The 71,860-nt window shown below is 34.5% G+C and overlaps 6 protein-coding genes across 12 annotated transcripts; 5 read left to right on the top strand and 1 right to left on the bottom strand.

Moving 5' to 3' along the window:
- Nucleotides 1-13,672: 13,672 nt before the first annotated feature.
- LOC112281132 (GDSL esterase/lipase At2g04570) lies at nt 13,673-17,513 on the top strand. 2 transcript variants are annotated; one of them, XR_016502471.1, is made up of 4 exons: nt 13,673-14,902; nt 15,055-15,161; nt 15,323-16,574; nt 16,890-17,513. XR_016502471.1 is itself a non-coding variant. In XM_024517333.3 (2 exons), the coding sequence occupies exons 1-2, from the start codon at nt 14,729-14,731 to the stop codon at nt 15,470-15,472; spliced, it is 324 nt and encodes a 107-aa protein (XP_024373101.1). In that variant the 5' UTR covers nt 13,875-14,728; the 3' UTR covers nt 15,473-16,157. The 2 variants fall into 2 exon arrangements, 1 of the variants encoding a protein (XP_024373101.1); XM_024517333.3 differs by lacking the exons at nt 15,055-15,161; nt 16,890-17,513 and having other exon boundaries at nt 13,875-14,902; nt 15,323-16,157.
- A 5,564-nt stretch (nt 17,514-23,077) lies between these two features.
- LOC112281501 (mitochondrial dicarboxylate/tricarboxylate transporter DTC) lies at nt 23,078-24,645 on the top strand. Its single transcript, XM_024518098.2, has one exon. The coding sequence runs from the start codon at nt 23,158-23,160 to the stop codon at nt 24,085-24,087; it is 930 nt and encodes a 309-aa protein (XP_024373866.1). The 5' UTR covers nt 23,078-23,157; the 3' UTR covers nt 24,088-24,645.
- A 3,243-nt stretch (nt 24,646-27,888) lies between these two features.
- LOC112281356 (mitochondrial dicarboxylate/tricarboxylate transporter DTC) lies at nt 27,889-29,636 on the top strand. Its single transcript, XM_024517768.3, has one exon. It carries the CDS (start codon nt 28,213-28,215, stop codon nt 29,152-29,154), a length of 942 nt encoding a protein of 313 aa, XP_024373536.1. The 5' UTR covers nt 27,889-28,212; the 3' UTR covers nt 29,155-29,636.
- Nucleotides 29,637-30,575: 939 nt separating this feature from the next.
- On the bottom strand, nt 30,576-32,863 carry LOC112281358 (uncharacterized). Of its 2 annotated transcripts, none has more exons than XM_024517776.3 (7): nt 32,683-32,863; nt 32,356-32,471; nt 32,073-32,154; nt 31,754-31,846; nt 31,286-31,363; nt 30,977-31,073; nt 30,576-30,810 (listed from the first exon to the last, which is right to left on the bottom strand). In XM_024517776.3, the coding sequence occupies exons 1-7, from the start codon at nt 32,797-32,799 to the stop codon at nt 30,761-30,763; spliced, it is 633 nt and encodes a 210-aa protein (XP_024373544.1). In that variant the 5' UTR covers nt 32,800-32,863; the 3' UTR covers nt 30,576-30,760. The 2 variants fall into 2 exon arrangements, with proteins under 2 accessions (XP_024373544.1, XP_024373543.1); XM_024517775.3 differs by having other exon boundaries at nt 32,356-32,474.
- A 318-nt stretch (nt 32,864-33,181) lies between these two features.
- Nucleotides 33,182-36,860, top strand: LOC112281357 (bifunctional bis(5'-adenosyl)-triphosphatase/adenylylsulfatase FHIT). 5 transcript variants are annotated; one of them, XM_024517769.3, is made up of 8 exons: nt 33,182-33,413; nt 33,794-34,018; nt 34,252-34,313; nt 34,522-34,629; nt 35,222-35,368; nt 35,615-35,713; nt 35,982-36,113; nt 36,403-36,860. In XM_024517769.3, exons 2-7 carry the CDS (start codon nt 33,805-33,807, stop codon nt 36,093-36,095), a joined length of 744 nt encoding a protein of 247 aa, XP_024373537.1. In that variant the 5' UTR covers nt 33,182-33,413; nt 33,794-33,804; the 3' UTR covers nt 36,096-36,113; nt 36,403-36,860. The 5 variants fall into 5 exon arrangements, with proteins under 5 accessions (XP_024373537.1, XP_024373538.1, XP_073389450.1 ...); XM_024517770.3 differs by having other exon boundaries at nt 36,423-36,785; XM_073533349.2 differs by having other exon boundaries at nt 33,223-33,413; nt 34,264-34,313; nt 36,423-36,785.
- A 1,342-nt stretch (nt 36,861-38,202) lies between these two features.
- LOC112281029 (small ribosomal subunit protein eS21y) lies at nt 38,203-39,350 on the top strand. The gene is made up of 3 exons (XM_024517158.3): nt 38,203-38,395; nt 38,693-38,825; nt 39,159-39,350. Exons 1-3 carry the CDS (start codon nt 38,346-38,348, stop codon nt 39,219-39,221), a joined length of 246 nt encoding a protein of 81 aa, XP_024372926.1. The 5' UTR covers nt 38,203-38,345; the 3' UTR covers nt 39,222-39,350.
- Nucleotides 39,351-71,860: the final 32,510 nt, after the last annotated feature.

Consider the following 71,860-nt stretch of genomic DNA (forward strand, 5'->3'; position numbering starts at 1 on the left):
AAGTGCAAATATTTCTTTTTTTTACAAAATAGGCTTCTACCTATTTTGTAGAGCCATAAAAAGGAATAACAAAGTGTATTGGAAAATAAAATGATATAAGCATATATAGGAAGAAATTAAGAGTATATTTTAGCAAAATTTATCTCAAGAAGCTAATAATTGATATTCGGAGAGGGTTGACTGTCAACCTGCATTGAAATCAAATTCCAAGGCACAAAATTGCACACCAACAATGACTTTAAGATTCTTTTGTAGATCAAAGAATGAGATTTGAAGACAAACTTGAAAAAAAAAATTTAAGCATTGGTTTTATGTTATTTGAATCAATATTGAGATTTTGAGAGATTTTTAAAATTAATGATGTTAGTAGGATTAGGATTTGAAAAATAAAAATATATTTATAAATTTGAGGATTTTTTGAATTTTGTGGTGTATGTTCAATGAAATTTGAATAGTGTATTGGTTTGCTAGTTATCAATGTGTTAGAAATGCAAGTTTTAAGGTCAATTAAATAACTAGATTGAAGTATATGAAGGTTTTTGTAGGTTGAAGTCTCAAAAATTGGAGTTTGAGGGTCAGTGAGTGTTTTTAAGAAATTCAGCAATTTGTTAGTTGGATTAAAGTGATTTTTTTTTGTATAGATACTAGGCTGAAATATTTGAGTGGAATTTGAGAGAAATTCAAGGATTCAAAGAAGAGATATTAGTTCTGAAAGTTCAGTATTTAGGTTGGAATAGGAGGCCATCTAACACCTAATTAGATTATCTTGCATTTCTCTCAATTGGTAAGTGCAATGGATTTCATCTTTCTTATGCTTGTTTTTAACTAAGATGTTAAGAAGTGCACAAATTTTGAGTTGATTGGTTAGATTCCATTTTACTTTAGGATTAGTCTAGGATTTGATTAGACCTTAGAATGTGGTCTAGGATTTGGTTAGAATTAAGATTTGGTTTAGAACTTGACTAGGGTTTGAATAAGATTTGTCTCAAATTTCATTAGTGTTCGACGTAAGATTTGGTTAAGGTTAATTAGAATTTTAATTTAGATTTGACCTTGAATTTGGTTAAAATTTAATTAGAATTTTAATTAAGGTTATATTAAAATTTATATTTTTAGTATTTTAAAAAGATTTTTTTACTTCTTTAAAATTTCTATTTTAAATAATTCTTTAAGATTATTATTATTTCTTTAAACGTTAAATTTTATATTCTTTTAAAATTTCTTGTTATTTTTTTGAGATTAAATCATTATTATTATTATTATTATTATTATTATTTTGTGATATCTTTTAAATTTATTTTGATAGTTTAAAATTTTATTGGATTTAATAAAGATTATTTGAAGTTTATTTAATAGAGTTATTGTTGCATTTTTTTACTTTTCTTCCATAGCTAGGTATCTAGTGCATTTTCAAGTAAGAACATACATAGTATGACAATGGTTTTTATTGTAGTAAGAGAAACTTGCTTTTTGATGCATTGTCTTTTTTAGCAACTATGCTCTTCATCTCATAATTACATTGCTTCTTTAAACTATATTGAGTAGTGTATTTAGATTTTTCATCATATAAGCACAAATCTTTTTGTTAACATCAATTTTTTTCTTACTCAATAAAGAATTTAAAATATATTATATCAATTTCCATAGGCTTTAGTTTAGATGAATAATATTTTGAAAATTTAGAAGGTATTATCATGACTTAACTTGTAACTTTGAAATTAAATCTTTGTTCTTCACATCTTTCAAAGAGTTGCTTACTTCATATAATAGCTTTAGCAATAAATTGCTTCAATGAGTTTGTTCTTGCCATCACCAAAAATAAATCCTTGATATTATCTTCCAATTTATATCAAAATTTATTGATAAGAACTTTGTTATTCCAATCCACTTCATAAACAAGGTTTTGAAATTTAGTAGTATTTATGGTGGCTGAATGTACCTTTCTCATAAAGATACAAGTTTTGTCTTTATTTTTCTTTTTAAATTATTTTTTCTGATCATAAGCATAATTAATTCTAAAAATAAATTCAATTTATAGAGTAGTTATAAATTCTTTTCTATCAAAGGGTGCAAATCAAAAAAGAAAAATCTTAGATAGTTGCATACCTATGAATCTAACTTAAATAAATCCATAAAGATATTGAGAAGAATAGAACCTTACATAGAGCTTTACTTATTGTTGAAACCTTCAAGATTTTGATCTTGTTCTATCAAACTTTTCTAGTCTCATGTAATAATATGGCCATTAGATAAAAGAAGAAAGAAAATATTTTATTATAGAAGAGCTTAAATAAAAATATTTTAGAAAAATATTTTTAAAATATAGATAATAGATAAGAAGGTAGTAAAAATTAACAAGAGCTAATACTACCTTCTTATAGAAGAGACTTCTGTTTATTTTACAAGAGCATAAATGAACCATATAAAAGTGAATAAAATAAATAATTAATATAAGCATCTTTAAAAGGAGTTGAGAATAGGTTTTAGCAAAAATTACCTTAAAGTATAAAGAATAAATACCTAGAGAGGACTTGTTGCAAATCAAAGTAAAAATCAGATGTCATGGTACATAGCAATGCACTTAAAGCAACAATATGATTTTTTGGTTGATTAAAGAATAAGATTTTATAGAAGTTTAAAAAAAAGATCTTTGAAAGTTGATTTTATTTGATTTGAAGGCATATTAAGGTTTTGAAGGCTTTTCAAAGTAAGAGATGTATTTAATGGATTTGGATTTTTAAAAATAATTTATAATTTATAATTTTGAAGATTTTATGAGTATTGTATCATATTTATGGATAATTTCTTTTCAATTTGTCATTGTCCTTGGTTTAAATGTGATTGTAAAATTTGGTATTAATTAAATATTTAAATTGATAGTAATAATAATTTTTGTAGATTATAGTCTTAAATAACTAAAATTTAGGATTAATGAATATTTTTGTAATCTTGCAATATCTACTAGTTAGATTGAAGTGAAAATTGGTAACATCTATTTGGACTTAAAATTCTTCACACTAGCTATTTTTTAAAGAAATTAAATAGCTCAATAGGCAGAAATTACCATTGGAATATTAGCATCTAGATTGGAGAAGGAAGATGGCCAATATTTGAGCTTTATAGAAGCTTTTTCTTTTGAATTAGTGATTTTATTTTCCTCAAATTTTGTATGTTTATTAATTTCTTATAGATTGAAGTATGAATAATATTTTTTTGTAGATTGAAGTATAATAAAGATTTAATTAAAATTTAGTTAACATTAAATTAAGAGTTAATTAGGATTTATCTAGGATTTATTTAGAATTTATTTAATATTTTTATTTTAAATATTTTAAAAAGATTATTTATTTTAAAAAAATATTTTTATTGAAAAAAATTAAAAATTATATATATATTAAAATTTCTTGTAATTTTTTTTGAAATTTTTAAAGTTTGATTAAGGTTATTTAAAATTACTTAGAATTTATTTAAGATTCTATTAGACTTGGTAAAATTTTGTTGTATTTTTTATTTATCTTCTACAATTAGATGCCTAGTGCATTCTTAAGCAAGAATCCATGTTATACAATATAAGCATACTTATCCTTACTTGCTTTATACTTATAGTAGTAAGGCTTCTTAGATTTGATTGTAAAATTGATCTACTTGCTTCTCTTTATTGAACAGTTTCTTGGCTTAGTCTTTAAACTTCATTGTTGATTTCTTCCATCGACGTAGAAATATTACCTCCACAATTTACATTAAAAATAGGTGAGATTTCTACCTTGAGAGCATTTTCAAGCTTATAAATATCTGCAATAGTTACATATCTATTTTCACTTCTATCAAGAGTAGCATCCATAATTTATTCTTCCATAGATAACTCAAACATATCTATAAGTTGAATTAGAAGAAAGTAATGTGCAACCTCTAAAATTAAATGATTTTTTTTTAATTATAAAAAAGACTTCTTTTTTAAAGCAAAAATTAGTGTTAAAAAATTAAATATTAGTTTAAAGGTGGATAATCCACAACCTTCAAAATACAAAAATAGAAGTGAGATAATCCACTTACATCTAAAAAAAATAAAAATAATAAATTTGGAATAGAATATGAATAAGATATTTGTATTATAAGCACATAGAGATAGGTGGTTAAAGCGATATTTGAGAAGTTTTTAGAAGTTTTTAGAATTGTCGCTAGGTTAGTGGTTTATATGGGATCTACCATGAAACATTCTAAAAAGGACTTAGGGTGGTTATTTAAGTAGAGCCTATTATTAAGAATATTCTAAAAAGTTCTAAGATAGTTGAACAAAGTATAAATAAGACTAGCTAGAGCCATTTGGATATCCGATTAAGTATGGCTTAGGTCCCTTTCTCTTAGTAAAGTTTGATTTTGGACTTTATTTGTTCAGTTATGTTTAATTTTCTTTCTTTTATTCTATCTTTTATGTTCCATTCTGTATAATTTTGTTCAATTTTAATCTGGTCTATGTTGTCTTACATTGTGGCAAGATTTATATTGCTATGGATTGGAAGAATCTTAGATCTTAGAGATAATTTACTTCCATTTTAGAATTGATATTCTTGTTAAATTGTCAAAGACATGAATGTCAAAGAACTAAAAGATCAATACACTCTTGTGTCATTCAAAGATAATATAATATTAAATTTAAATGACTATTAATTAAGAAAAAAAATTTAAAAGTATTAAAGCAAGATTAAAGACTAAAAATATATTGATAAGAATAAAGAAGGCTCAACTCTTGCCTCCATATATACTATCTAATTAAGAAATACATGATGACATTCTAAGAAACCTCCAACATATGTTTAATTTGTGAGATATGTGTCTTAATTTACAAGATAAGTTTTATATATGTATGCAATGTCATTAGCTTATACCACAAGCTACTCACATATGCAACACCTAACTAGCTTGTTGACTAAATGTTTAATCTATCATTCAATTATAAACATGTATGAAGTCAAATATGCATCTATGAAGCTTCTAAGAAGCTATATTATAAGATAATATCAAATCTATTTATAATTATTTTCTACCTAATACTTCTTATTTAAATAAATATATATATTTATAACATGTTGTTGATGAAAAACATCAACTTTCTTTGTTGCATTTTCAAGATTCTTTAATGGATCCCATATGCATTCATTAATATCATATCTTTATTAATTTATAAGATATTTCAAAATAATTTGGCATCTCCTTGAATCTAAATTTTCTTCTACTTCTAATTCTTATTCATTATTTTCTTTTATATGATGAAGTGGCATTTCTTTTCTTCTTGCTATATCCATTGTCTTGTATGACCTAAAAAAAAAACATGGAATATGAGATAGATATTTACAATTTTTTGGTAGGTATAATCAATATATAATTAAATTGATTTATCAAAAAATAAAACATAGTCCAAATCTATGGTAATTTAACTTTTTATAAATATGAATAGTCATCATATTATAATAGAGTAATTATACCTTATTGCTAATATAGAATTAGAATTCTTTTATGCAATGGATATTTATATTAATATTTTATTATTCTTCAGATTTTTTTTAATTATATTATTATTATAGTATGTAATTTTATAAATAATTTGTATTTTTTTTGCTATTGAATTATTAATTTTTATAGAATTAAAAGTATTAAATTATAAAAGATAACTATAATTAGTATAAAAGATGTTTATTAAGTAGAAAAATTTATTATATTATTATAAATAAACTTGGCCAATAACAAAAGAATTATTTATTTATCTTCATAGTAATTGATGGTAAATCTTAAATATTGCTTCAAAACTTTATTTATCTAATAAATTGACAATAAAAAGCCAAAGTTGGTTTTATATCTATTTTTAATATCTTCAAAAGATTTTTTCAAATTCTCAATACAAATTGAGTCTCTTTATTTGATATAATATTCTTTGATAATCTATGATAGGAATAGATGTTGTTAAGAAAGAATTTAGATATTTCTTCATATATAATAGTCTATGATGCAAAATGTGTTATTTTGGTGGAGCAATCTTTTATCAAAGATATAGAATTACAAGAGCTTGAGATTAAAAGATCAATCATAAAATACATAGAAACAAAAGACTATGGTTGTTCTAATATAGATAATAGCTAGAAAAATCTACAAGGTGAATGATGAAGAGATTCTAATCTTGAACAAATATCACATGACTATACAAATTTTTTAACTACCTTTCATATTTGGAGATATTAAAAATCTCTTAAAATTAATTCTTAAGTCTTATTGTATGCAAAATGTTATATTATTTGAAAATTGTGACAAGCTTAAAGACCACAAATTTATATTTGATCTTTTACAATATATAAGCATTCCTTGAAATAAAAATATTGTTCTTGAATTCAAATTTAAAAATATCTTGAGATTTAAAAGAATTATTTATAATATCATTTATAACTAATGTCATGTTGGAAAGTAGAATAATATGTAAAAATAAGATAAAATATTATGAGAGTTTTTATTGTAATTAAAAAATTAAATTAAATTAAATTAAAATTAAAAAAATTAAAAAGATAAAATAAAATAATTATTTAATTTGTTTAAGTTTGTAATTTAAGTTTAATAATTAAATATAAAAGTTGTAGGATTTATTATTAAAAAATTTAGAAAGGCTTTGGAATCAAAGGTATAGTATTTTGACTCTTAGACCATTCTATATGGGTGGATAAGATAAGAAACAAAGGACTTCATTTCTATTGGTTGGAAGACATATCCAATGGGCTTTAAGATGTTAATTGAGACCACACTAGAGTTTGGGACTACTTTAGGGTGATTCATTCCAGACAAGGCGGACCATTTAAGGGAAGATGATCCATTTGAAGTGTGGAGACTGGATTTAAAAAGCTTTTATTTTGAACTAGAATTTCGATGAAAAAAATATATAATTTAGATTGATAATGAGAGAGTTATGGTTATTTGAAGTTAAAATGTATTTTTGGTACCTATTGTTACTCTTTTAAGCATATAAAGAGTTGTAGGAAATCTTTGAAGAATCAAAAAGTGAGGTTAGGAATCTGATTTTAAAAGCTACATTTTATGTGAAAACATTGATATATTCCAATCTTAAACAAAGGAGAGAGAGTTGTTGGAAATTAAAAATTGGAATTTGTAAGTGAGTTGATTTAAATGGAGGTTTTACATTTTACTATATCTTGAGTTTTTGGACAAGGTTTTGGACGAATTTTTGGCTAAATTTTTTTATAAATGTAGATGACTATGTTGAAAAGTTGTACATGAAAAATCCATAGTATTTGAGCTTTGGATTTTTGAAATATGAAGAAATTAGTATATAGGTGCCTAGAAATGGACATATTTAGTACATGCTAGAGATTAGGTAATATCCAAAGATCTATAATGAATTTATAGTTGAATTTTTGTGTAGAAGTAATCAAAGATATAAGTTAACTTGTGAAGAATTTTGAATCCAATTAGAGAATTAGATTAGAAGTTATTGAATGATACATATACATAAGGAATTCGTATACAAGCAAAAGTGATTTTAGGATATTTAGTCACATCTTAGATATTCTTGTGCATTCTAGACTTGTATATTTGATGTAATTGTCTTCTTAAAGATAAGCTATAAATTATATTTGTGTTTTATAATCTTACAACTTGTTTGAGCATTTAATGGTAGTCAAAGGCCTAATGCTTTTTTAGGATAATTTTCTCTATCACGACAACAAATCACAAGAATCTTGTATATTTTATGTGAGCACATATTTGAATCATCGCCAACCCTGCTAGAATATATTTTTGTAAAGATTTGAATTCAAGATCATATATTAATTAAAAAAATAATAAGGTTTATTAGACTCATTCTCTTGACAATCTTACTTTGTATCAAAGGAAGAAGATGTTGCTTTTGATCAATAACAAAAAATTCTCTTGATGTTGGAATATCTTCATCTTTGAGCAATGAAATCAATACTAATTATTCATTCAATTTTTATTAAGGAATTTCAATCATGTATGTCTTTTGAACTTTTTATTTGTGATATTAAAGAAAATCCTTCAAAGTTTCATGATATTTTCAAGTTTGAATTCAAAGTTAATCTATTATATTTTGAGGAGCACTTATATGTTGTAGAAGATAAAGTTTAATTATATCTTTTTCATGCTCATTATGACTTTTTAGCAATATGAAATTTTGGATACAATTTGACTTTAAAACTAATATTCAAAGATTTTTGGTGGCCTCAAATATAGAAGGCAGTGAATAATTTTGTATAATCTTCTGGTATTTACTCAAGATCAAAAACTCCATGTCATCAAGCTTACAGACTTGTTCATCCATTATTTATTTTAAAACAATCATAGTCTTATATTTTTATGGATTTTATCATAGATCTTCTAGTCTCAAATTTGTATGACTCTATATTTATGATAGTAGATCATTTCACCAAGATGATACATTTTGTATCACATACAAAATCTATCATAGGTAAAGAAACAACCAAGTTTTTTTTAATAATATCTATTGATATCATGGATTATCTATAGATATTATATTGGATAAAAAAGCTTAATTTGTATCAAAGCTTTGGAAAATACTCTCAAGATTCCAAACATGGACATAAAATTATCTTTGGCTTCCTATCTTCAAATTGATAGATAAATAGAGCTAATAAATTAAGTTTTGAAGTAGTATTTGAAATATATCATTAACTACCAATAAGATGATTAGATAATTCTTTTGTTATTGGTAGAATTTGCTTATAATAATATGGTACATTCTTTTATACAATAAACACCTTTCTTTGCTTATTATGGTTATCATCTATAACTTAATGCTTTTGGCTTTTTAAAAGTTGATAATCCTATAGCAAAAGATTTAGCAAATTATTTATCTGAGCTACATTCAACAATGAAGGTGTAATTAAAAGAGGCTCGAGAATAACAAAAGATCAATAGGGATGCGTATTGAAAGGAATAATCTCATTTTCACGTTGGTGATAAGATATAGTTACTTCATTGAATTAATAAATTTATTCGTCCTTGTAATAAATTAAATTACTATAGATTTGGACCATTTTTTATTTTTAAATAAATCAATTCAATTACTTATTAATTATATCTACTGGAGTTTATAAAAATCTATCTTGTATTTTATGTATTTTTTTTGGAGCCTATAAGATAGTGAATATCCTAAAAATAAGATAAATACCATCGCCTCTTATAGAAGTAGATAATAATTAAAAATTCAAGGTGGAAAAAATCTTAGATTAGAGGTGGCACTAACTTAGGTTGGAATATATTATTCATTACTGTAATTACAATATTAGCAAACTCAAATGGAAGCCAAAAAAAAAAAATCTTACAAATACAATAGAGAAGATCAAATTTTTTATCAATAATATCCATTAAAATTAAGATGAAGCATAGAAAATATTTGCTATAAAAAAAACACAATTTAAGATAGATTGCATTTTATCTTCTATTCTTGTATGATCAAAATATGAAGCAAAATATAATTTGCTATATCTTAGACTTCTTCAACATGTGTTCACTACTCTTTGAGGAATTGGCCCTCAAAAAGGGAGGTAATGTTATAAACATATATTTATTATAATTTTTACTTAGGTAATATAAATAGGTAGAAGTAGATGATAGTAGATTAATTTCATAATATCTTATAGAAAATCTTTTTAGAAGCTTCATAGATATTATTTCGACTTTATATATATTTATAGTTGATTGATAGTTTAGAAACTTGGTCAATAAATTAACCATGTGGCACACTTGTTGATAGCTTGTGAAATAAGCTAATTATACGGGGCCTATATAGAAAACTTGTCCTATAAGTCAAGATATGTGTTGTGCAAAATCAACACGTTTTGGAGGTCTTATAAAATGTCGCTTCATCGTTCCTTATTAGATAGTACATATAGAGGCAAGAATGGAACCTTCTTCATTTTTATCAATTCTTTTCTTGATTCTAATCTAATTTTAAGAAATTTCTAATTTTTTTATCTTTTAAAAGTAGTCATTTTAATTTTTTTAATATACATACTTCTTTATTTCTATTTTTGTATACTTCTTTGAGAAATTCTAATTTATTTATTTATTATCATTAAGTTATTTTCCTTGATACTTATACAAAAAGATAATTTTTGGAGAAGAAATGTCAAGACTCTTTTTTGATAATACATATTAATATTATGGCCTATTTGATGATATCATTTCTAATTGAGGACCTTAATTTATATCAAAGTTTTAAAAATCCATTTTTGATATATTAAAAGTGGATATCAAACTTTTTTTTACCTTATATAAAAAAATATTATTTTATGCCAATTGTAATTACCATCCAAAGCTTGATTTTTTAGGTACATCAAAAAATGAAAATCCAATTGTTGAAGATCTTGCAAAATAGTCATCATAGTTCCACATTACTTTGAAGCTTTATTTACAAGTAGTTCAAGATTCTTATAAAGCATCTATAGGTGAATTTAGAAAGATTTTTTTTTTTCTTTTTTAAATTGAAAATAAAGTATGGCTTCTTCAACAAAATATCATGACTAATTGGCCTTGGAATAAATTAGACTATCAATAGCTGGGGCCATTTTATATTAAAAAATAAATAAATATAGTGGCTTATTGGTTGAAACTACCTACATCCATGAAAGTACATCCAAACTTTTATATTTCCTTCTTAGAGGCTTATATAAAATCAACCATTCCAAAGAGAATACAACCATCATTGCCTTATATTGAATTAGATAATCATGTGGAATATGAGGTAGAAAAAGTCATTGATTCTCAATAAAGAAGAATTTAAAATTCTTTTTGATTAATACCTTAGTTTGTTACAAGGTTAACTTAAAGATGCTCTTGCTTCAAAAAATCTCATTGCAATCTAGTAATGCAATCGTGAGAATTGCTCCTTTGAAGTTGAGTAATCCAAACTGCCGCGACGACCAACCTCCTTGACTTAAAAATTTGCTCAAATTCCAAATTGTCTTTAAATCCAGCAAAACTTATGCCTTTCAAAGCTTAGCTTACAAAGCTCAATTATTCCAAAATTACAATAGAATCTAATTATAAGGCATTGAGAAATATCTTCTCAAACTTGATTAATCCAAAATGTGAAGGCAATCAATTCTTTCATATTAAAAATTTTACCAAAAATTCAAATCAACTCCAAATTGAGTAAACCTTGCCTTATTGGAAAGCAAACAAAAAAAGCTAAAATCTTACAGAATTTTACATTAAAATTAAAAGAAAAAAATGATTGATTGAGAGAAATACGAGGCTCTTAAAACCCTTGGAGTACTTAGAAGGCCAAGGAAGCTATCTACCACAATGAAGCATGTTTTAAAATCCAATGACTATCATTCACAACTAAAAATCTATGTACACCTACCCACAACATTCACAATGAGATTTAAAAAATTAAATAAAATTAAGATTAGGATTTTTGGCCAAATTTTGGCATGGCTTCATCCTTCACCAAAAGAGGAAAGAGAGAGGGCTTGGAAAACCAAGCTTCTCTTATACAATTGAGTGGAGGCTCGTGGAAGGGTGGCTATATCTCCACCGTCGATTTCTAAGATTCCTAATCTAAATCTATGGCCTTCACTCACTCAAAAGTTGATTTTGTTATCAAGGCTAATGGCTATTGTAAGTAATCAAAAAAGTAATTTTTGATAAATTTAACTTCACCATTGTATTTGAAACACCTTTTCATACTACAATTGATTACTCACATGCCTCCATCTATGTTTATTTTCAATTTTTATGAAAGTTTTTACCTCTAAAGTTTTTACTTATTATTTTTAAATCCTTCAAAAATAAAAAATTTCAATGTTTCACTTATATGTTGGAGGAGAAGATGCTCATCTTGTTTTCTTCACTCCAAGAGGTAAATCCAATGCTCCCATTGCATTTGAAAATCTCTATTAATTAAAAAAAAATTACTTTGCCACTTGGATTTGTTGAAGTTGAAGAAAAAGCTTCAAAACCGTCATTACTAAACTTCACCAAATCTTTAAGAAAGTTCTAATTCTAATTCACTCTAAAAATTTAATAAAACCAGATTCTACTCATATAAATTCTAATCTAACATGCTCAATTATCATAAAATAAAATCAAATCAAAAAATGAAATTTTGGAGCATAAATGAGAGCTCACATGATGCCATTTGTATCAACATTTGTTGACAAGATAGAACCGTGTCTTGATGCTTTCACAACACATTTAAAGGACATCAACTTCTCCAACAAAATTTCTTTGTTTGCTCCTATATTCATTAAATTAGTAATAGAAGAATACAAGTAGTATCTAACTTATGGCCTTGAAGATCCCACTAAGGTTAAAAATTGCAATGAGACAATCCATATGTCTAATGATATCTTTAAGCAATTTTTAAGTACAATGTTGAGAAGAACAACAAGAATATAGTTGTTGTAAAAGAGTTATATGATACTTATAAGTTGTGGTCAAAGGATATGTTTCCAACAATAAAAATAAGAAATATTTCATCTCTACAATAATATCTAGGTAAGAATTTAAATACCATATACACTATAGATCAAATTTAAGGCATATCCCTAAAATAGGTAATAAAAAAAATCTTTTTTATGTTGTTCAGATATATATTAATAAGATACAATTATTTATTATATTCAAAGCCACTAGCTTCATCTCTTCATATAATTTCTTGTTGTGTTTGTAAATAGAGCTTATGTACTGGTATACATTATGATGTCATGTTCTTTTAATATACTTAATTATCCTTTTCTTGTCTGCAATTTCATCATAGAATGCTTCATAGTATGCTCCAATTGCATCTTTGCATACAACTCCTAAAATAAATCACAAAAGACACGCATGAAGTATTAGCTACATTGAACAAGACATATTAGTATCAATGGATAGAGCATGTCTTCTAAACTTGGTCATCAAAGAAAGTATTTCACTAGTGGACTTGGAAGATAATAATTTCAAGGCCATTTTCTTTGGATACTTCTTTACTTCAAGTTTTTGTTCAGGAAGTCCTCCAAACAAAGACAGCATATACTATCTAGTGAGTACAATGCCTATAATGAACACTTCATCAACTTTGATATTAATACCATACATTATCTGAGGAAGTATATCATCTGAAAAAGTGCTATAGTTCTGTTGACATGCTGCAATACGAGCACTTGCAAGCTGTATCTCTCCATTTTTATATCTTCTATCATACTTATGTTTACTTTCTTGCAAAACCCACACTAGTCGCTCATCCTTTCTTTCTTCTCTGTCACTAAAAGTAGCAAATACTTTATCTACAATTATCATTTCTAAGTGTGAAGAATCATCAAACTATTTCTAAATGTAAAGAATCATCAAACTTGCATTCTTAAAAAAAGGTGTCTACTAAAGCTTGAACATACAGTTCAAACTTGGGGTCTGGACTTTCAGACACTGTTCCTTAGTCAAGATGTTCCTTAATCCTAAAGATTGCTTCGTGGGATGACATCCCTTGAAATGCTACACGGAGTGCGGCCAACTTCAACAAGAAGCATTCCCAGGCACAATTATTCTGCGGAGTGAGCAGGCAACTTGTTTGATGAATCTGAACAGATCAAAGCTGTGGCCATTCTTGTTCATCTGCATTGATACCATGCAGGATGAATGACTGGCCATCTGATCACTGCATCAGAGAATATTTAATAGGGTGTTATGGGGATGTGCAGCTCAGCTTCGTTGTATCAGGACCTTTTCGCACTGCCCACCCTTAGTGTACTGGAGACGTCGCCACTCAGCTTATATAATTAACTCAACCAAGCAGTAACCACTTGCCAGCTCTATGCAAAATTCCTTATAAACTAACAGCACTATGTGGTGTTCGTCGTTCCACGACCTGTGTAATCATTTCGAGTTCGATGGCAGAAACGACAGAGAGCAAGAAGATTGCATTTCTCCTGTATAAACTTCTGTGTTCCATGCTTACTGCAAGGTTTTGGTGGAAGGCCTGCATTAGAAACTTATTTTGTGTTTCAGCAACTTCTATCTGTGCCAGTCGAACCTTCACAATAATGGATAGTGGCGTCTGTCAAGGTGACAGGCATACCATGGAATTGTTCTACACTCTCACTTCAAAACCTGCACATCAAGACGGTATCAGATTGACAAATTCCTCCATACCGCACTGCCAGGCGCTCCAGACTCCTGAAACCGTGGAATAATTGTGTTATACTCGATACAAATCTGCAAGGCTATTAATACTCTCCAGAAGAACTCACAGCCTTATGTCGTGGAAGTTGGAACTAGGGTTATGGTGACAGACTTGGCCACAATATGTATGTGTATATATATGTGTGTGTGAGTGTGTATATGTATGTATGTATAAAGCACTGATGAACCACGCACTCTTTTTCGTAGTAAGTCACCGTGGACGAGTCACGGACGACGAGGTTTCTAAAGCCCGATCGCGTTGCATACTCGTAGCCCTGCATGTGCTCGTTCAATCTGTCGCAAATCTGACATGATATGTTAAGTGACTAGTGTCTGAATTCTTTCTGATAGACGGTACGGATCGTAGACGACTCTAGGGGTGATGGCGACGTCATTTGCTGCTAGCTTGGGCTGTTATGCCTGTGTGCTTGTAATTCTGATGACTGTTGCAGATTGAGGAGTGTTTGGAATTCGCGACCTAGGATTCTTGGTGAGCTCAAAAACGGCCGTAAATATTTCATCGGAGATGTTGGCTCTGATTCCAGCTCTGGTCATATTCGGGGATTCCACCGTGGATGCAGGCAACAATAACTACTTGACAACCATCGCCACAGCCAACTTCGTGCCTCACGGCGAAAACTTCGAGGGGGTGAGCCCACCGGCTGCTTCTGCAATGCACTCCTTACACCGGATTTTATTGGTAAGCCTCTGCCAGCTCGTGCTGTGACTTTTGCAGGCAAGTACATCTCAATAGCAAGTCTTTAGAGGGCACTGTCATTGCATTGCACTGCTACTCTTCAAAGCAACGACGTCAGACTTATCACGCGGAGTTTTATTTCAATCTGTGTGAAGTGGAGAAGCAGTCACATTTGGCATTCAAACTTTCTTTTGCCGACACAGCTCTAATATGCAATTAACTGAGACTCGATCGAATCCTGGTGACGCGTACATCTCTCAAGGTTGGGACCCAGATTCAGCTTACATTCTTGTCCCCAAAAGCACATGGTGAAGCTATTCGTACTGGAGTCAATTTTGCATCATCGGCAACCGGATGGTGGGACAACATCAATCACAATGAAATCAAAACAGTTTCTTAGAGTGTCCTGGTGGTTTGTTACAGGGTTCAAGTATGGGAGACAAGGATGATGCGGGACAGGTGACCTTGAATCGGCACATCTGTGTAACAGAGCTGTGCCATCTTGCAGCAATCCGAACGAGCATCTCTTCTGGGACAGCTTTCATCCCACTTCCCACTTCCACAGCCAGTTAGCCGACTGCATGGTCGATTCAGTAGTACCCATTCTTCTCGCCCCGCCCACACCCTAGATTCCCAAACAAACTCTCCATTTGAGTCGGCAAGCTTGCTATTTCCCTCAAGTATTTTGCTGCAATCTTTTTTCGGCAGCCATCTGTCCGTGCAGGTGGCCATCTGCCCAGCTTCAGAGCTTGTGGGTGATGATCCATCTAGTGAGTAGTGAGACGACACTGCAACGTTGACTGGAAGATGCATAATCAGCCACCCCACAGTTAGTTTGTGGACTGAACTACTCCAGGTGTAGAATCTGTGAACCGCGGCAATCTCTGGGGATGGGCTCCTCTAGATCAACGCAATTGGCGTTGAAACACTCAGTGAAGTGTTCATGGCCTCACGGTGACTTCATGATATAGTCAACCTTGTTAGACAGTTACCGAATCACATAAGACTGCTCCGTAAAGTCACACCGTTTGGGTGTGACCTTGGAGAAATAATTCTACAAATCCCTGGGTTACACAAGCATATTTGTAATGCTTTATTTATTCAGTGTAGTTACGGTTTTTCAGACTTAGAATGGTATCAGAGCTGGCGCTGTTCTGCCAATACAATTTTATGTTTTCTAAATGATATATTTGAAACTTTCTTGTTGGAGTTACTTCAACCATTGTGACATCAATTTCAGTCGTTGTTTTTTCAGACATATCAAGTTATGTCAATGAGTGCACAGAACTTTTGAAGGAACATGAGCAATTGAAATGCTCTTTGCTTGTTCTACCTTATGGAGTATTGTAGATAATATTGAAATTTCTTCAGGATCAAGCAATCTTGGATAGCTTGTTTTCTGAACTTTGAAATATTTTAAACCAAAGTGGGTTATATTATTTGCATTGCGGTAAAATTTAACTTCTGTCCTTTTGCCCATTGGTATTTTTATATATAAATATATGTATCATTTTATGAAAAATTAAACAAACCCTTTTGAGCAATTGTTTTTTGTTATATATATAACAGAAATTGACTATGGTTTATCTTCATAAACTTTCTACATTGATTTGCAAATTAAGATCAAAGAAAATTGTGCTGAAAATGTCACAAGATAACTCTTAGGATTAAAAGTGTAAGTTAAAATAATTAAATAATTAGATAATATTTTTTAAAGAAAATATTTGATTTAAATAAATGTTGAGTGTTTAAATAGATAAATAGTATTTTACTTTGTGTTCTTTACTTAGAATTATAAAATAATATAAGATAATATAAAAAAATTAACTTAGTTTAGATTAAATATAAAAAAGATAAAAACTTGGTTTATTAATTTACATATTTATTAGAGATATCTTTTATCACTTACTAATTTTATATAAAAAATTAATATATAAAGAATGATGCCATTTTTTTTTATTCATTATAAATTTTTTTTTTTGAATATTAGGCAAGTATTTATAAATCCAAATAAGAAGATATAATATAATTAAATTTCTTTATTAATAAAGATATTTTAAATTGATTCATTACATAAATTCTATTTTATATTAATTAACAAGTGTATCATCTTATTTTATAAGACCAATATGTTAAAGAAATAAGCATAGCAAATAAGAAAAATTCCAAATTAGATTAGTAAAGAACAACATATTATATAAAGTTAGATCAACCACCTTTGAAGGAAACAATGATTAGAATATATGGCAAACACAATTTGCCGCATCTTTGATTTCTTCAACATATGATAATTGCTATTCATAGAACTTATTTCTAAAAAAGGAGATAATATGATGGACATACATATCTAGATAAGAAATATTAAGTAAAAAATAAATGTAGGTAGATTTGATATTATCTTGTGGCAAAGCTTCTTAGAAGCTTCATAGAGGCATATTTTATTTTACACATGTTTATAATTGTTTGATAGGTTAGAAACTTGACCAACAAGTTAGCCATGTATCATACATTTGCATAGCTTGTGGTATTAGTTAATAATGTAAAGCATATGCATAGCTTCTGGTATTAGCTAATAATGTAATGTATATACAAGAAACTTGTCTTGTAAGTTAAGACATGTGTCTTAAAAATTAGATATATATTATAGGTTCTATAGAATGTTACCACGTAGCTTCTAATAAAATAATATATATGGAAGTAAAGGTGAAGCCTTCTTCTCTCTTGTCAATGTCTTTCTTGTCCTTAGTCTTATTTCAAGACTTTTTAGTCTTCTTAATTTTAGCAATAGCTATTGTAGTTTAATATTATACCATCTTTGAATAATTTTCTAATCTTTTTAAATGACACAAGAGTATATTGAGCTTTTAGTTTTTTGATATTTGTGCCCTTGAAAAATTGTTGTAAAACAAAAATTCTAACACACATTCTAATTTACTCTAGAACTAAAATTTCGCCAAATGACAAAGGCACTTGGCACCCTTCATGACTACAAAGAAGGAAGAATTTAAACACTAATATTTCTTCTACTGCAATACCTCTAAGGCTTAAAAAAACCAGCAATGAAAATAAAAAAAGAAAATATTATGAAGAACATTGCTACTATACTTATTACAACAAACAAGAAAATATAAGAAAAAATCAATGAAGAAATCCTTGACGCTTAATCAAAGTTGTGAGTTAAAATAAACCTCCACTAGTTGGAAGTTTATTTTAATTCACAACAAGTAAATTAACTATGCAACTTTCATAAGTTGTAGTTCTTATATAAATTCTAATTAAATTACTCTTTAATTTCTTTTTAACACCAAAATCTCTACCATTAATTTACACTTACAATATCAATCTACTCACAATATGCATGTCCAAAATTCTTTTTTAAAATTTTTATTTTAATTTTTTTTATTTTAATTATTATTCATTTATTATTATTATTATTTTATATATAAATTTTTATCTATTAATAAAAAATCATATAAGTATAATATTTCATTCAAATATAAGATTTCATCCAAATATATTTTCATCCAATTTTAATTATTCATCCATTAACATAATTCAATCCTAACTCTAATTCTTCAACCTAATTAATTCTTTTGGAGTTCTTATGGAGGAGAAAGGGATGTGACTTGCAAACAACTTCACGCTTCCTAATAGACCCTTTAGTCCTTTGTGACAGTATTTTTTCTTTTGCAAAAACCAAATTTCACCTTATGCCTCGAATAGGTATCCAAAGATGGGTGAATTGACATTCCGCCTTCTACGGAGCATCACAACTACAATATCAATGCTTTATGGCAATTCCAATTTATAAAACATCATTGCTGGATTAGTCTAGTGATGATAAACTTTGATACTAGCATAGTATAATGTTAAGACATACAATACCATAATAGTTGAATCCGATGGTGCAAGCAAACAATGCCAAAGTTGATTGTCAACTCAATATACGGAATCACAAACCCACTAACGTAAATCCACTGAAGGTGGTGTACCAACCTCCAATGGAGAAGGGAAAAAATGAAATTGGGACTAAGATTGTTGTGTACTTCAAATAGCAAGAAATCATGAATACACCTTGATCCTTCTATGACACTGCCATAGAAAAAGAACAACTATTGATCACCTTTGACAAGAATGTAAAGCACACACTGCTTTGTGACTAGAATATTCAATCTACTGCCGCAATGCACTTACTCCACAAATCCATAGTAGCTGACTCTAGTAGTTGTCATTTTTGGATTCAAGAATTTCTTTATTTTGAACATCGTTATTCAAACTACCTTTTAAGTTCTATGTTACTACTATTACATAAGCAAATTACTTCTCATTATAATTGAGTCCACTTACAATATATACTACAATATAATAATATTTTTTATAAGTGCGCCAATCAATCTTTTACTTAACATGACCAATACCATGACCTATCAATCAGATCTACCTACAACTCAAATAATGCAACCTTATACGACAACAAGTTAGTTTCTAAGTTTAAGCTTTGTAAGCCTCAGCCACTAAGTCCTAAAGATAACACTCTAGGTCTAAGAAGAAGAATTCTATACAAGTCCTATGAAAATTTCATAATTGCTAGTAAGGTGATTTGGTTTGTTGCACATTAAGGAATCTTAAGCAGCTCTATAGATTATTACAAATGGTAACAATAGCACTACCAATTATTGTCACGGGCATATGCATGTAAGCTAGTAATTACATGTATAAATAGGTAGAAGTAAATAAAAGTAGGTAAAAATAAATTAATTCTATAATATTTATTATGGAAGCTTCTTAGAAGCTTTATAGACACTACTTTGACTTTATAGATATCTTTAATTGATTTTTTGGATTAAAAAAGTGGTCAATAAGTTGGCCATGTGCCACACATATTGTTAGCTTGAAGACCAAGCTAACTATGTGGCCCACACATAGAAAAACTTGCCTTGTAAGTCAAGGCATGTGTCTTACAAAGTCAACACATATTGGAGGTCTTATAGAACATTGCCACATAGCCGCTAGTTAGATAGTATATATAGAGATAAGAGTAAAGCCCTCTTCACTCTTGTCAACTCCTTTCTTGCTTTTAGTCTAGTTTCAAGGGTTTCTACTTTTCTTGTCTTTTGGCAATAGCCATTCCAATTTCTTTCTTAATATATATATATATATATATATATATATATTGAATTATTTCTATTTTTTCATCTTTCTTTGAAAAAAGTCTCACTTGTTTATTTATTTTTATCAAGTTCTTATCCTTGACAATTGCTTCATGTTGAATTTGCCAAAGTAGTACGTGATCTTTATGACAATACAACCGCTAGGAACAAAAAGGAAATAATATGCATTATAATGTAAATGACTATTTACTAGTTAGACTATGACTTTGAACCATCAATCTAGCACTGCAATGTCATTAGAACAATATCCATTCCAGCCTCTCAACAAGATCAACAAACCACACAAGGAAAACAAAGTTAGTACTAAATATTACCACAACATTATACTAGTGCATAGAACATCAAATATTAAAGGAAATAATACACATTGTGATGTAAATGACTACTCACTAGTTATGAAATATGATTGATTTATCTTGAGACTCTAAAATCCTTCTAATCTATAACAACATAAAATCTCATCACAAAGTTGGATAAAATAGAATAAAATAAAATTGAACAAAAATAAAGAGAATAGGATACAAAAGACAAAACCAAATATACAGAAATAGAATAAAATAGAATTAACCATGAAGATGCAAAACCAAACTTTACTAAGAGAAAAGGTCCAAAGCTACACCAGGCCATCCATCCAAAAGGTCCTAGCTAGTCCTATTTATATTTTTTTCTACCACCCTGGACTTTCTAAAATGTTCCTAGATAATAGACCTTACTTAGATAACTGCCTTAAATTCTTTCTAGAAAGTTTTATCGTAGCTCCTATCTAAATAATTGTCCTAAGCTCTTTCTAGAATGTTCCACAATGGATCCTACATAGACCATTAAGCTAGCTCTAATTCTAAAAATTTCTGTAACTTTTCAAACATAGTTCCGTCTATTTATCTCTATGTGTCAATAATACAAATATCTTATTTATATCTTGGTACAAGTTAGACTATGACTTTGAACCACCAATCTAGTATTGCAATGCCATTGGAACAACATCCATTCTAGCCTCTCAACAAGATCAATAAACCATACAAAGAGAACAAAATTAGCACGAAAGATCACCACAATACTGTACTAATGCATGGAACATCAAACATGAAATATCAAACACAAAAGAACAATAGTAAAGTACCAACCATATTATAGATATAGGTGATCTTGCCATCGATGTAGACATTACTATAATCAAAGGCGGCTCTAACTTGTCACATAAAAAAAGAGTAATTGAATTGCCTAGACTCGCAACTTTGATTTGTTTGTCATGTAGTAATACAATTATATAGTAAAAAATAAAAATATAGATGTTATTATAGAAGAATTTAGTAGAAATATATAGTAAAAAAATGAAAATAAATGATAGAAAGATTGTAAAAAATCTAGTCTTAATACTATCTTTTATAAAAAGAACTTCTATTTACTTTATAGAAGCATAAATGAGCCAAAAAAATGAGCTAAGAAATTGATTTAATCTAGAATTTGATCATAATTGCTTTTAGTAGCTAGGATCTAACTTATCTAAAATTCACTAAAGCTGAAAGATGAAGCTATACATTGATTTGTGCTAATTCTTTTTTATTTCTTGAAGTTACTTTGTAAGTCAATCTTACTATCAAAAACAATAAAAAATCTTACATAGCCATAAGTTGTTTCCAATTATTTTGGATTTTGGGATTCAATTTGTGAAACCAATTACATGCCAAATAAGTGAAATACTAAGCAATCAGGTATACCTTGTCTTCTATGATGTTTTTGACTTTGCATATAGCTTTAGAATAATTTAAAAAGCTTTGGAAGCTTTTTGTAATCCTCTTAAGAAATTGATTACACTAGTATAGATGTAATAGTGATTCTCTATTCTTCTTCTTCATTAAGTTTTTACTTTGACAGTTGTAAGAGACTATGATTATAATATAATAGGTAAAAGGTGCCATATCTTTTGAGAATTAGCTGCAAATCTAATTGCCTTGGTAGCACATATTAGATTAGACTCCATTGAATCTCTCAAAGTTTTTTCTCTTCAAAGCATTGGCATTGCTCTTCCTACTTTAGGAGCAGCTATAATATATAGAGATCAATTATTCATAAAATTAATGTTGTCAAACCTCATTAAATATGATCAAATATTGTAAAACACTATTATAGATAAAATACACAAAAAATATTGATAACTATGTGATGAAAAAATTTAATTAAAATTAAATAAAGAATAAATCAGCACTTTTAAATATCTCATAAAATTAAATTATAGGTATAAAAAGAAAATTTAAAAAATACTAGAGTAGTAAAATTCCACAAAAAGAATTGATTATTTTCATAATTATACAAAGACATCATTATGTATATGAAAGAAACAATAATAACTATGTGTTTATTATTGTGCTTGTTAGAATGGAATTATTGATGTGAATGACTTGTAGCTAATCATCAAAACTAATCAATGCATTAGGTACACATTCTTTTATTATTTAACAAAAAAAACAAACAAACAAAAATTCACCTCACAATTTCCCCTTTTATTTCAAGGATTTTGTGAAAATTCATTCACCAACCCATTTGCACCCTCCATTCGCAACCGAAGTCCTTTTGTTTTTTACTTTGGGAACTTTAACTTTTTGTATGTATTGCTCCTTTTCCATGGGAACGGCGCCCATGCTCCCAGAGCCTATCCGCGCGGTGGGGGGGGGGTGGTTCTTGGCCAGGAAGGCGTCGCCGGAGTGGCGCAGGATGCTGGCTCCTTGTACGGTGCGAGGGAACGAGCGAGGAGGGAGGAGGGTGCCAATGATTGAAGTCCGCCCGTCGCTCCTGCGCCTCTGGTGCCCCATCGGATGCGCTCCATTGCTATTTTAGATTTTTTCCGAGAAGGACACTCGCTCTTCTTTACCATCGGATTTGGATCTATTTCTGGCTTCCGTTCTGCCACCGTCACTTTTTTCCAGCCTCCAGCGCCACCCAATTCTCCAGAGTTAAGTTTTGATCGACAAAGGATTCCACCTCAAGGCCCTTCGAGACTTTCTAGATCCCCCACGCCCAGGCTTGCGCAGCACCGTAAGCCATTGTGGTGGTCGTGAGACCGGTCCCTAGTGTTGGAGAGTGGAAGCGATGGCGGATACGAACAAGACTGTATCGCCCCCGAGTGTGGACGCCGGGAAGGCTACCGCGACGGTATGGACCGCCATCAAGCCGTTTGTGAATGGTGGGTTGTCGGGTATGGGTGCGACGTGCGTGATCCAGCCCGTGGATATGATCAAGGTGCGTATTCAGCTGGGTCAGGGAAGTGCTTTGGTGGTGGCCAAGAATGTTATTGCGAATGAGGGGTTTGGCGGACTGTACAAGGGTTTGTCCGCTGGGTTGCTGCGGCAAGCTACTTACACGACTGCGAGGCTGGGGACGTTTAGAATTCTGACTAATAAGGCTGTGGCGGCGAACGAAGGGAAGCCTTTGCCATTGTATCAGAAGGCCTTGTGCGGGTTGACAGCCGGTGCTGTTGGAGCCTCCGTGGGCTCACCTGCAGATCTTGCCCTAATCCGGATGCAGGCGGATGCTACCCTCCCCGAAGCCCAGAAGCGGCACTACAAGAATGCCTTCCATGCCCTCACCCGGATCTCCAAGGACGAGGGTGTGTTGGCCCTGTGGAAGGGAGCTGGCCCCACTGTGGTGCGAGCCATGGCATTGAACATGGGTATGCTTGCCTCTTATGACCAGTCTGTGGAGTTCTTTAGGGACTCTTTGGGCTTCAGTGAAATTCCCACTCTCGTCGGCGCCAGTGCGGTGTCTGGGTTCTTCGCATCGGCGTGCAGCTTGCCATTCGACTACGTGAAGACGCAAGTGCAGAAAATGCAGCCGGGGCCAGACGGGAAGTACCCATACACCGGGTCTGTGGACTGCGCGTTGAAGACACTGGCACAGGGAGGACCTTTGAAGTTCTACACCGGATTCGGAACGTACTGCGTGCGAATTGCGCCGCATGTTATGATGACCTGGATCTTCTTGAACGAAATCCAGAAGTTGGAGAAGGCGTATGGTTTGTGAATTAGTCTTCAAATCACCAATGTTCGGTTAGTTACATCCATGCATGGTGCCTTCAGTGCCTGATTACTTTCTCCTACTTTTGGTTACCTGAGATTTACAAGACTGGTCCCTAGAAGTTTGTGCTGTTAGATTTAGATTTCTAAGTTTCTCATGTCAAGGCAGTTTGTGATGCTTGTTAGGGCACTAATACTAATGTTGGAGGACTTGGGAGATGTTTTCCCTTTACTGTGGGGCTTTGACCGTATACGTACATGCTTCTCTGGATTTGGGACGTTGTTGCTTAAATGATCATGTGTAGGGGATAGAATAAAGCGATTTTTAGTCATGATTGCAGGTCGATCACCATTTTGAGATGTGTTTGTACATCTGCGACTTGCTCTGTAATTGCTATCTGCATATGACTAGGTGTCGGGGTAGAGTAGGGAGTGGGTGGGCAATTGGCCTTCTGTAGCTCACCTCCAATTCGTTACTGAACATCTTGACCACCACCCACCTTCTTTGCGCGGAAGGAGAGTGGTCTGTATTTAAGAAGAAACCAAGAGTACCACTTTTGATCCATCTATGTGCACCTTACTCTGATGGTTTGGCTCTTACTTGTGTGTCAATTCTTTCAGTATATCGCATTCGTGGCATCTGCTTTTCCTTATGATGTGTGCAGCCTATTTTCTATACTAAACATCAAGATGTAATTTTGTGTTCGAGTTGTGGAGAACATGTGGAGGAAACAGATTGGTAACATAATGAAAAAAAATTAGTATCTACCTAATTTGCGGGCACATTTATGCTTTCTTCTTTTTTCAACAATGCTGCAGCGATATGTGCTCTTGTTACCCAAGATTAGATGGTACGCCTTCTTCTGAATAATCTGGTCAGCATTTAACGGCTGATGCTAAGGAATTTCTATGATCCATGTAATGCTGCAACAAGATCATTTGTTTTGACTTCCGTTTCCCAGGTGGTTTGGGTCAAGTGTGACTTCAACTCCTGAAAGCATAATGGAATCAACTTAGGAATGTCGCGGCAGTCAATTTCGTCAGCGCCAAGTCAGATTGTTTCAAAGATCTTCCACCCTCTCCCGATCTTTCAACTGGCTATGGTTTCTTCGCTAGACCACCATGACATTTAGGTGCGCCAGGAATTTACTTTCAAAGTCTTTTACAGTCCTCTGATTCCGAATGACGGGCTGAGAACCAGGGATTTCGGTTCGTGATCTATCCGCCTTCGCCCACAATCGCAATCAGCACCATTTATGTCTGAACCAATTGCACAGATGCAACAACATGCTTCAGAAAATCCTCACAGGACCGAAGAAGCGGCTGAAGCTCTTGACAAGATGGTTAGATGTCATCTTTTGTGACCTGTAACGTGGCTTGGCTGTTGTTCAACGCCATGCATGCAGTCGAATCATCCAACACTTGGCAGCTGAAAATTTGTAGAATAATGTTGTGATTTTGAAGTTCACAAGAGCAACTGATTGGGCATTTAAAAAGAACTTGACTTTATTCAGAATTAAATCAAGTGTCAATTTTTTCCCATTAAACAAAAACATCTAAATGCATTAATTTTTGTTCTTACCAATTGAAGAATTTTATAAGCAAATCTTTCAGCCTAGTAAAAATAAGTAATACATCCATATTTATATTAAAATATTACACATATTATGTCAGTGTATATAGATATCAAGCTTTATTTCTATAGATTTGAAATTTTGATATGCATATAAATGCATCTAACATTGTAGTAGGTGTTTTGCTTATCTAAAACTCAAACTGAAAAGACATACCAATTTATAATCTTGTTTTGAATATAAATTTGTAAGTCTTTCTAAAACAATTTACATTACTGAAGATTTATTGAAAATGTTCTAACTTATTGGCATTTAGCAAGAAGTTTAAAAATAAGGTTATTTAAAGAACATTATTTCATTTATATATATATATATATATATATATATATATATACTATTTTCTTTCTACTTGCTTAGTTAACTAATCGTGATATTTTATTTTATATGATAAATTTAATTATTTGAATAAAATCCATTATATTACAAAATCCAAAATTTCTAACAACATAAACTGATTTATTTAAGACTAGATGTCCAATAAATAAGATAAAAAAAGTTGACACAAGTTTAGACTTAAATGATACAAATTTATTTTCAAAAGAGTAAAGTAAATTCTAAAACCCATAAAACTTAATACTACTCTTGTATAATTTAATTTCTAATTATGAATAAAATAATTTGTTGTATTAATATTTACTATCAAAATACTAAAATATATATTGAATACTTTAATGTTAAGTTTAATCAAAAATTTTAATTACCAATCAACACAAGGGAATTGCAAAAAAAAAAAAAAAGAAAGAAAAAAGTGTAGAATATATAATTTCCAAATAAAATAAAAAATGACTAAGTAGATTAATTAATAAAATTAATTTTGAAATTTTTACAAATTTTAATGTACATAATGAGGTCACATTTAGCCATTAAATACTATCAAAGAGAAGAAGAATAATAGTGCATTGTATTTATTTTCAAAAAAACATGAATTTCACCTATTTGTATCAGGAACCCCCACATTGCCAAGATACATACATATTTCACTCAATTTTATACAAACTTCTCAATTCATTACATTTTTTAACCTATGTCATAATTTGAGTTACAATGATTATGCCAAATATCAGAATATATTTATATCTAGGCTTAATTACAATCCCAATACTTTTACCCATTTACCCTATTACATCATATTCTAAGAAGCTTCTATCAGAACTTTTTATTAACTTTTTACATATTTTCTAAAACCTTATGCATACAAATAATTTATGTTTTTTTATAGAATCTACAATCATTTCAATAAATGCATCAGTTTTATTCAATAAGGATAACTATTATGCTATTGTATTAAAAAAATAAAGGTAAAACTAAAAATTATTTAGAATTTTAAACTTGTCTTCTTATTTCTGCTATATACATTAAAAATATACATATATAATTTTATTTCTTTTTTGTAGAATGCTCTAAATGTTTTTTTAGGTGTTCATAAAATAATAAATAAATAAACAAGTAGCATGAAGTTTCAAGAAAATTACTCTTATTTTTTTATATCAAATTTTACAAATATTTTTTTCTCAACGATATATCAAGTATTATAAATATGTCTTTAAATTTTATTTTCATATTGTTTTTTTAAATAATATTTTTCTAATCATATGTAATTAAATATTAGAAAGGTTAGAAAAATTATGTTTAACTTACATGTAATTTAAGGAAGTCATTTTTATTTTTATTTTTATAACGAATATATTTTAAGCACGAAATTATACCATAGAAAAATTATCATTCTGCCTTCAAACATATGAGGATCCATATAAGTCATGGATAGCTGCATTTAATCTTGAGAATAGATTGACAGTGACTTTCACATACTTGTAGATTAACAACATAGCGAGTGGGAATTCCTAGACCCATGCAAACTGTGTAAATGTAGGAATTCACTGATTCAAGCAACGGATTCGTCACGAGACGTGGGTCACGAGGAGGATGATGATGCAAAGGTGCGGCACAATCTCCTCCCCCTCGCGACGACGACGACGAGGGAGGATGCTTGTCATCTCCCCGCCTGCCAGCTTGCCTTGATCGTCGACCCCGAATGCGCTTGGAACCATGGCAGACACGATAATCACGAATAGAGAGAGAGAATCATGCTCGGAGGAGATAGCTGCGGAAGGAAGGAAAAAAACACACTAGACCAGCATCAATAACAACAACAACAATAACATCTCCCTTGAACATGGGACCGCCCGATCTCAAACCCGCCCTTTGGCTCTTCGACCTCGTCGTCAGACTACTGATTCCATGGGCTGTGAGGGAATCTAGTGCTCTGGGATGATCGTTCCCCATGTGCTCGCTCGTCTTCTAGTAGAAGAAGTCCCATCACCTGGCGTTTCTCAGATATGCAGAAACAGATCTCCCGGGATGATGGTGGTAGTGTTGATCATGCGAATAGCTTTCTGGTGTTTATAGCACGGAGCTTGGGAGTGAGCAGAGTCTCGATCTCGACATTCAGGCTTCGTCGTGAGATTCTTTTGTGGTTGGAGACCGGCAGAGACTGAACGATGGCTGCGCTTGACGCCACGAAGTCGCAAGCGCCCCCAGTGGCGACCGTAGGCACTGGGAAGGCAACGTCGACAGTGTGGACGACTATTAAACCATTTGTGAATGGTGGGTTGTCGGGAATGGGTGCGACGTGCGTGATCCAGCCCGTGGATATGATCAAGGTGCGTATTCAGCTGGGTCAGGGAAGTGCTTTGGTGGTGGCCAAGAATGTTATTGCGAATGAGGGGTTTGGCGGACTGTACAAGGGTTTGTCCGCTGGGTTGCTGCGGCAAGCTACCTACACAACTACGAGGCTAGGAACGTTCAGAGCGCTCACCAGCAAAGCCATTGCAGCCAATGACGGGAAGCCTTTGCCATTGTATCAGAAGGCCTTGTGCGGGTTGACAGCCGGTGCTGTTGGAGCCTCCGTGGGCTCACCTGCAGATCTTGCCCTAATCCGGATGCAGGCGGATGCTATCCTCCACGAAGCCCAGAAGCGGCACTACAAGAATGCCTTCCATGCCCTCACCCGGATCTCCAAGGACGAGGGTGTGTTGGCCCTGTGGAAGGGAGCTGGCCCCACTGTGGTGCGAGCCATGGCATTGAACATGGGTATGCTTGCCTCTTATGACCAGTCTGTGGAGTTCTTTAGGGACTCTTTGGGCTTCAGCGCAACGCCGACTCTCCTCAGCGCTAGTGCGGTGTCTGGGTTCTTCGCATCCGCATGCAGCTTGCCATTCGACTACGTGAAGACGCAAGTGCAGAAAATGCAGCCGGGGCCAGACGGGAAGTACCCATACACCGGGTCTGTGGACTGCGCGTTGAAGACACTGGCACAGGGAGGACCTTTGAAGTTCTACACCGGATTCGGAACGTACTGCGTGCGAATCGCTCCGCATGTTATGATGACCTGGATATTCATGAACGAAATCCAAAAGTTGCAAAAGAGGTCGGGGTGGTGATGACGATGACTTAACGATTTTACGGGCCTGGAAGCTGTTGCTGATATTTGATCAAAGTGAGGTGTAGATTTATGAGTGCAGGTTGATCGCGTTTCTGAGATGTGGTCGTAGTTCTGTGACATGCTCTCTAATTGCCTTCTCCTGCACATTTTGACATAGATGGTTGTTTCCTCCCAAAATTGGAACCTTGAGAAAGAGAAAATGTCTTCAGGGCGGCAGGACCATATTCTGCCTTGTGTGCATCAGAATTGAGTGATTCGGAAAGGATTAAAATGCCGTTCTGATCACTTCTTCTATGTGTGCACCTTGAATTGGGTTTTTTTGACAGCTTCTTTCTTAGAATTAGAGTGTTTCACTCGCAGCAATGACTACGATACATCAGACGTACCACGTTCTTTGGATGGTGTGTTACGAAATGTTCGGAGTTGAAAAGGTTATATAAATTTGGGTCTGTTGCGCAAAACAAGTGTGCTTATAATCAATGAAGGCAGAACGACTTCGTGTTGGAACCTATACAACTTGTTGAACGTAGTTAGTGGATAGCTGACAGCAGTTCCAGCTAGAAAAGACTACAGTAACTGTTGCAAACAATTTCGAGTGCTCAATTTCTCGGTGATTGAGCACAACCAATTATTATAAGAGATAAAAGTTCAAGCGTTCTTTGTTACATACATTTTATACATTAGTAATTAGTTATTAATACATGTTGTAAAATATTATTAATCATTCATGATTCTTCATACTATTAATCCTTTATTAGATAAGATTATTACTTCATAGCATTAAATTGTTTCGTCCCCAAAGACAACTCACAAGTTATTTTTAATCCATATTACGTGGACACAAACTCAATTATATTAAAAAAAACCCAGCCAAATGAACTTCCAATTTTTTTTGAATTGAAAGCATCGAGGGTAAAGAAACCATGAACCTGCTACTAACCCTTATGTTAATTCCAGTTGTATTTGTATATATTCAAAGATGAAGCCCATCTTCAAAGTTGCTACTGGGTTCCAGCACAAGAGAAAAGCCTACAAAAAATTAAACTATTCTTTCCTCCATTACCCTACTAATGGGTAACTAATAAGGTCTACTGCAAATCTGAATGCAATATGATTTACCTCTCAATGCCAAGCCACTTACAAAACCATGGATGGCATACCACTGATACTGCTATTGCTGTAATGTTGACTAAGAGAGCAACTTCAAAAACGATTGATGATCATTAAGTTTTTTAAGGAAACAAAGACTCAGTACACTTATTCACACATATCGCTCTATTTAGTTAGAGAACATTTTGAGATGCAACTACTACATTTACAATCAACTTTGCCCACAACCAAATCAGCCAGAAAATTTGACAAACTGAGGATTGATCAAGAGCATCAAACATGACCTCTATATCATATTTTAGCACCATGTAGTAAGAATACGGGAAAAACCATAACTTTTATACAGGAATACATTGGTAAGTGTGCTTTGTGCACAGTATGTGCTGTACGAGAGAATACTGATGTATCCCAACTCATGTCAGACACTACTCTCACACGGCTGATTGAAAATTGTCAATTGGAGCAGGCATTTATCTTACACTCGACAAGATGAATCAGTCTGAGTCCTCGTGAGCAGTCTTTTCTGGAAGACATATATGGTCTCCTGATGACATTGCATACACCCGTGGTCGTCAGAGCAGTTTCGAATTTACAATATGGCAAGAATTTCCCATTAATCAATGAAATATAAAGGGCAGGGTACTTAATGCATTGAGTATGTGAGCTCAGACCACAAACAAGTCAAGGAAGCTGTGGACAGTATAAAGTACCTTCATGAATAAAATTGGGGTCGTCGATTCCATTGGCGGCCTGAATAGCCTCAATACTCACGCCATAATGTTTCGAGATTGAGTACAAAGTGTCACCCTGTGGTCAATATCAATGTCCACGTTCCACTGAAGATCAAGAAGGAGTCGCATGGATGATGCAACTTTTAGAAAGGTCTAAGACGTTGAGAAAAGCAATTCACATTGATACGACTTTAAATAATGTTGTACGTGAACTAAAGCATTTCTAACCAATAACAAAGTTTTGAGTCGATTGTCCAGTTTTCAATCAATTCTAGTTAAACAGTTTACCTTCTTAATCTGATAAGTCCGTGGAATCCAGATCTCCTGTCCAACGCTTAAGTTGTGAGGATCTTCAATGCCATTGGCCTACAAAGGTTAAAGAGTATATTAGAAACCAACACTTCTGATCAGCTCTCTGCAAACACTTCATGGACCACACCCTTTGTAGAGCATTCACTCTACTCCACTGCCACATGATCATTGTAATAAAATGAGCTTTATGTTCCCAAGAAATCTTAAATAGAACCCTTTCTGCAGATCGTTACAAATACACGTCTAGACTTGACTGTGAAATGTACTTCTGTACGCTCTAAGAGGTTTACATTCAACATATACACCTGCTCGGTAAAGCGGAAAGCCAAAGGCATGTAGCAATCAGAATTTCCTACATTAAGAGCTTCAAGAAAATGTGTCCACAAAGGAAAGTTAAAATAACAAGAAAATATGTAGTCAATTCATTGCTGTTCTGATCAGCACCTCCATAAGAAGCTCAAGAGAACATTCGTGTCTTTCAGAGATAGCGTACAATGTATCGCCTTTCTCAACCGTGTACAAGAGGTCGCCTTTAGGCTGCTCACAAACAATCCCACACCCTAAGTCGGTCAGTCCAGTTCGGAGCTTTTATAACATTAAAAATACGTTTCAGTGTCAAAATTGCATTTGTTCATTCTAATATCACTATCACTATATCATCATATACTCAATACGCCCACATATTGTGACACCTCTTTAAGTGGGTAGGAAGGTGACGAAAAAGAAAAAAGAAAAGAAAAGAAAGAACCCCGAAATCAGATACCAGGCTCTTCTCCTTCTGTAGTCTCTTGTGGTCCTGAAATAGGCCGTCCTTGAAATTCTGGAAAAATCTGAAGGGGTTGGGTCTGCCACCATACCAAGCCACTCAGCACTAAGTAACCTAACAAACGATTGCATGAATTTCAAGAAGCAAATAAATAATAAGCAAGATGCTTAAAAGAAACGCACAATTTGTAGAAACTGTGTTCCTTAAATGGCATTTGGTCATTTACCATGTAGGAGGATCACAGAACCGTTCATGCAATAAGAAACTGCTGAAAACTTACCCGCCATTACCACCACGTTCATTCTGCCTCTCAGGTTCTCGACCTTCAGCCATTTCTCGAGCCTCCTTTGGATTCAGCGGTAACCTCGAGCTCCGCACGACCGTTCTATACGACCTCTGCTTCAATGCATGTCATGTGTCACCAAGTAAAGACCAATGAACAGAAGACAAGATAAACTCAAAAGTGCGAGTTCAACAAATTCAAACCCAAACCCTTACAGAGTCTATCAACTTTCTGAACATAGTCGAAGCAATCGCAGCAAATTCTAATAAACATCACTACAAGGAGAAGAAGGAACAAAAAAATAAAAAGGGGTAGAGAAATTACTGGGCGGGAAACAAAGGGGCTTGCAGCTTGTCGCCGCAGCTGTGTAGAATCACAAAACGGAGCAGGCAGAGCAATTCCTCTGATCACAGAAGTACTTGCCAGAGAATTTAACGCCATCGGCACCTCCTTCAGCTACTTAAAAGATTGTCTATCACTACCTAATTGTTGATTTTGGAACAACAACAACAACAACAAAGCTTCGTAATCCAAAACTCACGTAAGGACTTGGCAGCTTGCCCATCAGAATCGCCCTCGTGAATAGTTCAAGCCTTATGCCACCCGCCAAGTGGTGAATAAACAACACGACACATGTCGTAAATCCACTTGTTCGAGGAATATCCTTCGACAAGCCCCAAAGCCGTAATTTCATCCAAGCCGGTCGTCAATATCACTATCGAATGTAAGCCCCTGGTACATATTCGATCACCCTTAAAGTAGACTAGATTTTCAAAGTATTTTTAAAGATCTGATTTTTTTATTTTGGCAGTTTTGGTGGAGTGCTACACCCCTACTGTTCTTCACGTTCTTGCGCACTCGGCCAATTCTGCTCGCGAAGTCAATGCTACCCTGAAATTTCGAAACAGGGCTCGCGAAGTCAGCACTGCCTCACTGCATTGTGGAAAGAGAGCTCGGAGATTAACTCATTGCTGACAATTTTGGTGATTCTGCCACTTGAATAGGTTTAGGGTTACCGTTGTGGATTCAGCAACGAAATTTTGCAATTTACAGAGGTTAGTTATGGTCTAGGACTTTTCTTTGCTTGTAAACGTTGTTCAAACTCAAGATCTGTACGTCGGAGGAACCGAATGCGGGGAAATGCCACATTTGGAGATTTCTTCTGCTTGTGTGCTCTAAATTTGTGACGGCATTTCTTTTTCATTATCCTTTTTCTGCAATGCCGATCAAAAATACAATGGTGTTAGATGCTTTTTTCTTTTCCTTTTTTCTTTGCTTGTGGTGGGGGGAAAGCAAGGTCAAGAATGGCTGTTACGATATCAGCAACTGTATTGATTGAGAGGATTTGTGAGGTTTGGGACTGTTGTCAAGCACTTGGGACGTAGCGAAATCCATGTTGTCTCACTTCCTCTTTCCCTTTACTTGTGACTGACAGCTCGAGCCCTCATGCTGAGCTTTTCTGCTCGTAAGGGTTGGTTTCCAATCTATATCTTTCAGCAGCCAGTCCGCAAACTTGTGGGCGGTGTTTGGCAAGGAGCTTCGCTGTCGTGTCTATCGCTTAAATCAGGGCCTGATATATTTCTGGCGTGTCGAAAATCCAGGACGTTATTCCAGCTTGGAAATTTGGGCCAACCTTCAAGAATTCTCTGTTCTGTAGTCGGTGAGACCTCCTTAGTGTAACCTAAAGTGATTTGATGCGCTACAGTGTAGCTGCGATGTAGGCACTTTGATTAATTAGTTTCTGGTATTCGTTGTTTTGGTAAGCTTTCCTTTTAAGTTTAAATTTCTTCACCTATTGGTCCCTAGAATTCTTAGTAATATCTGCCTTGAGTTATATTATATTACGGTGCGACTCGACTAGCATGATTTGACATTGAGTGTGCAAATGACAAGATTCGCTCAAAGGAAGGACCAGAATGGCTCACAACGGTGCGCCCCATGTAACATCAGATCAGGTAGAGTACCATATTATTCACTGACAGGTTGAAATAGGTTATCGACGTCATCTAGATGCCAGAATCTGGACTGCAAATTACTACTGTATGTTCATTTAGGAGCAAGTTTACTAGATTTACCCTGGTTTTTCAAGTTCTGGCTTCTTGTATCTTCCGTTCCATAGGAATGTGATTTTTGGAACTAAAAATTTATTGAATGAACTTGCAGGCTGAGAAGACTTTTTACTTTGGGAAGTTCAGAATCGACCCAACAGAGGTGTTTTTAGTCACACAACACTCGTACGCCTTTGTGAACCTCAAGCCTGTTGTTCCTGGTACGCAGCTAATGATATCACTATACCTTATTTACTCTTTGTGGAGTTAGTTTGTTACCCTTCTGATATTTGGCCTTTTCAAGGGAGGCAATGTGATTATATCGCCGTAAGAACCAGCTTTGTCCTTATTGGGTTTTGTTCAACACGCTTAACAGGTAATATCAGTGATGAATGGTCTATTATCGAATTGCTTGTGTAAACTCATTCTTGTGTCTAAAGCAACTTTGTTGGGGTGCAATGCTCGTGCAGGTCATATCCTTTTCACTGGAATAGGTTGATGTTTATTGATAAATCAGGACCATTCTGAAGCATTTTGAACGAGATAATGAGGTAGATTTCGTAAATTACATGGTCTCCAATCTGGCCAGGTCCAGTTTCTGAACTGCTACCACCAGTTTTCACGAGCATTTCTTGTACATATTCTTAATCTAGTGACTCGGGCTGTATGTGATATAAGCACTTCAAGAACTACCTTATACATTGCCAGGTAGACACGCAGAACACAACCATTAACGACCAATCGTAAGGATAACAATCAGCTTTCATCTTCGTCTAACAGAACTTTAAGCATGTGTGTACCTTGACGCGTCATTACATGTGTTGGTCAGTCCGAAGAGAGTAGTTCACAGATTTCTAGATCTGACTCCTGAAGAAACCTCTGACTTGTGGCTCACCGCTCAGCGAGTTGGTCAGAAGATTGAGCCTTTCTTTGAAGCATCATCTTTGACATTCGCTATCCAGGTACGCTGATTATTACCAAAAACTTCTTTTAGTATGCAATTCTGAGCCAATCGCATTGCATTTTTATTCGAACTCTGTTGGTTCCGCAGTGTCCAATTCAGCTATATTCGGTTTCAGCTAATCTTGTTGCTGTTGGTCGTGAAGCCTTTGTTTTTACAATGTTCAAGCATCTAATGACCTTCTGCGACTTCTCTCAAGTTGGAGTTTTGAAAAACATTCACCATTTCACGTGTATTTTGATTCCAGGATGGTGCACAGGCTGGACAAACTGTATCGCATGTACATGTTCACATTCTTCCTAGAAGGGTTGGAGACTTTGAGAACAACGATGAGGTGTATGATGTGGTAAGATTCAGACTATATTTCGCCTTTCATCTGCTCCTCTTCTAAAATCAGACTTCAGTATTTATTTCGTACAGCTGGGCCCCTCATTGTTTTGTGTACCCACTAGAGCTACTGAGGATGAGATCAGGTTAATACGGATGCAGCTCCAATCGTGAACTTAAGACTAAACAGTAGTTTTCGACTAGTATGGAAACTAGCAAAATTCCAGTTTGACCCGTCGTCTGCATTCGGTCCACTCATCCTGATCATGTTGGTGTAAACATCATAGCTTGATGAAAAGGAGAAGCAGCTCGCAGAGAAGTTAGATTTGGATAAGGAGCGCAAGGATCGAACCTTTGAGGAAATGGCAGCTGAAGCTGCTGAGTTGCGAGCCCTTTTCTAGATCTTCTCTGTTTCTTAGGTAATAAGTATTTCAATATCATTCTTACATTGGACTTTGCATTGCACCATGTTCTTTTACATTATTTTCATATTCAATGTTTTTTAGGTTTGACCTCTAACATATGGTAGTAAAACGTGCGTCATTTCAATCGTTTCCTTCGGGAAGAGAGCTGAAGGTGCCGAGCAGATGTGCGAAGGCGTTTAGTGTGACTATCTGCAGCTTGGTGCTGTTGGTTGATTCTTCCTTTTAGCAGAGCTTACGATACCTCATGTGTTAGTAATGTGGATTTTGTGGTTTTCTGCTTCAGCGTTTGTTTGAACCTTGCAGGTATGAAGTTGAGCAACTTACCTGGTTGGAAAGTTCATGGAGCATATTCTTGAAACTTGTAGCTGACAAGTTCTTCATTCTTTTTTCGACACATTTCATAGTTTTTGGAAGTTATCAAAATATTCACAATGCAGCATTGAGAGTAGTTGACGTGACTCAAGCTAGTTCCCACTTGCCGTGCTGAATTCCATCTAAGACATCTATTCTGTCTTGACTATGATATAATTCTTGGTGAGCTTTTGCAGATTGGGTTATTAAATTACTTTGGTAGCATTTGTTCTGCAAATCTTAGCGGTCGTTTAAGTGGATGCAACGAAGTGAAACTGCATTGATTTTGACCATTGCAGAAGTGGTACAGCCAAACATGTGTGTCTTTTAGTTTTTTGTTCTTGTAGTTGCCTGTCAGTGTGCAATGAATATATATTTGTGGTGACAAAATATGATTGGTTGTAGGAATTAGCATTTGCACAAGTTCAGGTAGGAGAGGTACTAGGTATTGTATCTGATTTCTGTTTTATTTTAATTTTTAACTTTCCTACGCGATAGTTTTAGATTAAATTTGGAAATAACCCTCTGAAACCCGACATGACATCTCTGAAATAGTCACTTTGTATACCTACCTAAAACTATGTTGTCAAGATTTGTTTAATATTGATAAAAATATATTGATTACGAAAATAACCATTATGGAAAACGTAAATACAATCTACTAGACTGATATCATGAATGTATGGTTTCTATTCTAAACCTTACAGTTACTCATGTAGGAAATGAAAATATTTTTTTAAATTCGATTTGCCTGTTGCAGATATTTTAAGTAAAAAGTGATGTCAAAGAAAATAAAGTTTTTCACGGAATAGTTAGTGTAATCTGTTCAATGACTTCATAAACACTTGGTTACGGTTTTTTTTTAAATAAAACATCTGACTGAAACCACCACATCCAAAACATTTGAGAATATAAATACAGAAAATTCATCAACAGTTGCAAAATAAACATTATCAATTTTCAGAAGTTGTAACACACTAATCTTTATTTTTAACTTTTTTATGAATAAAAAGTTGAAGATAATGTTATAAGAAAAAATGGTGGAATATTTACAAAACCTTGAATATTTTTGGTATATAAACAAAGTAGATAAAACTAACTCATGAAAAGTCAAAAAAGAAAGTAAATTAATTTGATGTTTTTTTGAATTAATTGACTCTCACAATGGGGGGTTTTTTTCTACTTCACGTTAGCCTTTTGCTTCTTTCCCTCTCTCTTTTTCTTTTCAAAGAGAGCCGGAGGTGACTCTCATTTAACTCCAAACTCATCTTTATATTTTAACAATTGTCTCTTTGTACATTCAACATCAAATAGTTAACATTCTACTTATGTATGGGTATTTCATAATTGCAAGTACTTCCACAGTCATAAATATAAATGAAATGTTTTTTTTACATCGAGCAAAAACCTAGCAAACAACTTTTTTCAATAAATTTTTAATGCAAGTGCTAAGCTTAGCTTCTTTTATTTAATTTTTTTTCTTCAGAAAAATAAATATATAGAATACTAAAAATACTAATCCTACTAATAATAATCATAATAATAATAATAATAACATTCTCCAGGCTCACAGACATGTATTGAATATTTTTGACTGCGGTTAAAACACAACCATCTACTTTTACTTTTGCGTTTGTTCCCCAGGTTCCCAATGGTCTCCAGACGGCGTCCCAGACGAGGCGAGGATATTACGTAGGTGCCAAACCCTAAAATAAACCCCTTTCTTCTTCATCATCATCTTCTTCCCTCTCAGTCGCTGTTGATGTTGCAGAAGCTCTCTTAGCAAGGAGAGAGAGGTTGTGTGTCCCGCACACCCCCAGTCTCCCTTTTCTCTCGATCTCTCTCTCTCTCTCTCTCTCTCGCTTATCTTGCACCATGCAGAACGAGGAGGGTGACAATGTGGATCTCTACATCCCCAGGAAGTGGTGCGTATAAGACCATCTTCTCTCATTATCTTTCTTTTGTTGGAAATATCCTGCTCCATCATTTCCTCCGATGGACTAAACCCTAGATTTCATTTCATCCTTGATGCGTATGGGTATCGTTGTTTATCATCGTTCCGTTCATAGTCAGTCGGCCGCTTTGCTTTAGCAGTTTTTAGTTTTGGGATTCTGCGGGTGGCGTCTATCTGGTTTTGTTGTAATTACTCCTTGTTGTCGGTTTCTTATCGTGAGGAAAAAATCTTACCTGGTTTTTTCTTCCGTTTGCATTTCCTATTGCAGTTCTTCCACCAACAGGTTGATCACTTCGAAGGATGTTGCTTCAGTTCAGTTGAATGTGGGCCATGTCGACGAGAACGGTGTTTACACCGGGCAGTTTACCACCTTCGCCTTGTGCGGGTTTGTTCGTGCTCAGGTTCGTAGATATGATGGGCTTATTTTATTTAGTTATCAATTGTTGTTCTATCCGTCATTCTTTGTCAGAAAGACAGGGCGGAGTGTTGGTGTTTGTGGATGGTAGAAGGTCGGAAGAGTGTCTAGAGTAGCATCATGTTATGGAGTGGTTCTCCTGGAGAGAGTATGTACTTGATCACGATGTAATGCAATTGTTTGTGAGGGTATCGGCCCTTTAGTTGGTATGAGGTGGGGTTCTAGGTTACGCGCCTCTTTTCTGAATTGTATCTGCTTCGGTGTTGCTACCACAGTAGACCATGCGAAAGATTAATTTGATATGAGTTTTCTCATGCAGGGAGATGCCGACAGTGCATTTGACCGGTTGTGGGCAAAGAAGAAGGCCGAGCTTGGGCAGTAGATGGAAACATATTTCTTCTGATGCTGTTAGAGTTTTATGGATAACGTCTCATAGTTTTCCTTTATCGGGGTGAGCTGTTTTCTATGTTGAGATTTTAATTCCGAGAAAGATTTTATATATATTCCGGTATATGATTCACTGTGTATGCCTTCTTTTGATTGTATTCTACTGCAGTAAGTTGAAAACCAACCTGCAGAGCATTACTTGATATACCTACACATGTAAGTGTTGCACCTGCGGGGTCAAAGTCTGACTCAATGCTGCCTCTCCTTTTGCCTTCGAAGTGTACCCAGAAACCACCTGAATTTGTTAATAGTTAGACCTGTAGCCATCTTTGTCTATATTTTAGAGACATCCTTCGAATCCGAGTCTACATTGCTAACCTTTTAGACAGTAGCGGGGACCATACAAGCAAGCAGTCGTACTTTCTGTGATATTGATAAATGTGCCGAGGAGGTTTTTGTTGCAGCGTTAGTATCACGGTGTAACGCGTATAGCGCTCTTATTTTCTAGATGAGTTGTACTGTGCTACACAGCCGGGTTTACAGATTGAAGGAGTTCAATACCGTTCATGCAGCTCCCTCAAAGTAGTTTCGAACTGTGCTTGCGGATTATTGGTATGTGTTGGCCTCGTTGCCGATAACAAATTCCTCGGGTTTGCTAGGCTTCGGCATGTCGCAGTAAAGCTCTAACGAACTCATCTAGATATACGTTAATCTGCCAAAGTATTCACGAATGGGAAGGTGTACTTAACAGGTTGTTAATGGCCTAGGTTATAACAAAGTTTAAGAAGTTTCTCCATGGTGCCTTGATAAGTATCCCACAGTGTATTAAGATGTGAATCTATATTTCCGAGTTTAGAAGTTTTTTCTAAAGTTGATGGTTCACAACTAATTCATTATTAATTGTTATTAGAGAAAGGTGTATTGTTTTCATTGAAGTTGAAAAGAAAAAATCATATTTATTTGGTGTAATAGAGTTCTAATTAGCAAGTTATGTGGATGGCTCCATTAGTATTAAAGAAAAGAACCATTGTCGTTGTTGAGATCATTAAATGTAGCTGGCGCTCTCTATAATATTTACTATAGATTACAGTACATACCATAGCTACAGTATTTAGAGTCTAGTGGAGAAGTATTGTTTATTCTCTCCCTTTTTCTCTTTTTATATATGAGATACAGTCAGATCAATAGAATTTTATGTGTGAAGCTCTTTCTTTCTTTAGAAATCCTCTTGTGTGTATGACTTATTATTACTCTTGTGTGTGTATTACTTACTATTACTCTTGTGTCTTTCTAAACATTCTCAACACGTTATTAGCACGACTTTCTTCTACACACTATCATAATTTTTTTTTGCTCTAGTCTTGACTTTTCTTGCTGCTCTTGCTCAGTGTCTTGCTCTTGTTGTTCTTCTTGCTCGCCCCTCATACATTAGCTACTTGCTTAGAGCACTTGTTCCACTCTCTACTTTGCTTGTTTAGAATATTTGATCTAGCCCAGCTTCTCCTTGCTCTTGGTGCGCCCCGTGCTTACCGCTAAACAGTCGTCGAACTGCTACCCTACCGCTGTTGACCCTGACGTTGTCCCCCACCCTATTGTCACTACTACTACTACCCACTGTTGCCACCCTATCGTCACTGTCATCCGCCGCTGCTAGCTGCCATTGTCTTACTGTTGTTGCCTTAATCCACAATTTCTCCTCATATATATATATATATATATATATATATTTTTCAAGTTCAAGTTTATCATTTTATTTGACTTTATATTTTAAAATACGTTTTACTCAACTTTCTACTTGATTTTGTATTTTTTTTATAGATTTATTTATAATGAGTGCTTTAACATCTTCAATTGCTTCTACTATGGTTCCAACTATTACTAGTGCATTCCAACATTTTCAAGCTCTTTTATTTCCACCATTGACTGTGGATGGAAACAATTATCTATTATGGGCAAAAATGACAGAAGCAAATTTACTTGCAGAACAACTCTCAGATGCCATTATGTTTGAAGAATCTCATACAATAAGTATTTCTATTCATCTTGCCATTCATTGGAAAGCACTTCTTCTCCTTCGTCATCTTGTACCTACATTATAACATCAATACTCGGAAATGGAAGATCCTGCAGAACTTTGGAAGGATCTTAAATCCCAGTTTGATCATTAAAAGACCATTTTCCTTCCACAGGCACGTCATAATTAGACCCATTTACGTGTCTTGGATTTTCCAAATTTAAATGCTTTCAATAGTGAAATGTATAATATTGTCTCAGAATTACGATTATGTGGACAAAGCATCTCTAAAGAAGAAATGATCGAGAAAACTCTCTCTACATTTCTTCCTGTATCTGCTGTGCTTGCACAATAATATAGGAACATGAAATTTTAGAGTCATTCTGATCTCATGTCCTATCTACTTCTTGCAAAGAAGCAAAATGAGCTACTCTTGCGTAATGCGAAAGCTCGTCCTATTGGAAATACAGTTCCAGAATCTCATGCACTTAATATTTCAAAATCTAAGAAAAAATTATATAAACATGGGAAACATGCTTATAAGTATCAGGGTAGTCATAGTCATGACCATTTCTATCCATATGGAAAGAATAAACGTTCTACTATTAATTATAGTAGAAAACAAAAATCAAAGATGCGTTCTTGCCATAAGTGTGGAATGATTGAACATTTAGCATATACGTGCCATACTTCAGAATATTTTATTAAAATATTCCAAGAAAATAAGAAACTACGAGTTGAGGCTCGTGAAGTTCATACCATGGATGCGTCCATGGATTCAATTGGTGTTGATGACTTAAAGGCTTATATGAATGACAAAACTTTTAATGATGAATCAAATGATGCATTCATTGATTCTGCAACAACACATACTATCTTGCGAGATAGATAATTTTTCATTGAAAAATCTTCAACTTGGCAAACTAAAAATATGATGACCATGGCTAGAACAAATGCGTTTTGTTTCCAAGAGGGCATAGCGATGGTAAAATTACCTGGGGGTTCCATCATAAAATATAAACATGCGATGTTTGCACCCTCAGCATCTCGGAGTCTGATCAGCTATCGAGATGTACGTATTAATGGTTATGACCTCTTGACTGCCATTTTAAATAGAAAAGAGGTTTTGATTCTTGCAAAGAACCATAAAGTTTTTGAAAAAGCTTTTGCTACAGAAAATGTTTTATACCGAATTGTGATTCGACCTCCCATTATATTTAATTTTGCATCATCTATCATAGAGAGTCGTGTTTTTCTTTGGCATGGATGATTGGGACATCCAAGATCCATATTATTTAAAAATATTATTCCATGTATAATTGGACATAATTTAAAGCAAGGGGATGTAGACTCTATAGAATTATGTCGTACATGTGTGCAAGATAAAATGATTACTCGACCTTCAATTTTGAAACTTCCATAAGAATTACCACCAATACTTGAAAGATTGCATGGTGTCACGGACACAGAAATACAGATTCAAGATCTAACAAGAAATTCAAGAAGAACTAGTAAGAACTAGATTAATCAGATGAGAATAACACCAGAGAGGTGAGCTACAGCTCTAAGAGATGTATTGTCGAGACTGAAGAACTCTTCAGCCTCGATTCCAATATATACTTCTATTTAGGAAGCTTCTCAAGCAACTTCTACCAACTAGGAAGCTTCTAGAAGGTTCCAAAGACTTGCTTCTAAAAGGTTCTAGAAACTTATCTCTAGAAGGTTCTAAGGACTATGTCCCTAATATCTTCTATCAACTAAGAAGCTTCTAGAAGCTTCTAGAGACTTGCTTCTAGAAGATTCTAGAAACTTGTCTCTAAAAAGTTCTAAGGATTATGTCCCTAACATCACCCCCTCCTTTAGCTTCGAGGTCTCTGAGAAGCAATGTTATTGATCAGTACCAACGCAAGAAAATGAAGATCTGTCGCATAACGTCTGCTATGAACTCCAATTGTTGTTCACGAGGCAAGTGGTTCATCGGTCCTTGAAGCCAATGGTAGTGGCCTACTCCTTCAACTTCTGACCAAGCATGAACTTCCGTTGTCGTGTTGTAACACGAGTATACTAAGAAAATATAAAAGAAGAGAACTTTTATTAATGTTCAGTTACCTCGAATATTGGGAGCAACAACCATATCCAGTGCAAATACTGAGAGGCTAGGTTCAGTCACCCCGTTACAGTCAGCCGGGGCATACTAAAATGCTCCGTTTGATTCCAATAACGGGAGTCAGCAGGAAGAGAAAGGACCAATTCACATGACGGGTGAGCCTGGTTCGAAGAACCAATTGGATCCAATATGAGACTTGAATTGGTCGATCAACCCAATGCAGTCTAATTACGGGAAATCTAGGTCTTACTACAGGCCTCAGCCAATCTGACGCAAAGGACCAATTTGATCTAATTACGGAAACATCCGAGTCTTACTACTCGACTCTTATCCAATATGAGACCTGAATTGGTTGGGCGACTCAACGTGGTCCCGATTACGGGGTTTTGATTCTGTTTCAAGCTGTCCTGTTCTCTGTGTCGTTTCAGGGAATGTTGTTTTCGGTAAAAGGATCTCTTAAAGGTAAAAACGGAGGAAAAAGCTCTGACGGCGAGAGCCAATTCCGGATCCAAGATGGAAGATTGAAGAGATTCAGAGGCTAGGATTTGAAAGAGGGAAGAATTAGGGTTAAAGGGGAGGAAGATTAAGAAATGAGGGGGGTTTTTTTCAGATGGGGTTTTTTTGGATCGAAGAGCTAGCTTCAAGCTCTTTTCAAGGTCACTAGGTTGGTTTCATTAGGGTTTGTGAGGGGAGAGCAATCGCTGCTCAAGGTCACTAGGTTGGTTTCATTAGGGTTTGTGAGGGGAGAGCAATCGCTGCTCAAAGTCAGTGTTTATTTTGGTGTTTCGGATTTTATATAAAACATTGATGGTTTGCATTCTCAATCGATTTGTGCAAGTCGTGTAGCATCTATGGATCAAAATTTGGTATTGTCTGGATAGTTGGGTGTGCTAAGTGTATACAAAAATTTGTGTTAATCTAACAATGCAATTAAGAGATATCTGGGTTTTAGTACAAAGGGTTGTCGGAAGTTGGCAGTCTAGGGTTGGATAGGATTTCTGTGATATTTGAAGATCTACTAGTTGGATCGACGTAATTTTTGGCTTGGTAATAGAAGATTTGGAGATCAAGCGGCTATTCAATTTTGAGCTGGAGTTAACGGTTGACAAAGGAGAAATCACTTCTGGAGTTTCTACATCAAATTTCAAGGTTGCGGCCGAGTGTCATCAGTGCGGTTTTTGGGCGTTTTCTTGCAATCTGTAAGTTGGGTTGGGCTGAAATTTTTTGAGCATATAGAAGGCTTATATTGGTATTTGGATGCAAAATTTCACACTAAGTGGACGGTTGGATCAAAAGTTACAGCTTGTCAAAGCTCACTGGCTAGGATTAGGGCTTGTTACGAAAAACAAAAAAAACTTAATTATAAAAGAAATAAAGCAATTGGAATATTGTATGGTTAAAATGGCTATGAAGAGTGTTTTTAAATACTTGGAAATTGATATTTCAATTATATTCTTCATACATGGATAAAATCTATTAGGGTTTCTTTGTTATTTGCAAAAACAACTATACCTTCCACAGCCAGATATCCAGTGTATTCCGGAACAAGACAACACGTAATACGACATAAGTGGTGAATTCGACGTGAACGTTTGGGGTGGAAGGTATTGGATTTTGTATGTGGTTATTTGGATTGATGGTGCAAGATGATAAGGTTGATTTTAGAGTTTTTGAAAGACTTGGAGCTTTGGAGGATATTTTGAAAAGCAATGGTGATATTTGGATTATTATGGAGTAAATTATGGCTTTATAGACATCTTGGGGCATTTTGAGGTATCATAAGTTATTTATTGGAGCATTTCAAGGGATATTTTTTTAACATTGTGGAAGAAAATGGAAGATATTTTAATGAAGTCTTTGGATAGATTGAATACTTTGGATGGACCAAATGTTAAAGAGTTTTTTGAGGCTTTTTGTATATTTATGGAAGAACAACAAAAGATACAAGCAATTGAAAGGGATATCATAAAGGCATTACAAGGAATTTTCAACAAATTTGGGAGGTTTAACGGATGCAACATCACTAAGTTTTTACAAGTTTATACATGTGAGATGGAGACATGCCAAATCCCTAAGGCAAAGATGATTTCAAGCTTTTATTTGGCTATTGAACCTGGAATTCATAGAAAGCTGAAGAGATTACTTGAAAGGGGTGTGGAGACATGGTCAAAATTTCAAGAACTTTTGAAGAAAGAATTTATTGATGCAAATGAAGATAAGATTACCAAGCGACAGTTTTTGGATTGGATAGAATTACAACCAGGCACGCATATGGATCTTTATGAATTCTTGAAAGAATTTGAAAAGAGGTTTTATCAACTGTCATCTTTAGAGAGACAGTCATTGGATGCTATAAAAATAGAATTATTTTTAAATGGTCTTGATGATGCCATGGGAGACAAACTTTTTATACTTCTTGCAGATGAGTCTACGGAGAGTGGTTGTACTAACAATTGGAAAGAGTTGAAAGAAGTAACAATTCTTTTAGCAAAGCAACAAAGAGCACAAGCTAAAGGAGTTGGAATATGGTCTAAAAAATCTTCTACTTTGGCTTCTATATCATCTTTATCAATACAAGAGATTAATCTTGAAAAAAGAGAAATGGAACAGCAATTGGAGGACTTCGAAGGAGGAGTCAATTTTTTGCAAATGAAAGAAAGTGGATCTTTTATCAAGGATGGTGAAGGAAAGAACAAAGACTTTGATCAAATTATTACTATGGAAGGTCAAAATATCAAAAAAATTGAAAGTAATATGGAACTCAAGGATTTAGAAATTAATGACAATAAGGATGAAAATTATGGCTATTCTACATTGAATATGTTTATGCAAGTGGATGATGGCAATTTGGATGGAACATCTCATGGTGGTAAAAAAGATTATGGAGAAAGTTGCAAGATTTTTCAAGAACATGAGGTTTCACAAGGCTATGAAATTTTTTAATATTATGAAGTAATACAACATATTGAGATAACACAAGGTTATGATGTTTCACAAGGATGCATTCAAGAAGAAATGAAGGATGTTTTACAAGAATACATTCAAAAAGAAATGATAGATATTTCACAAGATAATGTGGCGAAAGAAGATTGTGGAATCAAAGGTAAAGGTACTAAATCAATGGCTTTAATCAAGTTAATTGTGAGTACTAATCTTTTGGACTAAGATCAAGGTTACATGGATAATGCACATGTATTGGGGGCACAATGGGATTTTGATAAGAAAAAGATTCATCATGAAGTGTGGAATTCAAAGGTTGAAAATCTAAAAATCTTCAAATATAAAGACATGGGCAATGGATTTAAGGATTATATGGACGTCTTAAATCAAGCATGGAATCAAAGCAACAAGAAAAAAGATGCAAGCAAGATGTATGTGGCCATATGAAAGAAGTTTCAATTAAATCTTTCCATTTCAAAATTTGTACCTCGCCAATGGTTTGGTCATGTACAAAGTTGGATGTTTCCAATTTACTTGTACAAGATGGATACATGGATTTTGGTATTAGATAAAGAATAATGGTGTACTGAATTTGGCACATACCGGAGGATGTGCAGGTTCAGAGGGAATAGATGTCGTGTTGTAACACGAGTATACTGTGAAAATATAAAGGAAGAGAACTTTTATTAATGTTCAGTTACCTCGAATATTGGGAGCAACGACCATATCCAGTGCAAATACTGAGAGGCTAGGTTCAGTCACCCCGTTACAGTCAGCCGGGGCATACTAAAATGCTCCGTTCGATTCCAATAACGGGAGTCAGCAGGAAGAGAAAGGACCAATTCACACGACGGGTGAGCCTGGTTCGAAGAGCCAATTGGATCCAATTTCAAGAATCCAATCCGGGTCCTCTTACCCAATATGAGACCTGAATTGGTCGGTCAACCTAATGCAGTCTAATTACGAGAAATCTAGGTCTTACTACGGGCCTCAGCCAATCTGACGTGAAGGACCAATTTGATCCAATTACGGAAACATCCGGATCTTACTACTGGATTCTTATTCAATATGAGACCTGAATTGGTCGGGCGACTCAACGTGGTCCCGATTATGGGGTTTCGATTCTGTTTCAGGCTGTCCTGTTCTCTGTGTCGTTTCAGAGAACATTGTTTTCGGTAAATGGATCTCTTAAAGGTAAAAACGGAGGAAAAAGCTCTGACGGCGAGAGCCAATTCCGGATCCAAGATGGAAGATTGAAGAGATTCAGAGGCTAGGATTTGAAAGAGGGAAGAATTAGGGTTAAAGGGGAGGAAGATTAAGAAATGAGGGGGGTTTTTTTCAGATGGGGTTTTTTTGGATCGAAGAGCTAGCTTCAAGCTCTTTTCAAGGTCACTAGGTTGGTTTCATTAGGGTTTGTGAGGGGAGAGCAATCGCTGCTCAAGGTCACTAGGTTGGTTTCATTAGGGTTTGTGAGGGGAGAGCAATCGCTGCTCAAAGTCAGTGTTTATTTTGGTGTTTCGGATTTTATATAAAACATTGATGGTTTGCATTCTCAATCGATTTGTGCAAGTCGTGTAGCATCTATGGATCAAAATTTGGTATTGTCTGGATAGTTGGGTGTGCTAAGTGTATACAAAAATTTGTGTTAATCTAACAATGCAATTAAGAGATATCTGGGTTTTAGTACAAAGGGTTGTCGGAAGTTGGCAGTCTAGGGTTGGATAGGATTTCTGTGATATTTGAAGATCTACTAGTTGGATCGACGTAATTTTTGGCTTGGTAATAGAAGATTTGGAGATCAAGCGGCTATTCAATTTTGAGCTGGAGTTAACGGTTGACAAAGGAGAAATCACTTCTGGAGTTTCTACATCAAATTTCAAGGTTGCGGCCGAGTGTCATCAGTGCGGTTTTTGGGCGTTTTCTTGCAATCTGTAAGTTGGGTTGGGCTGAAATTTTTTGAGCATATAGAAGGCTTATATTGGTATTTGGATGCAAAATTTCACACTAAGTGGACGGTTGGATCAAAAGTTACAGCTTGTCAAAGCTCACTGGCTAGGATTAGGGCTTGTTACGAAAAACAAAAAAAACTTAATTATAAAAGAAATAAAGCAATTGGAATATTGTATGGTTAAAATGACTATGAAGAGTGTTTTTAAATACTTGGAAATTGATATTTCAATTATATTCTTCATACATGGATAAAATCTATTAAGGTTTCTTTGTTATTTGCAAAAACAACTATACTTTCCACAGCCAGATATCCAGTGTATTCTGGAATAAGACAACACGTAATACGACACCGTATCCTCATTATGAAATTGTCCTACAAACATGCCTTCTGGCTGACCATCATAAGCAAGCTCGGACTCAAATACAATTACCAGTGATCGGTTACTTGGTATCCTTTATCATCGTCGTGGTATAGGCGGTTCCTCATCTCGGGGTCGCCTTGGTGAGCTAGTCGGTTGAGATAATCTGACTGGCATAGTATCTATCTCTTCGCTATCCATATCAGAAGACCAAACTATGGCTACTATAAAAATTCTATTTTATCTTGGAGAAAATAACTACATCAACTACAAATTTTGGTGGTGCTCTCCCCTTTTCTTATATTCTTGGGTGAGCAAGCTTTAGAAAGAAGCTATTGTCAAACCAGCTTAGGTTTATGAGGATGTTGTTGATGAAACTTCTGTATCTTTTGTGACGCATTGGCGAGATTTTCAGCTGGCTTCCATGTTCGCTCATTAATGTCATAGTGACACTAATGAACAAGATACTCCAACTTGTTCCACCTTCGCCGTGAATCCAGTACCTTTTCAACCTCGTATTCCTCGTGGTTCTCGATCTCAATACTAGGTGACGGACATTGTACTCTTCTAAGATAAGACGACTCTCGATAAGGCTCTAGCACAGAAACATGAAAGACTGGATGTACCTTCATAGAAGCTGGTAATTCTAGACGGTATGCCACTGGATTGATTTGTTTCTGGATGATCCGTTTGGCCGTCAGTTTGAGGATGAAAAGCCGAAGAAAGCTTGATATCCACCTTCAGTATCTCAAAGAGAGATCTCCAAAACTTTGATACGAACTGGGTTCCTCGATCTGATACGATATCATCTGGTAGTCCATGATATCGATACACATTATTGAGAGAGAGCCTTGCTGTGACTTCACTAGACGATGTCTTCTTGTAAGAAACAAAGTGCGTCATCTTTGTAAGCCGATCTACCATGACAAAGATGCTGTCAAATGAGTTTGATGATGGAAGGTCCGTGATGGAGTCCATGGAAACTAAAGACCATGGTCGACGTGGAATCGGCAATGGCTGTAGGAGTCCAAAAGGGCAATGTCGAGAATTCTTGGATCTTGAACAGATGTCGCAGGAGAGGACAAAATTTTTTACATCCTTTCACATTTAGGACCACCAAAAATCTCGAGAAATAAGCTCCAAGGTCTTGTTGAATCCAAAATGTCCCGCAACTGGAAAATCGTGGCGAGATTGAAGAACTTGGAGTCGTGCTGGTCCTTTTGGGATATATAACCGCTCTTCAAAGTATAAAAGATCTTTCTCCACCTTGAACTTGTCGTCATTGGCACGCTGCTTAATATGAATGGCTACTGAATCTTCAATGGTTACGGCATGTATCTGATTCAGGAAGTCAGCATCAATTGGCATAATAGTAGCGCAAAGCTGAAATTGCTTTCGCTTCAACAATGTCGTACATTGTTGATCAAACGCTGCTTCTCCAGCCTTTGGTACAAGATACGATCTCCTCGATAAGGCATCAGATAGTCTTTGCTGCTTTTCAGGTCGATAAGTGATAATAAAATCGAACTTAGATAGCAACATACTCCAGCGAGCTTGACGTCAATTTAGAACTCGAGCCGACATGAAATACTCCAAATTCTTGTAATCTGTGTATATGATTACTGGGTGTGCTACTCCTTCAAGAAAATGATGCCATTCTTTGAAAGAATCCACTATAGCAAGAAGTTCCTTGTCGTGGATCTCATAATTGATTTCAGCAGCAGAGAACTTTCGAGAATAGAATGCAACCGGATGGAGCTTCTTGTCTTCTCCCATTTGTGAAAGTACAGCTCCCAAAGTAAAATCCAAAACATCAGTTTCTAAATAAAAGGCCTTTGTAAAGTCTGGATGTACCAAAATTGGAGCCGTAGTAAATGCGATTTTTAAGTCTTGAAACGCCTTCTCCGCTAGAGGTCCCCATTCCAGCTTATCCTTGCATGTCAACCGAGTGAGAGAAGCAGCAACTTGAGAGTAATTCTCGATGAAGATCCGATAGAAGTTGGCAAAGTCAAGAAAGCATTGTACGTCTCTCATCGTCTTCGGAACCTTTCAAGACACGATTACTTCCACCTTCTTGGGCTCCATCTAAAAGCCTTCCGTAGTCGCAATGAATCCCAAAAAATCCATCTCTATTTGGTGAAATAAACACTTCTCCAACTTAGCATATAGTCCTCGCTCGTGTAGTTTCTTCAAGACCAAACGAACGTACTTTTCATGCTCTTCGTCATTTTTGGAAAATATGAGAATATCATCCAAATAAATGACAATAAAATCGTCAAGGTACTCTCGAAAAATGTCATTCATCATATGTTGAAAGACTGCTGGAGGATTGGTAAGACCAAAAGACATGACATTATACTCAAAATGGCCATATCTTGTATGGAACACTGTCTTCCTTTCATCTCCTTCCTTGATCCATACGAGGTTGTAAGCTCCCCTTAGATCAATTTTTGTAAAAATCCTTACACGTCCAAGTTATTCTAAGAAACCAAAAATCAAGGGTAACGGGTAATGATTCTTCTTTGTTACCTTGTTGAGGCCTCGATAGTCCACGCATATCCGCAATGAGCTATCTTTCTTCTTCACAAATAAGATGGGTGCTCCACTTGACGATTTTGAATGATGGTTGAAGTTCTTGGCTAGATTCTCGTCGATGTACTTCCGCAACTCTGCCAACTCTGTCTATGATAGATTATAGATTGGGCCAAAAGGTGGTTGTGTTCCTTCCTGTAAGTCTATGGCGCAATCATATGGTCTGTGTTCCGATAGCATGTCGGCATTTTTCTTTTGAAACACGTCTTTAAAATCCTTATATTGCTCCGGTATACTTGTTGTCGAGATCTTCTCCCCGGTAGTTGGAGCCACATTAATGACAAACAGTGTGCCTTCCTTGGACGATCTTATAAATGCTCTTGCTCCAATAAATAAGGATTTTTCTATTCGAGATTTTCTACTAGGCTTGCTCTTGGGTGGTTTTGTGAAAAAGGTCATCTTTCGCAACTTCCAATCTATGGATGGATTATGCTTTTCTAACCAGAAAAGACCAAAAATAATAGGATTTGATGGGGTCCTAATAATATTGAAAATAATATGACTACTATGGCCCTTAAACGTCACTTCTATAAGTTCTGATTCATGGGTGACACTACCAGACAATAAAAATCGTCCATCTATGACCTCAACATGAACAGGTTTGGATTTTTGTACTAAAGGGATCTTATGATGCTTCATAAATTCTTCGTTTAAGAAACAAGCAGATGCTCTTGAATCTAATAATACTAAAGTTCTCAGTTTCTGAGGGTCAATAAATAAAGGGATTATAAAACAAAGGGTAGGTTGAGCGAAAACAAAGGAACTTGGTTGTTGTTGCGATGTTTCACTGTTCAACCGCATGGTTCATATCGTGGCTGGGCATCCTCGTTTTCTTGAATAAACGCACTCCTAGTCTTGAAAATACGTCGATTTTTCTTCTTGGGGCAGTTTCCAACTTTGTGGCCTTCTTCACCGCAATACAAGCATAGACCTTCCTCCATACGTCGCTTTTTTTCTTCTAGAGTAAGGGATTTGACACGTACCACATTAATTTTCATGTCTTCTACCTCTGAATGTGAATTCACGTTGCTTACCGATATAGTTAGGGCATGGCGAACCATATGTTGTGTTGAACGTTGGTCTTGAGGGCATTGAAATAGGCGGTTATCATATTTCATAGCTTGGCTAATAGCTTCGTTGAGTATTTGTGGATCAAGAAGAGTTAACAGCAAATCCTTCACATCGTCTCTTAAATCCCAATAGAATTGACTCATCAACGCTTCTTCGTCCCAATTGATGTTGCATGCTAATTGCTTAAAGTCTGATGCATAGACTGATGTAGAGCGCATCCCTTGTTGTAGTGATTGGATCTTTGTTGTAGCCCATCGAACCTTGTCGTGTTGACCAAATGCTTCTGCAAACACCTCCAAAAAGGTTTCAAAGTTGTTTAGTATGGACAATCGTTTCTTAAACAAAAGAGCAAATCATGATAGAGCTTGTTCTGTAAATAAGGTTCCAACAAGCCCAACACATGACTCCTCCGTTGGATAGCGTTCGGGCTGTAAAATTGTTATCAACATAATTTGGTTGATGAATCCTCGAAACTTGGAATGCGTACCATCGAACTTGTCCGGAAGGCTAACTCGAGGCTCCTTATGTTGTAGAACCAGCGGTGCTTGTCGAACATGAGGCAAAGTTGCTTCTCCAAGTGTAAAAGTTTGAGGCTGGTGGAACCTAGATTGTGCCATCGTAGATGCTCCATCATTATGAAGCCTTGCCACGACTCCTTCAATCTCTGTAGTTCTTTGCGATAATATAGCAAGGGCATTAATGATAGCATCCAACTTGGACTCCAAACTTTTCGTCATACTAATGTCTTGGCCCTCGGCCATTCTAAGAGAAGGATAGAAATGACTCTACAAGAAGACAATATTGGTTTAGAGGAGGGTACTCCGCAACCTCTAAAATGCCTTAAGAGCTTCAAGAAAAGGAGTAATCTACTCTCTCAAAGAAGAATAAGACTCCAATATTGTAACAAAAGAAGTATTAGTTTAGAGGAGGGTAATCTGCAACCTCTAAAATGCTAGTACACTTCCAAGCAGAGAGGTAATCCACACTCTAACAAAGAAGAAACTAGCTTTGATATCTGAGGTGAGTGCAATCTTGACAAACTGTTACGGACACAAAAATATAAACTCGAGATCTAACAAAAAATTCAAGAAGAACTTGCAAGAACTAGATTAATCAGATGAGAACAACACCAGAGAGGTGAGCTAGAGCTCCAAGAGATGTGTTGTCGAGACTGAAGAACTCTTCAGCCTCAATTCTAATATATACTTCTATTTAGGAAGCTTCTCAAGCAACGTCTACCAACTAGGAAGCTTCTAAAAGGTTCCAAAGACTTGCTTCTAGAAGGTTCTAGAAACTTATCTCTAGAAGATTCTAAGGACTATGTCCCTAATATCTTCTACCAACTAAGAAGCTTCTAGATGGTTCTAGAGACTTGCTTCTAGAAGGTTCTAGAAACTTGTTTCTAGATGGTTCTAAGGATTATGTCCCTAACACATGGTGATATTTGTGGTCCAATTAATCCAATATCAAGACCATTTTGTTATTTTTTGGTCCTTGTTGATGCATCAAGTAAACAATTACATGTTTTATTATTATCAACTCAAAACATGGTGTTTTTCAATCTTATATCTATGCTTATTCATTTTCGGGCACATTTTCTTGATTATTCCATAAAAATATTGCATATGGATAATGCAAAAGAATTTGCATCAAAGTCTTTTGAAGACTATTGTACTACAACAAAAATTGAGTTGACATATTGTGTTCCATATGAACATGCTTAAAATGGACTTACAGAGTCATTTATAAAGCATATATAACTCATTACTCGGTCACTCTTCCTTCCCAAAAATTTACTTGCATGTATGTGGGATCATGCAATTTTACATGCTGCAACATTAATACGCATCCATCCTTCTTCTTTTGAAATTGTTTCACGACATGAGCTCATTTTGGGTCGTGTTCAAAATGTATCTCACTTGCGAGTATTTGATTGCCGTGCTTGGATTCTAGTACCAGAACCTAGCAACTTACCATTAGAGCTCATCGACAAGAAGGCATATATGTTGGTTTTGATTCATCAAACATTATTCGTATTGTTGATCCATCAATTGGCACATTATTACGTGCACATTTATAAAATTGCTGTTTTGAAGAAAATGTATTCCCATCTCTTCATGGAAGAGTATTCAATCAACAAAGAAATAAAGTACTCATATTTGAAGCACTAGAAATGTTTACAATGAATCCCAATCCTAAGACATTTTTGGCAAAAACTGAAGTTGCTAAGATTTTGCATCTAAAACGGATCGCAGATGAAACACTTGATGGCTTCAACGATGCACCTAGAATTACAAGAGTTCCTATTAATGAGGCTCAGAATGCACCTACTCAGATTGTAGTGCCATTGACTAAAATACCTCAAGTTATAACAACAACAACTAAAAGAATTCGTAGAGCAGATAAGCAACCACATAAAAAGAAAGCTATAAAATTAACTAGTTTTGGTATTATTTCTCAAGAAATTACCACTCATCTTTTGGGACTACCAATTCATGATGATATATCCATGCATAATGTACTTTCAATTCCTATGAAAAACAATCTTAAAATTGGAAGGAATAAGAACAAGTTGTGTAAAGAATTATCTATTATGTATTGTGCTACAGATGATATTTGGGACAGATCATCTATTACGGTAGATGAATCATTTGCATGTATGATTATAGAAGCCCTTTCTTATGAGGGAGACGATCCTGAATCTCAAACCATCGAGGAGGTGATGCATCGCTTTGATTGGTTAAAATGAAAAACTGCTATTAAAGAGGAGTATGCCTCTTTGCGTAAGAAGAAAGTCTTTGGTACAATTGTAGACACTTTTATATCTCGCCCTATGGGATATAAGATGATTTTAATGTGCAAGCGAGATGCTTAAGGCCAAATAAACCGCTATAAAGTTTGTCTTGTTGCTCAAGGATTTACTCAACGATTTGGCATTGATTATGAATCCACATATTCTCTAGTCATGGTTTCAATTACATTTCAAATGACAGTTCATGCCACCCTTGACATGCATCTGATGGATGTAGTAACTACATATCTATATGGTTCTCTTGATGCAAATATTTATATGAAAGTTCCACCTTGCTTAAAAACGAGAATTCTAAATTGACTCGCTCTAGGACAATATCGTAGTATTAAATTATGTAAGGCCTTGTATGATTTAAAATAATTTGGATGCATGTGGTATCAATGTCTTCTAGATTATTCAATTAAAAATAAGTTTACAAGTGATCCACTAATTCCTTGTTTGTTTATCAAACGAGATAAAACTAGTTTTGTGATCATCGCTATACATGTTCATGATCTTAACCTAGTGGAAACTACATTTGCATGTGTTATAGCTACTAATCTACTTATACGTGAATATGAGATGAAAACACTAGGAAAAACAACTTTTTGTATTGATCTTTAGATTATGCATCTAACAGATGGTAGCATTTTTTTCTATCAACTAACGTATATTAGACGAATCTTACGAAGATTTAATATAATTGATGCTTATCCATTGTCCACACCAATGGTTGGACGTGGTGTCAAGGACAAGAACTCGATGAAAAAGTAATTTAGACAAGTGAGCCTTCACTCAAAGAAAGGTAACAAAATATAAATAAACAAGTATGTGTATTGAAAGAGAAACTTGAATGGCTATTGCCAAAAGATAAGAAAAACTAGAGACCCTTGAAACTAGACTAGAAGCAAGAAAGGAGTTGACAAGAGTGAAGAAGGCTTCACTCTTGTCTCTATATATACTATCTAACTATTCGCTACATGGCAATGTTCTATAGGACCTCCAATATGTGTTGACTTTATAGGACATATGCCTTGACTTACAAGGCAAGTTTTTTTACATGTGAGCCACATAGTTAGCTTGGTCTTCAAGCTAACAACATGTGTGACACATGGCCAACTTGTTGACTACATTTCTAGTCCAAAAAGTCAATTAAAGACACCTATGAAGTCAAAGCAGCATCTATGAAGCTTCTAAGAAGCTTCCATATCAAAAACTATAGAATTAACTTACTTTTACTTATTTCTATATATTAGTATATGTAATTATTAGCTTACATGAATATGTCCATGATATTATTCTCCATTCTAGGGACGAGTTCCACGAGGAGCGGTCATCATATGTTGAAGAAATCTATGATGCGACAAATTGTATTTGCCACATACTCCAATCTTTTTTTTCTTCAAAGATGATTGATAGGGCCTCTCAACCATCGGTAGTGTCCCATATCAGGGCGAAAAGACCACTCACTTATTTGATCATTGTTGAGGCCTTCATAACTTCCTTCAAATAGAACATTTGGAACACCATCAGGAGTTGTTTCTACCTCTAGCAAAATCACCAAACATTGGAAGTCCCTTCCCAAATCGTGATACCAAATGTGTTGTATCTCGCCATCTATTCAAGGAAGAACATGTCGTTCTTGAAGATCTTCATCTCGATTGCATCATCTTGAAGGTTGTAACAATCATAATGGCTCATCTGACAGGTCAGCAAATGAAGGCTCTTGAGTCGAATCCACTGGTTGTTGGTTCTCCATCTCTTGAGCATCACAACTACAAAGAAGCTACAAACAAGGATTGAAAGTAGAATGTTATCTTGCCTAGATGTTGTTTCTTTTATAAAGAAGGTTTTCATCTTGATTTTGATAGATGTCGTCGATGAAAAGCCTCCACCGCCTTTGCTGCATTTGCAAGATTCTTTATTGGCTCCCATGTATGTTCACTAATATCATATCCGCATCAATGGACAAGATATTCTAATTTATTTCGATGCCGCCTTGAATCTAAGACTTCTTCTACTTCAAACTCTTCATTATTGTCCACTTCAATAGGAGGAGGTAGATCTTGTCATCTTCTTGGTATGTCCATTGTCTTGTATGATTCAAAAAGAGATACAAGGAATATTGGATGGATTTTTATTGACTCTGATAGATGTAAACAATATGCAACTGGATTGATTTGTGTAGAAATAGAAAATGGTCCAAGTCTTCTATAGTCCAACTTGTCACAAGGACGAGTAGTCTTGATATTATGACGAAGTAGCCATACCTTATCACCCAAGAAGAATGGTGGTTGTTCCTTTCGATAGACATCCGCATTGACCTTTTGTTGTTCTTGAGCCTCTTTTAATTGTGCCTTTATCGTTGCATGTAGCTTTGATAAATGAATCGCCAAATCTTTTGCAACAAGATTATCAACTTTTAAAAAGTCAAAAGTATCAAGTCGTGGATGATAACCATAATTAGCAAAGAAAGATGTTTGTTTTGTTTAAGAATGTATTGTGTTATTGTAAGCAAACTCTACCAATGGCAAAAGAGTTGTCCAATCATCTTATTGGTAATTAATGGTACATCTTAAATATTGCTCTAAAACTTAATTAACATGCTCTATTTGTCCATCAATTTGAGGATGGAATGGCGAAGATAGTTTTATATCGACTTTTAAAATCTTGAAAAGAGTCTGCCAAAATCTTGATACAAATTGAATTCCCCTATCTGATATAATATCCTTGGATAATCCATGATAACGATAGATATTGTCAAAAAAGAGCTTAGCTATTTCTTCACATGTGATAGATTTTGTATATGGTACAAAATGTGCCATCTTGGTAAAATGATCTACTATCACGAATATAGAGTCATAAGAACCTGAGATTGGAAGATCCGTGATGAAGTCCATAGAAACAAAAGCCCATGGTTGTTCTAGAATGGGTAATGGTTGAAGAAGTCCAAAAGGTCGATGACGAGGAGTTTTTGATCTTGAGCAAATATTACATGATTGTACAAAATCTTTGACTTCTTTTCACATTTGAGGCCACCAAAAATCCTTACATATCAATTCCAAAGTCTTATTATATCCAAAATATCCTGCTGTTGGAAAGTCGTGACGAACTTGAAAAATACGTAAATGTGCTTTTCGTTTTGGAACATGTAGGCATCCTTCGAAATAGAGTAGATTGTTCTTGAATTCAAATTTAGAGGGATCATGAGATTTAGAAGAATTATTCTTGATATCATGAACAAGAGGGTCTGAAGACATACTTAACTAGACTTGCTTAAGAAAAGTTAAATCAATAGTCACTGTTGATTTTATTCCTCGAAGATGAAATTGCTTCGGCTTCAAGAGAACCATTCTTTGTTGCTCAAAAGCTGCATCTCCTTCTTTTGGTACAAGATAAGAATGTCTAGACAAGGCATTGGACAAATCTTGTTGTTTTCCTGGCCGATAAGTGATGATGAACTCGAATCTTGATAATGACATGCTTCAATAAGCTTGACGATGATTTACTACATGTGCTAACATAAAATACTCGAGGTTTTTGTAATCCATATGCATGATGATTGGACTGGAAGTGCCTTCTAGATAATGACACCATTCTTGAAAAGAATCTACGATTACAAGAAGTTCTTTGTCATGGATCTCATAATTGATTTCTATTGTTGAGAATTTTTTTGAATGAAAGGCTATTGGATGAAGTTTGTCATCTGTTCCCATTTGTGATAAAACCATACCTAGAGCAAAGTTTGATGCATCTGTTTCCATAAAGAATGCTTTGGAAAAATCAACACGATACAAGATTGGTGTAGAAACAAACGCTGTCTTCAAAGATTCAAAAGCAACTTCCGCTTCTTGATTCCATTGGAGTTTGTCTTTACAAGTCAAACATATAAGTGGAGCTGTAACTCGAGAGAAGTCCTTGATGAAGATCCGATAGTAGTTGACAAATTCCAAAAAATATTGGACATGTCTTACCGTTTTTGGGATCTTCCAATCTATAATAGTTTGAACTTTCTTAGGATCGATCATAAGTCCATCATTTGAAATGATATAACCTAAGAAATCGACTTGAGTAGTGTGGAATACACACTTTTCTATCTTGGCATAGAGTCATGTATCTCTTAATTTTTATAACACAAGTTGAACATGAAGTTCATGTTATTTTGGATTCTTAGAATAGATCAAGATGTCATCTAGATAATGGACCACAAAATCATCCAAAAACTCTCAAAAAATATCATTCATTAGATGTTGAAAAGCTGCTGGTGCATTTGTAAGTCCAAAAGGCATGATGTTGTATTCAAAATATCTATACCTAATTTGAAACGCAGTCTTCCATTCATCTCCTTCTTTGATGCGTACTAGATTGTATACTCTTAGGAGATCTATTTTTGTATAGATCTTAGCTTGATTCAATTGATCAAGAAGTCCAGATATTAAAGGTAGTGGATACCTGTTCTTGATGGTAATCTTGTTGAGTCCTCGATAATCAATACTCATTTGTAATGATCCATCTTTTTTCTTCACAAATAGAATTGGAGCTCCTGTCGGAGATTTAGAATGACATATGAAATTCTTGGCTAGATTTTCTTCAATATACTCCTTGAGTTCAATCAACTCATTTTGTGATAAAGTGTAGATTGGTCCGAATGGTGGTTGTGCTCCTTCTTGAAGGTCAATTGAGCAAACATAGAGATGATATTCCGGAAGTGTATCCACATTCTTTTTTTCGAATATATCTTGAAATTCTTGATATTGACTTGGAATGCGACTTGAAGTCTTTTCACCATTAGAAACAGATGTGGCATAAATAATATATGGTGATTCTTTTGTAGCAGCATGCAAGAAAGTTTTTGCACCTATAAATATGGGTTTAATTGAACTGGACTTATGACTCTCTACTTGATTAACTACACTGTTAGTTATACTTTTAGAGAAAGTAAGAGTTCAGAAAATCCAATCTATTTGAGGGTTGTATTTTTCTAACCATGATAAACCTAAAATGACTGGATTAGAGAGATATCTAATGATATTAAATATTACAAAGCTATTATGACTATTGATTATTACTTCTATAGGAAGGATTTCATGAGTAATATCTCCAAAAGACAATGGACGACTATCTATGACTTCTACATGAATAGGTTTAGTTTTCTTTACTAAAGATATGATATGTCTTTTAGTAAATTCTTCATCTAAGAGACACGTCGAGGCTCCTGAATCTAACAAGACAGAGGCTTTGTAATATTTAGGTCCTAAAATAACATTTAATGTAAAATAAAGACGACGACGAGTCTTTTCTTGCTTAGTAAGAGATTTGAAACGTACTGCATCAATTTGCATATCCTCTACTTTCGAATATATGTGTTTAAGAGGTGTTGGTATTGCTATTGAATTATAGTGACATTGAGGTCCACTTGTACAATTCTCAGATCGAAATTCAAAAAGATGATTGTTGCACTTCACAACAAAGTCAATTGCTTGACTCAATGATTGAGGATCAGGTAAGTTGAACATTAATTTTTTTACCTCATATTATAATCTGTAGAGAAATTGGCTAATAAGTGCAACATCATCCCACTTGATATTAGTTGTAAGTTATCAAAATTGTGAAGCGTACAACCTTATTGATTGATTACCTTATCATAAAATACGGATCTTATTAGCTGCAACATGAATTGCATCATATTTTCCATAGATGGATCAAAAATCCACCAAAAAAGCCTCTAGATTATCTAATATTAGATCTCGTCGTTCAAGAAAAAATGAAAACCACGATAGTGTTGAAGCTGAAAGAAGTATACCAATGAATCTAACTTGTGATCTTGGAGTTGAATAGCTTTGGGGTTGAAGTTCAATAATAAGTTGCACTTGATTGATAGATCCTCGAAACTTAGATCTGGTGCCATCAAACTTCTCGGGTAGGGTAATTCTTGGTTCTCTAACACTAGAAGGGTGTTCCACCATAGAAGAAAGGACATAGTTTGGTGCAAATGTTGAAGCAGCTCTAACCATTTTTATATCTTCACTTCCTGCCAATCTTATTGCTCCTTGTGGTGGTAAATTAAGTTGATGCATCACAAGCATTAACTCCCTCAATTGCTCTTGCATTTGTGCCATTGCAATCTTCATTTCAACAAGTTCTGCCATGATAATACTTAGAAAAGAGAAGATGTCTAATATCGCTTAAGACAAATATAAGAGAGGACTTGACAACAAAAAAAATACTAAAGACAATATCAGTTTAGAAGAGGGTAATCCACAACTTTTAATATGCTTATATCTTATCAAGAAAAAGGGATAATCCACTCTTAATCAAGATTAGACAAAGTTCTGATATTGTAGGTGTATTCTTATCAATTTGTCGAGGACAAGAATTCGATGAAAAAGCAATTCAGACAAGTAAGCCTTCACTTAAAGAAAGGTAACAAAATATAAATAAACAAGTATGTATATTGAAAGAGAAACTTGAATGGCTATTGCCAAAAGATAAGAAAATTAGAGACCCTTGAAACTAGACTAGAAAGAAGAAATGAGTTGACAAGACTGAAGAAGGCTTCACTCTTATCTCTATATATACTATCTAACTAGTTGCTACATGGCGATGTTCTATAGGACCTCCAATATGTGTTGACTTTGTAAGACACATGCCTTGACTTACAAGGCAAGTTTTTCTACGCGTGGATCACATAGTTAGCTTGGTCTTCAAGCTAATAACATGTGTGACACATGGCCAACTTGTTGACCACATTTCTAATCCAAAAAGTCAATCAAAGATACCTATGAAGTCAAAGCAGCGTCTATGAAACTTCTAAGAAGCTTCTATATCAAATACTATAGAATTAACTTACTTTTATTTACTTCTATATATTTGTATATGTAATTACTAGCTTACATGAGTATGTCCATGATACGTGGTCATGATGGTCATGATCCATATAGTCCATGCAAAGAAGAAGAAGAAATATTGAGAGATCAATATCCATACCTCGCAGCGGTTGGTACACTTTTATATTTAGCTACATCTACAAGACTATATATTACACTTGCAGTTAGTGTTCTTACAAGACATAGTGCACGTCCAATACTACGACATTGGAATGGCATCAAAAATTTATTACGTTATTTAAAAGGTACTGAAGACTTAGGATTATATTACACACAATCCGCAGATCCAAAATTAGTTGAATATTGTGATGCAGGATATAAATCTGATACTGCAATAGCTAAATCTCAAACAGAATATGTATTTTTAAGACATGGAGTTGTAATATCATGGAAATCAGTGAAACAAATAATAACTGCAACTTCATCCAACCATGCAAAAATTATTGCTTTACATGAAGCATCTCGAGAATATATTTGGTTGCGATTAATTGATAAATTCATTCAAACAACTTGTGGATTTTCATATGATGATTCTCCAACTATCTTGCATGAAGATAAAAATGCTTGTATTGCACAGATGCAAGTTGGTTTCATTAAAGGCGACAGGACAAAGCATATTGATCCAAAGTATTTTAGTTATATCCATGACTTGATTACTGATCAAACACTTATAATTAAAAAAATTTAATCTACAAATAACTTTGCTGATCTCTTCATCAAAGCTCTCCCATTGTGTAACCATCATTGACTTACTTATGGCATTCGTATGGGGCGACTTGCTTTTCTTGAATAAGAAAGTTAATGAACTCTTTAAATAATTAAAGAAAATGATGTTGTATTCTTTTTTTTTCATCTATGGTTTTGTCCCTAATTATAATAAGATTTTCTTAGATAAGGTTTTAATGAGGCAACAATTATTGATCTTACAAGATCATAGAAAAGTATAGATCATAATTCTATACAAATTTTATATTATGTAAATATTATGATGAGCGAGGAAGAGTGTTGAGATCATTAAATGTAGCCGGCATTCTTCATAATATTTACTATAGAGTATAGTAAATACCATAGCTACAATATTTAGAGTCTAGTAGAGAAGTACTGTTTATCCTTTGTCATTTTCTCTTCTTGTATACAAGATCCAACCATATCAATAGAATTTTATGTGTAAAGATCTCTCTCTCTCCTTAGAAATCCTCTTGTGTGTATGACTTACTACTACTCTTGTGGGTGTGTATGACTTACTACTACTCTTGTATATATGTATTACTTAGTATTACTCTTGTGTCTTTCTAAACATTCTCAATAGTCATATAAATCATGATATGATACTATGAATAAATATGGATTTGAATACTAGTATATTACTATCTTTAATATAATTAGACATCCAATACTAATAAATATTATATTTTCTTGCTATTTAGATAAGTTTATTGGAAGCTTTTTTAAAAATCAAAACCATGGTAAAGAATGTCATATATAATAAATTTTTTATTTCTAATTCAATTCAAAATAGTTACATTAATATATTGTCAATCTTGTAGGCTACAAAAATATCTTATAACTAAATAAATTATAAGTATCTTACAACTTAGGCATAAACAATATTTCAAAAATATTAAAAATATAAATTGATATATACTAAACCAAATTATTAGTAGTTTAAAATTATCAATAGTCAAATTTTATTTGGATTTTAATTTTTTATAATAAATAAAATATTATATATATATATATATATTTAAAATAAAAAATAAAAGAAGATAAATTTAAGTTATTCATAGAATCATACATATATTTAAATCTATCTAAATAATTTTATTAAATATATTTAAGTTTTCCACAATATAAGCATAGTCTTTCACAATGCCAAATCTTTTCTTGTTTAGTGAATGGTTTGAAATATACAAAGTCAATTTGCATAGGTTCTAGCCTTGATGAAAGAGTTTTTGAAAACTTCATAGTTGTTGCTATAACTTGACTTGTACTTCTCCAACCAAATCTTTGTTCTTGGAGTCTTTCAAAAAGTCAATTATCACATGCAATGGCTTAAGAAAAAAATCATTCTAATTAATATGCTTTTTTCATTATTACTAATAAATCTTTGATATTATCTTTCAATACATATCAAAATTGATTTATAAGTATTTAATCATTCCAATCCATATTTTTAACAATGTTTTGAAACTTGACAATATAGATGGTTGCTAATCATGATTCTTATTGTAAAAAATAGAATTTTATTTTGCTATACTTTCTTAATTTTTCTCTCCAAATATGGCTATCAACACTTTTAAGAATGAATTTAAATCATAGAGAAGTTGAAAATCTTTTTTCATGAAATATATAAACTAAGTAACTTTGTTAAGATATTGAAAAAAATGTAACTTTAAATAGAGCTTAACTTATTTTAAGAATCATTAAAATTTTCATCTTGTTCTATAAAACTTTTTTGGAATATTAATCTTTGCTTCTTTCATACTCATTGTGTCATGGGTATATATATTTATTATAATATTTACTTATATGATTAAGTAGAAGTAAATAAAAGTAGATTTATTTCATAATATTTTCTAGCTAAGCTTTTTAGAAGCTTCAGACATTGCTTTTACTTTTATATGTGTTTGTAGTTGATTGGTGAGATAGAACCTTAGTCAATAAGTTAACCATGTGTTGGTAGTTTGTAGAATAAGCTAACTATATAGCATACATATAAAAAACTTGTCTTACAAGTTTGAGATACGTTGCCGTGTTGTAACACGAGTATACCGCAAAAATATAAAGAAAGGGGACTTTTATTAATGTTCAATTACCTCGAATATTGGGAGCAACGACCAACTCTAGTGGCCAGGTTCAGTCACCCCGTTACAGTCAGCCGGGGCATACTGAAATGCTCCGTTCGATTCCAATAACGGGAGTCAACAAGAAGAGAAAGGTCCAATTCACATGACGGGTGAGCCTGGTTCGAAGAGCCAATTGGATCCAATTTTAAGAATCCAATGTGGGTCCTCTTACCCAATATGAGACTTGAATTGGTCGGGCAACCCAATGTAGTCTAATTACGGGAAAATCCAAGTCTTACTACAGGCCTCAGCCAATCTGACGTGAAGAACCAATTTGATCCAATTTCGGGAACATCTGGGTCTTACTACTGGACTCTTAGCCAATATGAGACCTGAATTGATCGGGCGACTCAATGTGGTCCCGATTACGGGGTTTCGATTCTGTTTCAGGCTGTCATGTTCTCTATGCCATTTCAGGGAACGTTGTTTTCGGTAAATGGATCTCTTAAAGGTAAAAACGGAGGACAAAGCCTTGATGATGAGAGCCAATTTTGGATCTAAGCTCTGACGGTTGGAGCCAATTCTGGATCCAAGACGGAAGATTGAAGAAATTCAGAGGATAAGGTTAGGGGAGAGAATAAGTTTTGGAGGGAGGTTTTAAAGAAGGAGAGAGCTAGCTTCATGCTTCGGGCAGAGAAAGAAGACAGAGAATTGGGTTTTTTTTTCTTCATAGGATTTTGGGAAGACTGAGGCAATCGTTGCTGAAGTCAGTGTTGTAATGGTGAATCGGGATTTTTAATGAAGTGGGTTTGATTACTCTTGACTGTTTTATGAAATCGAGTTACGTCTGTGATGAAGAGTTAAAAGGGTGTCTATAGGATTGAGTATGCGGAGTGAATGAAATTTATTGGGTTAATCTAACAAGACAGTCAGTGGATACAAGATCGTGAGTATAAAGCGGTATCGAAGATTAGCAGTTTGGGTTGTTCGGGGTTCTCTATAACGTCTAGAGACCTATCGGTTGGGGCAAAAAGGACTTCGGTGAGCAGTGGAAGGGCATCCGTATAGATTTACGGTGTATTTTTGCAGTCGTTTATATTCCAGCAGTGAAAAACTGATAGACTGCTTGACTATTGGCGAATCTCCATACTACCTTCTACAGCTAGACGCCCGACGCGTTCTCGAGCAAGAAAGCACGTAATACGACAAAAGTGGTGAACCCAACGTGAAAGCTTAAGGTGGAAGGTATTGGATTTTGTTTGGTTTTATTTTTATTATTATGGAAAATGAAAATAAAAATTTTGAAGGATTTTTGAGAGGAGTTTCTGGTGGGGATTCTTCTAAAGGACAAGGTATGCACATGGATCCATCTAGTGCTAGTATGTTTCAAGCCTTCTCATTATCAATGCAGCAACAGCAAAGCAATGATCGAAAGGAAGCTTTAGCAACCAAAGCATTACAAGCAATTGTCAATAAAATTGATCAATTTGATGGGAGGAATATTTCAAGGTATTTAAGATGTTATGTTTGTGAAATGGAATTAAATCGGGTTTCTGAGAAGAAAATGGTTGCACTATTTGGACTTGCCAGGATACTAGAGATAAGAGACCACATTACATCGATTACGGATCATTATGGGAATTCATGGGAGGATTTTTCACATTCATTGAAAGACGAATATTTCTTGGAAGATGCTGATCACGTTACTAAGAAGCTGTTTCTGGGATGGATTGAACGGCCCAATAAGAATTTGCAAGCAACAGAGCTACTAAAGGAATTTGAGAGGCAGTACTCTCAATTATCGATGGTAGAAAAATTGACATTGGAGCCGAACAAAGTTGATCTATTTCTTCAAGCTGCTGATGGAGAATTGCAAGAGAAATTAGAACCCCTTCTTGAAGACAAAGAAGAAGATGAAGGATTGACAACAAAGTGGAAGAATGTTGAAGATGCGGTGGGATTGCTTACAAAAAGAGAAAGGAGGAAGGATAGGAGCAATATTCCGAAAACAGTACAAGCACCCAAAGCTCCACTACGTACAACACCACCAACAATGCCTACAGTTCAACCTTCGACATCCTTATTAAAGAAAGCAGATATGGAGATGGAAGAAATTATACGAGGAATGCAAGATCTTCAAATCAAATTGGCAAGACTTGAAGAGAATACTTCTACAAATAATTCGAAGAATGTTACAAAACAAGGATATGTACAAAGATGCATTTGGTGTGATGACGCTTCACACACTAGAAAAGATTGCAATGAATTTAATAATATGATACGGCAGGGAATTATTTGCTGGAAAGATGGGAAGATAGCATTGAAAGATAGGGAGGATCTTCTTCAAACCAATTTTGGCAAGGGAGGAATGAGAGCATTGGTTCAAGATTACCTAAAAGAGCATGAAACAGTAGCACAAGAAAGTGCAAGTTATGGTGCTAGAGTAGATGATGAAATTGGTGGAAGTACGGAAACTAGTGAGTTTTGGGCTTCTGCCGTTTCTACAATGCAAGAAGGGAAATTACCTCGAGAAGCGTTATTGAGGACTGCAGCTACAATACGAGGTAGAACAAGTTGGGGGGATCCTGTTGAGTCTCTTTCAGTTCATGCTTATATTGCTAAGAGCCAACATGAAGCTTTGATGGAAGAAAAGAGATGAGGAAATTTTGATGATACTAGAGAAGGAAATTCTTTTAAGAGGCAAATTTGAGGAGACAAGGCTCGGGAGGCAGCCTCACAAGAATTGCCTGTAAAGGATACCTCAGCATCATTGGGAGAAAAAACAAAGGAGACAAAAGATAAAGGCAAATCAATTGCTTATAAGCTACTTTCTGACATTGAAGCGGCAACAAATTTGAAAGGGGTGTTGGAAGAACGTATATTAAATGTTAAGGTGGAATTCACATTGAAAGAAGTTTTGGAAATTACAAAGAAGGAGTTTCATGATGTTATCATTGACAGCATTAAGCGAAAGAGGCAATTAATGGGCAAAACTGGAATGAGTCATGCTATTGATGCAAGAATATATAGAGATGAAGAAGAGGTTGATATTGGTTACAAGCAACCAACAAATGAAAAGAATGGGTATAATCAACGAGTACGTTTTGAAGATTCTAGTGACAATGAAATAAAAACTTTGAGCCATTATACTCGAAAGCATTGGGCAAGGGTACCTACTGAGGTATTGGTGAAAGTAGGAGATATAGAAGAACCAATTGTTGCTTTGGTCGACCATGGTTCTGAAATAAATCTCATGTCTAAAGATCTTTATAAGAAGCAAAAATGGCCAATTGACATGGAACATGGATAGGCAATACGAGCAGCTAATAACACATGGGGCGAATTATATGGAGCTTATCCAGATGTCAAAATTCGGATTGGAGATGTTGCGACTGAGCAACATTTCTTTGTTCAAGATACAACGTCTTATCCGTTGATTTTATGACAACCTTATAGTACAACAATACGGATAGAAACAAAAGTACTTGATGATGGTTCTGCTTATGCAAGGATACATAGCGAGGATGGGAAGAAAGCTGTACAATTTCTAACAGTACCTCGTAACCATGAACGAAATCGAGATAGGTTGAGGGAGAAACCATTGTCAAAGATTGTTGAAGGATTTAAGGATTTTAAGAAGGTAGGACTGTAAAGCGAGATTATGGAGGTACAAAAGAGGAAGTACTCTCGCGAGATGAAGGTGCCTTTGATGCGAGTTTTATTGGTATATTAGAGAATGGAAATATTATGTATAAGAAAGTTGATGATTTTAAAAGAAAAGGAAGAAAAAGATTATATGATATTGAAGGACAATTACGCAAGTTAGGTACATTGCAAGATGATGAGAGGATTTTGGGTGTTTATGAAGAAAATGGACTGAAAGATTCATTGGAATTGATTACATCTATTGGGTTAGGGGATAATGATATGATTGTTGAAATTCATTCAAGAGAGGTTTATACCATACTTGAATCTTTTCAAGCACCAGAAGTCACTGTAGAGACAAGATATAAAACGGCAGATAAGAAGGTAAAGCCTGTTGCCGAACCATTACCAAAAGATTCTAAAGAATAAATGGGAGAAGCATCAAAAGAAGCAAGTTTAAGAGATCCAATGAGTATTGGACATCAGTTTATTAAAGAGACTTTTGAAGAATTGAAGATTGGTTCTGATGGTTCTTTATTACCGGAGGAAATTACTTGCTTCAAAAAGATGTTGGCTAAACAAGGTAGATCATTTGCTTTCGAATCTCATGAAATTAGGTGTATGGATCCAAATATTATAACACCTATGGTTATCTTTACTGTATCGCATGTACCTTGGAATCTAAGACCGATTCCAGTACCGAGGGCACATTTACCTAAATTGGTGGAACTATTGAAAGAAAAGATAAAGATGAAAATATTGGAACCCTCGTTTGCGCCGTATTCTAGTCGATGGTTTACGGTACCTAAGAAGAATGGGTCACTACGGTTTATTCAAGATATGCAACTGGTGAATGCAGTAACTGTCAAGAATGCAGGAATTGGACCTATTGTGGATGAATTTGCTGAGACGTTTGCTGGAAGGATGATCTATTCAATATGTGACTTGTATTCAGGTTATGATCAATTTCAACTTGCTGAAGGAAGTAGAGATATGACAACAATGAGGACACCACTTGGATTGGTTAGAATGTGCACTCTTCCTCAAGGCTCGACCAACTGAGTTGCGCATATGATGAATGGGATGAATAAGGTATTGAGAGATTTTATTCCGGAAAAGACTATGCCTTTTCTGGATGATGTTCCTATAAAAGGGTGCAGAGAAGGAGACAAGGATGAAACTTTAGATACAAGGGGGTGTCGCAGATATGTTGTTGATCATATACAAGATTGTGAAAAGATTTTAACTCAGCTTGGAGAAGTTCATCTTACATTATCAGGTATGAAGTCCGTATTTGGAGTACGAGAGGTTGTAATTGTTGGACATTTATGTGGATCTTACGGAAGAAAACCAGATCCGACCAAAGTTGATGCAATTGGAAGGATGAAAGAGGATTGTGATTATTTAACAGAGGTTCGCAGGTTTTTGGGTGCATGTGTATTTTATCGAATCTGGATCCCTGATTTTGCTCACATAGCGGATCCATTATATGAACTGTTATGCAAGGGCTACCGATTTAAATGAGAAGAAAGGCATATTCAAGCAATGCAAAGATTGAAGAAATTATTGATGTCACCTCCAATATTGAGGAAGGTTGATTATAAGTACAATAGACCAGTGATTCTTACTGTGGACGCTAGTCCAATTGCCATTGGATGGGCTGTGGGTAAAGATGATTCAAATGGGAATAGATTTGCAGTTTGATTTGGGGCTAAAGTTTTAAGTATTCGTCAGCGTGCATATTTGCAAGTCAAAAGAGAACTTTGGGGAGTTATTTCGGCTATGAAAGCTGAAAAGGACTATTTGATTGGGGCAGTAGTAGTAATTGAAACAGATTGCTTGCCATTGCTTGGAATGATTATTAACTGTTCAACGCCAGATATTGCAATGTTGAGATGAATTGCTTATATTAAGTCACTATATTCGGAATTTAAGCATGTTACTGGGAAGGACAATTTAGTAGCAGACATGCTATCTTGGGCAAGATACGAGAAAGAGGACGAAATGGTTGAAGACATTGATGACGTCGGATTGAAATTCTATTCAATATCAAATCTCAACAAGGAAGACAAGTTATTTCTTGAAGAATCTTATGAAGGAGAATTATTGGATATTGGTCATTACTTGAATACCTTGACTTAGTAGGGGAATTGGTCTACAGAAAAATTCAAACAAATAAGAAAAATGGCATATGGATTTTTACTTCAAGATGGATTCTTACAGAAGAGACCGAAGAAAGGAATTGGGATGCCACGACGAGTGATAGGCAAAAAAGAAGAAAAACTAAAATTATTAAAGGAGTTTTATGATAGTTTATGGGCAGGGCATAGAGGAATCTGGGCTACTTTTGCTAAACTCAAGGAACGATATTGGTGGAAAAATATGTATTGAGATGTGCTCTCATTTGTAGAGTCATGTGAAATCTGTCAATCGTATTCTAATATCCGACATCGAGATGGTCTTCATCCTACGTATCCTCTGGCTATTCATTTTAAATGGGTTGTTGATTTGGTTATTATGCCGATTGGGTTATGGCAGATGAGATATTTGGTTTTAGCTCGTGAAGATTTATCAAATCAAGTAGAAGAAAGAGCATTGAGGACAAAATCTACAGAGGGGATTTGTTGGTTTTTGCTTGAAGGTGTCATTTGCTGCTACGGATGCGTAGGAAAAATCACTCCAGATCGTGGAGAATTAAATGCACAAGAAGCTCATAAGTTCTTTGAAAGATGTGGAGTTAAACTATCACTGACTACTGCTTATAATCCGGAAGGGAATGCAAAAAGCGAACGCTGTCATCCACCGATTGTGAAAGCATTAGTTAAAGCTTGTAATGGGAAAGTTAAAAAGTGGCCACGGCTTTTGTCATTTGTATTATGGGCTGATCGAACAACACATAGTTCGGTGACAGGATATATGCCAGTAGAACTTATGACAGGTCGAAAACCAATTATGCCGATTGAAGAAAAGGTACTTACTTGGAGTATGGTACCATGGGAAGATGGATTGACAAGAGAAGAACTTCTGGCTATTAGGATTCGACAATTGGAGCAAAGAACGGAAGATGTCCAGATAGCATTGGGAAGTTTTAAAAGAGCAAGGTTACAAAACAAGGCGCGATTTGATAAGCAACATTGATTGAGACCAAAAGCAATCGAGAAAGGTGACTGGGTACTTGTTTATGACAATAGTCTGGATAATCAACATAGTACTTTGCGGAAATTTTCAAAACGTTGGTTTGGACTATATGTAGTAACAACTATTCATGATAATGCGACTTACTCATTACGGGAGTTAGATGGTACAAAATTGAAAATACCAATTGCAGGGAAGCGAGTAAAAATATTTAAACGAAGACATGTGGAGATGAATATGGAAGACCTTAATGAAGGTATAGAGATTCCGCAGCAAGAAGATGAAAGTGATTTGGATAATGAAGGTGATGAAGACGAACTCGACAAAGACGTAGAGGATATATTCTGAATTAAACAG

The sequence above is a fragment of the Physcomitrium patens genome, chromosome 4, assembly GCF_059467195.1.
Source record: "Physcomitrium patens ecotype Gransden chromosome 4, ASM5946719v1, whole genome shotgun sequence".
In the NCBI taxonomy this organism is placed as follows: domain Eukaryota; kingdom Viridiplantae; phylum Streptophyta; class Bryopsida; order Funariales; family Funariaceae; genus Physcomitrium; species Physcomitrium patens.

Excerpts from the sequence above, each read along its gene's own strand:
- LOC112281132 (XM_024517333.3), top strand. The coding sequence starts at position 14,729 with ATGTTGGCTCTGATTCCAGCTCTGGTCATATTCGGGGATTCCACCGTG. Across the intron at positions 14,903-15,322 it reads CCTTACACCGGATTTTATTG|GGTTCAAGTATGGGAGACAA; the intron begins GTAAGCCTCTGC and ends GGTTTGTTACAG.
- LOC112281501 (XM_024518098.2), top strand. The coding sequence starts at position 23,158 with ATGGCGGATACGAACAAGACTGTATCGCCCCCGAGTGTGGACGCCGGG.
- LOC112281356 (XM_024517768.3), top strand. The coding sequence starts at position 28,213 with ATGGCTGCGCTTGACGCCACGAAGTCGCAAGCGCCCCCAGTGGCGACC.
- LOC112281358 (XM_024517775.3), bottom strand. The coding sequence starts at position 32,799 with ATGGCGTTAAATTCTCTGGCAAGTACTTCTGTGATCAGAGGAATTGCT. Across the intron at positions 31,364-31,753 it reads CTCTTGAGCTTCTTATGGAG|GCCAATGGCATTGAAGATCC; the intron begins GTGCTGATCAGA and ends TAACCTTTGTAG. Across the intron at positions 31,074-31,285 it reads GGACTTATCAGATTAAGAAG|GGTGACACTTTGTACTCAAT; the intron begins GTAAACTGTTTA and ends TATTGACCACAG.
- LOC112281357 (XM_024517769.3), top strand. The coding sequence starts at position 33,805 with ATGCTGAGCTTTTCTGCTCGTAAGGGTTGGTTTCCAATCTATATCTTT. Across the intron at positions 34,314-34,521 it reads CCCATGTAACATCAGATCAG|GCTGAGAAGACTTTTTACTT; the intron begins GTAGAGTACCAT and ends ATGAACTTGCAG. Across the intron at positions 35,714-35,981 it reads ACGATGAGGTGTATGATGTG|CTTGATGAAAAGGAGAAGCA; the intron begins GTAAGATTCAGA and ends TAAACATCATAG.
- LOC112281029 (XM_024517158.3), top strand. The coding sequence starts at position 38,346 with ATGCAGAACGAGGAGGGTGACAATGTGGATCTCTACATCCCCAGGAAG. Across the intron at positions 38,396-38,692 it reads CTCTACATCCCCAGGAAGTG|TTCTTCCACCAACAGGTTGA; the intron begins GTGCGTATAAGA and ends TTCCTATTGCAG. Across the intron at positions 38,826-39,158 it reads GCGGGTTTGTTCGTGCTCAG|GGAGATGCCGACAGTGCATT; the intron begins GTTCGTAGATAT and ends TTTCTCATGCAG.